At 35.4% G+C, this 72089-nt stretch overlaps 3 protein-coding genes across 3 annotated transcripts in view; all 3 read left to right on the top strand.

The window, feature by feature from the left end:
- Window positions 1-11818: 11818 nt before the first annotated feature.
- On the top strand, window positions 11819-15173 carry LOC142341231 (uncharacterized). The gene is made up of 2 exons (XM_075392154.1): window positions 11819-14211; window positions 14785-15173. Exons 1-2 carry the CDS (start codon window positions 11857-11859, stop codon window positions 14878-14880), a joined length of 2451 nt encoding a protein of 816 aa, XP_075248269.1. The 5' UTR covers window positions 11819-11856; the 3' UTR covers window positions 14881-15173.
- A 12343-nt stretch (window positions 15174-27516) lies between these two features.
- On the top strand, window positions 27517-53807 carry LOC142350281 (uncharacterized). Its single transcript, XM_075402068.1, has 2 exons — window positions 27517-27767; window positions 52304-53807. Exons 1-2 carry the CDS (start codon window positions 27534-27536, stop codon window positions 52571-52573), a joined length of 504 nt encoding a protein of 167 aa, XP_075258183.1. The 5' UTR covers window positions 27517-27533; the 3' UTR covers window positions 52574-53807.
- A 14629-nt stretch (window positions 53808-68436) lies between these two features.
- The window catches only part of LOC142341221 (uncharacterized), a 206019-nt gene continuing 202366 nt past the window's right edge, over window positions 68437-72089 (top strand). Inside the window, exons 1-3 of the mRNA XM_075392143.1 lie at window positions 68437-68446; window positions 69394-69512; window positions 71881-72089. The exon at window positions 71881-72089 is cut by the window's right edge and continues 40 nt beyond it. Of these exons, the coding sequence (XP_075248258.1) occupies window positions 69486-69512; window positions 71881-72089 (236 nt within the window). The 5' untranslated portion in view covers window positions 68437-68446; window positions 69394-69485. The remainder of the gene's footprint in view (window positions 68447-69393; window positions 69513-71880) is intronic.

Genomic DNA, 72089 nt, shown 5'->3' with positions numbered 1-72089 from the left:
TAAGTGTAGTGTGTAATCCAACCTTGGGAGTTACATTCATTGTTTCCAGTGCCAACATCGCCTGAGTTAAAGTTTGAGTACAAAGATTTGTCAATATTGAGTTCTACTGAACTGGAAGAAGGGGAAAGCTTTATCTTTTTTCTTTCCTTTGCAAGTTTGCATTTCTGAGCATCAAGCTTAACTGAAGTAGTAATAGTATTATGTCTGGCATCTATGCCGCTTGAGTCAAAAGAATCGCAAAACCAACGTAATTGCTGTTGGGTTGCTTTACACATAGTTGATTCTAACTTAACTTTATAATTTCTTTGGTAGAGAGTGACTCGTGCTTGATTAATGCTAATTTTATCAGGGCAATTTTCGCAAGGTGCTATTTTGTTGAGAGAATACGTCTGCTTTGAGAGCATTTTTGGGCAGTCAAAGTGATTAACATGAAGGTTAGGAGCTGTCTTTTCATAAATACTCATCTTTTCAGTTTGCCTGGCGTCAGTGAGAAACGTTAAGAGTAATAATGCAAGAAATATAATAAAGAGCAAATATTTTGCATAGCAAGCAGTTATAACACAGAGAAGCGCAAGAGTTATTATAGCAATAAGTTTAAGAAACTGAGCAGAACGAGTTTGGTTTTCTATGTAGGTTATAAAGTAAGCTTTTCTTTAAAGAATTGGTCTCTATTAGTGAATGATCGATGATTTTCGACCATATTTCCGAAATTGATAGCTTTTCAGGAGGCTCTAGTAAGTTAAGGTACGGAATTTCTTCAGGTAAACAATTATTTCTGTTTATGACACATTCTATGAAGTGTGGATGAGAATCGTTATATTCAAGGAGTATTTCTGATCTTGAAATACGTTGAGCAATTTCAGATTCAATATCAGTTGCAACAGGCGAGAACATAGCCAAACAAAGTAACATGAATAGAAACATTTTGTAACCTACGTTTATTACTTCGTCTTTTGTTGGTGACTTTTTGATTTCTCCGTCTTCCATTTAATAAACGAAGACAGTTTAAGGTGCCTCTAACCAATTCAAATTAATGTTATCAGTGAAAGTGATCTGATATTTTAGCTCGTAAATGTGAGTGGGATTATAGGGTACCCAAAATTTTAAAAACTGCGTTATTGTCTGATGTTACAAAGAATGCAACTATTTTCTGTTGATTAGAAACAAAACACTTGTCAAGTGTTAGTTTTATTTCCGAATTTCAATACTTTCTGTAGGAGAAATATTCTATTATAAGATAGCGAGTCGTATGCAAGAGCAGTGAGAACTTATGTTGCAAGCGAAAGTGGTAACATAGATTAAGGGTCTACAGTAAAGGGAGCTCCTATGATATCGAGGTTTATTTCCTCTCTATTGTTCAACTGAAAATGAAACTGTTCAATACGCTCGGTTTTATTAGGGGTCCAACAAACAATTATCTCTAAGTTCACAAACTGGTCTTTAACGAAGAAAATAACTTTGTTTTCTTTAGATGAGATTTACGATCGATCAATTGTGGCTGACATGTTGTTATATTTCAAGATTTTTTGCGGGATGTTATAAGAACGCTAAGAGAATGAGAAAGTGCATCTTGACGCTATAGTCCAATAATCGCTTAGAGGAATCTTCATTGATCAGTTGGTGGTTCTAAAACCAAACAAGGGTCATTTGAAATGTCTAAGTCAACTAAGCTTGAAGAATGAATTTGAATTAATAAACTGTTCCAAGTTGTTGAGGGTTTTATTTTCCCCAGAAGACAGCAAAAGGGTCAGTTAGAATTAATAGCAAAGAATACTACAGTTCTTACTTCTTTAGAAATTTGACAACTGGTTAAGGTGTTTAATTCACTATTGAATTTCAGCTTTTGATTGGCCTTAATAGTAACTTTCACAAGTGTATCAGGGTTGATAGAGAAGTAAGAAAACTGTTTTGGTCGAATGAGACTTCGTTCATATTAGGTTTGATCAACTTTAGGGGGTTCATATTGTGTTGTTTAGTGTATTAACTGGTGATTAAGGTGTTCAATATGACTTGTGTTGGTTGGGATTTATTGAACTCGAAACTTTGTCTTGTCAGTCTTGCACTATGTTCAATCTCAAGAGTTATATACTCATTCTGTAGATGCTGACTGAGAAGTGAAGGTTTAGAATTAGTAGTGAAATGAGATGCCTATTATATGTGTTGTGAAGATGTGTTGTGACAATTACTTGCCTCTGGTCAAAATTTGGAATGTTTGAAAACTTTTCTTAGTTTTCCAAGTTATTAGTTGAAAGGGCCAAAATATGAAAGATAAAATTTGTGTGAGAGAGGGAGAAAGTGCGTGAGAGAGAGAGGGAGGGTTCAGTTAGAGCTGAATTTGGGAGAGAAAGAAGTTATTGATTTTAGATCGTAGCTGAGAAATGTGTTTTTGAATTTTGGTAAGGCTCTTCAATAGTGGTTCTCAGGGTTTAAATGCCAAAATATGTTTGCTCAAATCTGATTGGCTAATAATCAGCCTTGAGTAGCGCTTTGTAGCATATTGCTAAACTGGTGATATGACAAGGAATTTACCATAGACTCTCAAAACTCAATGTTTTCAACTTGATTTTCGACCATCAGTTTGATTTTCGACCATCATTGTTCTATTGATTTTCGACCATCAGTTTTTGTTTCTGTTTCCTTAAATTTCTAACATTTTTCAAAATTCGGTTACGGTGGAATTGTTTGCTGTTTATTTGGCCGTGAAGTTGCGAAGTTTGAGCCGATGACTGTAACTCGCTTATGTGGGAGCTCTCTAGAAATGCGTAAATTTTGAAATTTAGCCAATGCTAGTAGACCTCAAAAATTTAGAGCGTGATAAATTCACTTGGGTTTCATATCAAAAATTTGCTTCGGTCGTTTTAATTTCTAGATTTTTATGTGTTACTGGACAGAGTTTGAGTCTTCTATCTAAACTCGCTGTTATGGGAGCCCTTGAGAAGTGAGTAAAACATTTAATTTTGAGCATAATATTTAAAGTATGATAATTTTACTTATGGTTATGAAATAGAAAATGTGTTTCGAATGTTTGTTTGTTATGTTTTTAGCGTGTGTTGACAAAAATTGGGTCTTTTATCGAAACTCGTTGTTATGGGAGCCCTCGAGAAGCAAGTAAAATTGAAATTTAATTTTCAATTTTTCACCAACTTTATATTATAACTTTAATTTAATGTATGCCTGAAATGCATGCTCAGATGACTGGTGATAGAAGTGGGCTCAGCCTTAATACTAAATTGGTTTCTACTCGTTCTAGTAAGGTTTTTTATAGTTGTATTAGTTTCTGTGTGTAGAAGTTATAATATTGCGGTTAGGTATTTGTTCGTAAATACTCTACTCTGATGTTTATATTAAACATTCTGTCGGTCCTTAAGCTAACAAGGTTAGCTCTAGTTGTTGACTACATACGTTGCCTAAATGTGCCTTTCCTGACTAAATGCGATCTATCGTGGGTTAAACAGTTTGCAGGGGACAGATTTCTGTCCTTAAGGTATTTAACTTAGATAAGGTATTTGTTTATCGGAGTCTTCTTAGTTTTGCTTTGGGTAACATGTGTTTTAAGCGTTAGTTTGCAGTAAAAGGAATGCATGAATATTAAGATTGTATAAGGGTTGAACATATAGAGAGGTTATATGTGTGAAACGGCTTGCAATGGTGATTAATCGCGTACTTTTATTTCTTATATTCTCTTGTTTATTTTTTGTCTTTCTAATTTTCTTCTAGTCCTTAACTTTCTTGACTTGACAATGAACTGGTACACTGTCAACTATCTCAGGGATAATGAGGAGAATAGAGATGATTTAGGAGCTGCAGAGTGGAAATTAACCGAGTATAGTGAGCCACTAGAAATTAACGACCGGGTATAGTGAGCCACTAGTTAGTAGTTCCGTTAAACATATTAGAAGAAAGGACTATTTGGATTTCATTTATCGTGATACCTCGGGCTTAACTTTGGAAGACTTCTTGTTTTACTTTTCTGCGGATTACAAAATAAAAAAAAATTGTGGTAACGGGGGATGAAATCTTTGGAATCCTTGTTGCTTTTCGGAGTTACTCCCCTTTGGAGTTGAAGAGGACTCATTGCTTGTCAGATATAATCTCAAGCAAAGTAGAATATTTCCTCGGAAAAGATGTGAGTAAATTTGGTAATCTAATTATTTTTTGTGAACCTCCATGGGGTTATTGGATTAGAAAGGTTTTAACTTGCTGTTGTTTAGGGGGCTGTGATTTATGATCGAAGAATTTTAATAGAAAATTGTTTTAGTTCTATCAGCTGCTGTATGCGAAATGTGGGAAGTTGTTGAAAAGTACTGGGAGGAGCAGTTGAAACTGGAGAGTCAACTAGATGCCTTAGGGACAGCCTGGTGGGAGCTTAAAAAAGTCAGTTCTCCACGAGTGTTACGTGTAATTACCGAACTGGAACTTGTAGGAACTGCTGTGCTTCAAAACCCAGACACTAATGGCGCAAGCAGTCAGATCCTTTATTGAGAAGCTCGTTATATAGAATGGTGAGAAGATTGTGAGGATAAAAAATCATTTTATTTTGTCTGAAATATTTATACTCAAGATGAAAAACCTTGTAACGTATGAGTTACCTTAGCTTTTTTTTATTCTGTTTTATGCGTAATATCGCTTTATTATAAAAGATATTATTTGAAGATTTTTTGTCTCTCATTTCTTTTCGAGTTCATGTATCAAGTCAGAAGGTATAGGTTCACCACAAAAATAGGTGGTTTTCTGTTACGCTGAGGTCTGCTTAATACTTCATTCGCGTCTGGTAAATTAGATATATTAGGTGATACTGTAGGTGTAGAATTATAGGGTGATGATGTTGCAGTGTGATGTGTTGCTTGGAGGAACGATTTACGTGTAGCTATAAATTTACTAGCATTGTGTGGTCGCGTAGAGAAATTTTCTTGCTCTGCTCTAATTGGTGAATACATATTGTGTATAGGGTTGGGTGTTGAAACACGTGGGGGTAGAAAATTAGTAAAGCTTGTGCCTTGTATATGTGTTCTATTATCTACTCGTGCTTTTAGTGATTGATAGCCTGAATCTTTTGTTGGGGTAGCCTCAACCTTATAAATTGGCTGTAGTGTAGTATTAGGATTAGCAGTATGCTGTGTTTCTACTAAGGGCCACTGTGAAATAAGTGTTTTGCGCCGCTATGAGCATTAAATGTGGCGTTATTATGCGTTATAATGAGTATAATAGTCATCAGTGTCGTCTGGAACCACATAGTTCTCAACTAACTCTTAAATTTTTCTTCTTTCGGGTAATAAGGTACTGCATGATTTTTATGCACGGTTTTCTTATTTGTTTTGTCATGCTGTATTTCATATGTAGTTAACATTTGTTGCACTGTATAAGGTCCTGAGCGGAGTTTATGTAGCTTTTTAGACTTTAGTAGTCCTTGGGTGATTTTTTAATAATACTTTTCTACCTTCAGGTATAGGCTTTCCGAGTTTAAAGCTGTTTCTATTCTTGTGTGCTTTATTCGTAGTTTGTCTACATTTAGTGTAGTTTTTCGAATATATAGTTTTAAATGTATTCTCTCGTTTTAGCATTTCCTGTTTTGTAATAGTTTCTCTATCTTTTTGTTATTACAAGTTTCTTTACTATGTGAGTGTGGTGGTTACTACAATACTCTGATGTGCATTTCTTTTGATTATCTCGTAGTAGTCCTATTTTGAGTGATATATTTGCGGTTTTGTTTCAAATAGTAATTCGTATGGTGTATATCCTTTACTATAGTTTACTGCGGTATTGTGTGAGAATGCGAATTTAGTAGTATACTCTGACCAATTAGATCCACTTTGGCTAATAAAATGTCTTCGGTATTTATTCAAATGTTTATTTTCTACTTCTACTTTGCCATTAGTTCATGGTGAATATGCAGTTCGGGGGCAAAGTGTTATTCCAATTCGTTTGTTTAGTGAGCGAAGTCGCTACTGATGAAAGCTTTGCCAGTATCATGTACTATTTGTTGCGTTATACCAAAGGTAGTTATAAATTTCTCTACTTGATTCGTTGTTTCAGTGGCTTTGTGCATTCTTGCTAGGATATACTTGTATAAATCTAAAGAAAGCGCCGACCATTACAAGACAAATTCTGTTTCCTTTACTAAGTGGTCGTATTGGACCATGTGATCAATAAGAAGTGCATGTAGGGGTATAGCTTCTAATTGTCCCCATGGTTCTAAGGGTGCTTCAATGAGTCTTCGCTTGCTGACTTATTAGTTTGACAACTTAAGGAATTGAACATTAACATTTCAATCCATTTAAATATACCGGGCCAATAGAAATATCGCTTAACTCTATTATAAGTTGTGCTTTCTGCTCTATGACCACTAAGTTCATGCGTATGTGCGACTTCAATTGTCTGAATAAATATTGAAAGTGGTACACAAATCTTAACATCAAACGAGCTGTCTTCACAAGATTCGGAGTAGCATAGTAAATCATATTGACTCTCTAGAAATAACAAGTTAAAATTATTTCTATAAGCTTGTAATGCTTTCGATTGTTTAATTGTATAGCTTTTCTCTGATGCTTTGCCTAGTTTTAACCAGTCTCTAACTTTTTCTATCACGGAATCGTTTACTTGATCTTCAAGAATAGTATGTTTGAAAGTGAGCGTTCTTTACGAAATCTGTAACTTAAGCTAATAAATATAATATATCTGTGAATACATCCTTTTCTGAGATGCGTTTCTAAAGGCTGTTGGTTCGATAGTTCTCTTAGCTTTTGTACGTCTAATATAATGGGCTTTTAGCCGATTCTTAGGTCAAACTAATCTTGGTCATTATAGCAATCTCGGTCATTACGTGTTTCAGCTATTTCCTCTATCTCGGAGTAGTAGTGATTGTCATACTCACTGGTTAGTGCTGATGTTAATTTCTTTATTTGATTTATATGTGTGCTGTAGCGAAAACAAACAGAAAAACTGTGTATAGCATTATGATGCTCATTTCTGTAGTCTTGTGCATCACCTTTGCTTAAATTACCTTCATCGTTTATATTAATTAGTTTCTTTCTTTCAACTTTGATTTGAGCAATAATTTGATAGCAGTCATTAGCAGTTGCATCCTTATCGTCTTGTAATACGGAGCAGTTATTTTCTATTCCGTTATTATGAAATTTAATGTTTTTAGGTATTACTGTGTGTTCCAGTTGATGAAGTTTAGCATCTGCTGAGTAAATGTTTCGGCTAAGAATATCAGGGAACGCTAAGTTTTTGCCTTCTGTTTATAAAAGTTAAGTTTTGAAACCTAGTTATGACAAATTGATAGTTAATGAAACGATGTGACGTTTGTCCGCGCCGTAACCAGAAATAGAATTGGTCTACGATCACAATAAAGATAGATAGGAAATGGGGAGCCAATAACATAAATTTCCTATGTTTGTAATGCAGATATTATTCCGCATAGTTCTCTATGTTGAGGGGACATCCTTTGTTCAGCTTTTACAAACACTCGATTTTGCTGAAATCATACGTTTTCTATCAAGGAAATCCTGTATGAGATTACGACCTGTTCCTAGATTAGACGAATCAGCATGTATATGAAAAGGGTAGTCATTAGAAGGAAATGCGTTAGAAATGTCATGACAGAATTTTTGTTTGAGGTCCATGAATATCTTTTCGTATTCTGGTAACGACTTGAGGTATTTAATCTTTAATTAAATCCTATAGAGGTTTTGCATATATGGTAAAGTTTAAAATGTAGGTGTCATAGAAACCCATCATTCCTAAAAAAACTAAAAATTTCTGTTTTCGAATCTAGCGTATCGAATCGGACGATGACCTTTAAGACTACAACTTTTCCCTCCTTGACCTCTCGCGATCAGTCCTTATAGAGTTCCTGCTCAGCTCACAAAATGCGCCTCACAGGCCCTTTATATTATGTAGGAATGATAGCAAAGTTCTCAATCCATTTACCGCCTTTTGTACTGATGAAAACTCAAAACTGTGAAGGATTGATCCAAGCTCCAGCTTTTTATTTTGACCAAATTTGTTTAATTTTTTAATATCATCTATGCGTGAGGCAATAGGAGATATTCCGTCTTTAGATATAACATGTTCTAGAAATCTCACTTTCTATAGGAAAAAAATTGTTTTTTCAGGGGCTGCTTTAAGGTTCGCCTTCCGAAGTAATGAGTGCTACTCTCTCACTATTGTAAACATTTCTCGCTTGTCTTTAGCTGGTAATAAAGTGTCGTCTATGTATATCATGGCCTGTTTACGTTTTATAAGAGGTCGAAATGCATAGTGCATTGTTTTGCTGAAGAAAGTGGGTGATGGCTTAAGACCCTAAAATCCTACTTGATAGGTGTACTGTCTACCTCCTAAAATAAAACTTGTAACTTTCTGTGTATCTTTAGTTAGTGGATGGATCCGCTGTGTCATCTTTTTAAAAAAAAGTGGAGTCATGTTTGCCTTCATAAGGCTGCTGGGAAACTTGTATCTTTAGTTACCCGTTGAAAAGAAAAGTTATTGGTTCCGCTAAATGCATTGCTCCTGTCACCCATGAGGAGATTTTTGAAGGACCCAGGGATTTTTTGGGATTTAATCTCATCAGAACTTTCAAGCACTCCTGACTAATAACGTACCTAAACTCGAAAGGGGTTTTTAGTGACGTTTTTGGAATCTCATATTTCGTTTTTTTTTCAAAATTGAAGGCACCAAGTTAACAAAATCTTTGATTCATTAAGTTCACAATTTTTTGTGTCTGTAACTAAATCTCCAAAAGATTTCTGAGGTAAAAAATGAAAGTTTTTTTTCAGGCTTCTGATTTTCTTGATATATTTTCAATTTTTCTCAGTTGTAGAATTGAAAATTCATTGTTGCTGAAAGCATTTAAAGTCATTCAGATAGCTCTTATTCAATAATTTCTTAAACTGGTTTAAGTCGCTAAATGTAGGGGCATTGCTCTTTCATCCTGGCATTTAGTTTTCCTGCTGGCAAAAGATTTTGCTAACAAGATAGGTTTGTCATTTTTGATGAAAATTGTTTTATGCGAGCTTTAAAATGGGTAGCATGCTCAAAAGTATTTGCTCAAAATCTTTTTCTGGATCGTTTTATTTTTTGTGGATCGGGGTACTTCTTTTGTTCGTAGATGGTTTTCTTTGTGGGTTTATTATTTTTCCAGTTTTCTGTCACTTTGTTTAAAATGACTATATGTGAAAGGTGATCACTTCTTGTGGGCGAGTGGAAAATTTAACTGTAAATGGTTTTCACTGAGTAATAATGTAATCAATGAGAGAGCCTCGTTTCTTTGAGGTTTTTGTAGTTCGACAGTTCAGGCTGACCAAGGGTTTAGAGCTGTTTCAAGACATGATCTTTCTTTTTTGTCTGGAAAATAAATGTTGTTATCACCCATCAGAACTATATTTTTATTTTTAGTTGATGCTCTATCGATACTTTGAACTAAGTTCTCTCAGAAAAGATTTAATGCGGATTTACTAGGACTGTATGAGATGTTTCTCAACATAATGACTCCGTTCGGTTTGCACTTCATCTCTACCCAAATTGAGTTAAACATTGAATAAAAGTTGCTTAAGTTGTCTCTAAATTTGGGATTCAGATACTTGGGTGGCAGTACCATAACTCGACCTCCGGATTTAATCTTTTCTATCATTTCTGTAGCAATTGAAATGTTCTAGTTTCTGTCTAACCTTGGTTCGTGTCGGACATCCTTTACACGAACAGCCTAAACATTACGATGCAGAGGTATACCCAAATCGTCACGGGCAGATATGCCCGATGCGTGTATCTCGTATTCGTTTTTACTATGTTGATACATTGAATGTGGAACAATATTGCGGAAAATAGCTACTTTAGCAGAAACCGGCAAAATGGAAGGGAATATCGTATCCCGTGTTCGCAAAAGTGTCCTAATTTTAGCCGCGAAATACAAGTACAAACTTCATAACCTTTTTTTCGCACGGCTTGTATCACGCATCTGCTCCATTTATGTGTCGATTTTTCTTACGCAATGTAGCTCGATTTCGCATATAATCCGCAATTAAGCCTAACTTAATTACTACTTATATAATTAAACCTAACTTATTACTATTAGTAGTACTTTATTACTATTGGTAGTACTTTATTACTACTTATAGTACTTTTTTACTACTTATTAGTACTATTTATTACTACTTATTAAACTCGGCTGGTCCCACATTGATATACAAAGCATTTGATGTGCGAGGGATTTTTCTGAAAAAAATCAGTTTTTGTGGTTGCATGTATTTAAGCACTTTAAAGCTTAGAAAGCTTTTATTCAATCTTTATCAAAATGCTTATTGCATGCTCATAATGCGCGCGAATAATAGATACCTAATTGAGCGGAAACGGGCTACAAGATTTGTTACTTACTTTTCGCACCGAATGTTCTTTTATTTCGCAAAATTGGCGGAACCCCTTTTGCGAAAAGTAAGATACAAAAGATGTCTCCTAATTTCGTTCATTGTACGTATCTAAATTTCGAGCCAATTTTACTAAGGCGGAAATTTCAGGGTATACCTCTGCATCGTAATGAATACTCAATCAAATTTTTTAGTCTGTTGTTAAAACCAGTCTTCGGTATTCACCTTTATAATTATACTACAAATGCACTAAAGGTGACTGAGTTGCTTGCCCGGTTTTTGATTTATTGGATTACAGAATGAACTGATAATGCCTGCTTCTCCAAATTCCATGTGTCTGTCTGAATTTAATCTGGGTCAACGACGTTTCTTTGACTTTATTATTTTTTTTTTACAAAAGGCTTTCAGTGTTTAATTTTTCTACTTATTTGTCATTAATTATTTCAAGATGCGTGTGAAATTTTTAGGTTGGACTCCGTAATCTAATTTTTTTTGCATGATTCTGGAGTAAAGCATTGGGGATTTGGAACAGAAGATTTTAGTTAATTTGTTTCGTTAGGTGTGAAAATTGGTTGTTATTTTCTGGGTTGTTCCAAATTGTTGAATTGGCTCTCACGTGTTTGTAGGGAATCTTTTATTCTAAGTTTTTGCAACTGGTCAATTTCTTTATTTTTACTGTAATGTAGACCCGGAATCCGAGGCCTGTGAAGAATTCAGTAGTGCAGGCCAACTTTGAATCCCTCTGAAGTCTTTGAACTCTAAGGATAACTGAATCTGAGGCTTTTGTCGAAACACGATTTCGTTAGTGGATGTTGGGATGGTGATGCATGAAGGTGGAATTTTTCTAATAAAAAAGTTTTTGTGGCATCCCGAATGAAAAAATGAAATTTTCTCTCTTTTTATGTGTGTGGATAAGTTTGATTTAGCGAAAGAAGAATACAAATTTGAAAAATAGAAGAATAATACAAAAGAAGAAAAAACGAGGAATGTTGTTCTTTGGGGAAATAGAAGAATAAGGCCCCTTTCATTCAAATAGATTCTTCGATGTAAACTTAAGATTGTAGAAATCGATAATCAGTCTTAGATCCTGCGGAGAACATTAATTTTCAAATCTTAAGATTCAGCTCAGCCTGGCATCTGGGAAAGGTTGGTAATAAATGATAGATCATCAGATTGCCAGTTTATTTTCAAGCGTACTTGATTTGTATGTAATTGAGTTTGTACTTTCTTGTCTTATCTTATTAATATTTATAACGAACAGATCATTTGTTGCACTCACACTTATTTTTCAATTTTATATTTGAAAATCCGGTCTTCTTTAATATGAATCTCAAATAGTACAATTTTCAACTATAATAGTTTCGTAGCTGATCAATGTTTTTTTTCAATGGAACCTTGAATTCGATCAGCCATGATATTCTGGCAATTGAATTAGACAGCACGCCGTAATAGATGTTTGGAAAATTGAATGCGATTTTTCAGACTGTTTATATAAATGGATTTTGCACGAGAGTCGTTAAACTATTCGAGGCCTGTGTCAAGACATGTGCCAGACAACAATGAAAGCTCATATGATGCAACTTATAAAGTAAGACGAAAGCGTAAAGATGGATTCTCAGGCGAGTATAGAAAATCTTACCCGATGAGACGGAGGACTCTCGATTCTTCATCATCCTCACAGGTGGTTGATGACGATAACGATAGCACTGACCACGAACAGCCAAAAAGAGCCAAAGTGGCATTCAGTTTACAATCAGGCAATGACACAACTCTTTCGAGCATCGACGAAGATCGCAGGCAGGAATCAGAAAACAGATCAGCAGAACAGAAAAGTGAGAGTGACGAAGATCCCAATGCTGGAAATAGACTGTGGAGGTTGGAGTTGAGCAGAGCGGACATGGAGAAATTTAGTGACATTGAATCCAAATTATTCAGAAGACTTCTGAAAAAGATTTTGAAGAATAACGGATCTGCTTTTGCGCCTGTATCTTCTGAACAGCCACCGGCAGAAACTGCTGTTCCAATTGCTACCAACAAAGAAGAACCTCTTCAAAAGAGGAAACACGCCAAAAGCTCTAAATCACATGGTGCTGCAAGTCCTGCCAAGAGAGTTAAGCGCAAGCGAAAAGTTATTACAAGAAAGGACAAAAATGGAGTCATAATTGAGAAGGTTTACAAACCTTATGAAGGAGAAGAAGAGAAAGGTGATATAATAGTTAAATACGTCAACGGGCAACCTGTTGGATCGGTGAATTCCCTCGATTTAGAAGAGGCTCTTGTTCAAGAAAAAGAAAAGCTTTCTAAGAATCAAGTAGATGCAGCCGAAGTCCTGTCAAACCACGATGAATCGACTGCCTCAAAGGACCAAGATCCTGTACCACAATCTAGCAATGACAAACTTGAATTGATCTCTAAAAACTCATTGGATGATAAACCTGGGGATAAAACTGGAGATATGAAGGATATTAGTGAAAGTAGGGTTGCAGTTGCTATGGATATTATTCCCTCCTGTGAGTCAGGGAATAGAGATACGGAAAATTCGATGAGTGAAGCTCAAATATACCAATCTCCCAAACATGAAGTTGAACATCCTCCTAATCAAGTGAACATGACTTGTACTGAATCTGCAGTTGCAACGAATGACCATGAGAAACCGTTAGTTAGTACTGAAGCAGGGGTAGAAGCAAATGCAACATCGAATCCGGAGGAGATTGTGAGGCATATCAAAGCTGAGTTTGATGAATCAGAATTACCCGCAACTTCAGAGATACCAGGTGATACAAAAGTGAAAGTGAAGCGGAAACCAATGGTCAGTGCTCGAACTAAACTAATGGCAAATCGAAAGGAGAGAGGACCATTGATAGATTTTAATTATTTCCAAAGCAGTGCTGGCGGAAGCAGCTCTTGCAAATTACTTCAGTATTTGATGCATTGTCAGAAGGAGAAAGCAACTGACAGTGAAACGAATTCTCAAGATACGAATGGTTACTTGGATCCATACCACTGTCTGAATGTGATTGAATCTGTGTTGAAAAAGAAACCTTATAGGGATGAACTGAGTTCTTCAAGCGATGAAGAAAATGGCAATCATGAAGCTCAGCTGAAAATTGAACCCTCAAACGTACCGCCAAAGAACACTTTGAATCAAAGTAACGATCAATCGAATCATTCAAGCAATAAGTCTGGACCACCTGAAAAAGCTGGCGAATTGGACCCGGAGCTTACAGCTGATGCCTCAAAGGTAACCACAACAGGAAAGAAAACTGATTCGAAGAAGGCGAAAGGACGGAAAATGAAGAAAAAGAAGTCGCATTTCGACCCTGGTCTAGCCAGCGATGACGAGAAAGACAGAAGCATAGTTGACAAGCTGGTGAAGAAGTTCAAAGTTGAGAAAGACGATGATGACAAATCGGGAATTGCTTCGCGGGCTACCCTCAAGCTAACCCATCCATTGTCTGAAATGCTTAATGAGCAAGGTGAAAAAGATTTCAGTTTTGAGGTAACCTATCCTGCCGGTGCTGAGCGATCTAGCCACGTTTTGCAATTTGAACTGAGTAACAATTATTTCAGCAGTCCGGTCAGTGCTGAACTTTGCGCCAGAATAACAGAACTAGAAGTCAATTTAAACAATTGTATAGTTTGCAGTGAGCCAGCAACTAAAGAAAAAGGGGTTCTATATGGTCCCTATAACTTCAAAAGGGAGTTGCTCGAGATGCAAGAACAGTCGGGAACTAGTGATGTGTTATCAGTTTGGATTCACGAAGAGTGTGCTTTGTCATCGCCAAATGTCTGCTTAGTGGGTTCTCGGCTGCTTGGATTACAGGAGTTGGTCGAAGCTAGATTAGATCCGGTTAGGTTCTTTCTATTATTATGATTAAGTCAATGACTGTTTGTATTGACTGTGATTGACCTGTTTGTATTGTTTAATGAACATATACAAATTGATAAAAGACGTTTCACAGTTTTTAATTGGCTGGATATATGAAAGTCGGTAAATCGTTGCTGCACACTTCAATGAGGTGTACTCTTACACTAAAGTCAATGCAAGACTGAAATTACTCGATCTATTTCATGCGTTTATGATTTATGATATTAAATCTTTGTTGACGATGCAACTTTTGAATAATGAGTCATCAACTCATTAACATATGTGCTTGCGCAAACATCGGTTTATTTAACAGGATTCTTCCAAGGGCTTCGTCGATTTAGAAAAACAATGTTTTTTAACAACCAAGTTTGGGTTTTCCGAGTAGATACTCGACGTTAATATTTTCTGGGAATACGAACACCGTCCGGTAATATTAGCACCAGATTTAATTATTAACATTTTTTCTCAAGAATCTGGCAATATTAACATTGTGTCTCTACTGTCGTGCTCAATTACGCGTCGTGAGTCAATTCTGTAATGAAGACCCCTTTTTAGGAGTCCAAGACAGTGCCACCGCCAGAGGAGGAATCTGATATAAAGGAGGAGCCTTCTATTCAAAGCGGTCAACCAGAACGAATTGATATATCCTAGATGGTGTACGGAAACAGCTAAACATCATTCCACGATGTATGATGATTGCGTGTGGCGAAAGGACATGAGAAATTGAAGACTTGGCATTTTCGATCGTTAGTTACGATCTAAATGAGTACCTGACAGGTCAAGGGTCATTAACAAATCGATGATTTGCAAGCTATCATCAGCGACAAGAATCGGAGCTCCTGTTATAAAAATTCTTATCGTACACAAAACACCTGTCATAAAAGTCTACGTTTGGTATTAGAGAAATTTTATCAATCTAATTTAATATATTTTTTTAACTTTTGGATGTTGGGATGTTACTTAAGTAGCTTCTTAAGAAGTTATTTTTACTGGTGTCCGAATTATATCCATCGTATTTGAGTTTTAAACCAAAGACACTAATGATGCGTCGGCGCATCTTTTTTTATTTGTTGCACGTTAAATTTTGGTCAAGAAAAACCAGGGTACCTTCAGTTTTGAGCATTTGTGTTCAATTTGACTCTTCCGTTTTTGGGACTGCTTTTCAATGGACCTGAGGCTTGACATTTTGATTTCTATGCATTATCAGTCGTTGTTATTCAGAGTTTCCAAGTTCTCAAACAATTTACAGTAAAAATGAGGAATAAAGAATACGATCAATCGAAGTTTTTTTGAGTCAATGGTGATTGGAATTAGTGAACCGCTGAACGAAAAATTGCTCATTAATGTAGCGTAACTGCTCAAGTGTTTTTTTTATGACGAAATGAAAGGAAATTTTAAATTTTGATTCAAATAGGATAATCTAATTTTGTATGGAGGTTTTAATTCATTGCGATCAATGAGTTAAGTTGTCAACAAAAAGAACGTAGCACGGCAAATAGTGAAAAGTACTCTATTGAAAAGTACTTTATTGGCCACAATTTTATTTCGAATCAATTTTTCGAAAGCAACATCCTGGAATTGGTACATGGGGTTTGATTGCTTTACAATTGTGCCCCAATCATCCTTAAAAATGAACCTTTTGAGTCAGAAGGAACAGTTTTCGGAAATATTTGAGACGAAAGTTCAATCGTGATATTGCACTACAGGACTGGTTGTTCAATATAACAAACAAGTGAGCCAAATAAAATGTTTCGTAGATTCATCGAAATATTCGAACAGATTTTGTGTTCTCATGCACACCTGAAATTGGTTCAATCAATAACAAAAATAAAAGAAAAATGTTTGAAAATGAGTTATGTGGTCTGATTATTAAAAAAACACCGGGCTGTTGATAAATAGAAGCAAAACTTGAAATCCGAGCTTTTTAAAATTGACGAAATATTTTTTTAACCCTGTATAGAAAACTGAGAAAAGACTAATGATTTTGCAGAGAAGTTTTTTTTAATATCTGCAAAGTTCAAAAGGACGATTGAAATATAAGGCAAATTTTATCAACCGGGCGTCCTTTTTGTATACCTGCAAGGGCACTGAAGCATGCATTATAAACGGTCAATTTGCCATCAACAAATGCTTGAACACAAACTAATTTCCTTGTTTTGAGAAACGCCTATTCTACACCTGTTTAAAGAAAGGAGACAGATTCGAACAGGCTGCACCTTAAGCACTTGTTTTTGAACCACAACTGTTAAAGCTGTCAACTAACCACTGAGATAATAGTCTCATTAACAGAAATCAATTGGGTTTTCAGAAACAAAATGATTTGATGCGATAACTGAAAATATGTACCATTTTGCTGACGACTAGAGAAATTTTTACGCTTTTTAGGCTCGGTCAAAGTGTTTAATTCGTTATCTTTAGATTCTTATGGATAAAGTAAAAGTTTGGTTTTGGGGAGATCGCAAGAACCTTAGTAAGCACTGTTTTGTAATGTAAAACAACGTGTTCAACATGGTACCGCAAGATCAGATTGGTTTGAGCTAATTGATTTCACTGGAACTGTAGCCAACTATTATGATTGGTCGAGGAAGTCAAACAAAACAGACCAATATATCGATTAAAACAAGTTAACCTTAATTGAGAGAAAATGGAGTTATTTTCTCGAAAATGCTCAAAGCGCACCTTTTGAAAGGTGCCACTCTCGCTCCAACCCACAAGTGCAATTTTTGATTGCTCTCAAATGAAGCTTGTAGCAATTATATTAGTCCTGTTGGTCTTTTTAATGCGATTTTTCGCTTGACCGATTTTTCGTCTTACCCATTAGACGTTGCGTCCTCAAAAATGGGATATCGCCTCACACCCCTTAAATAAGCTAAAGCTAGCCTCACTAAGCTGTAGCTAGCTACTGAAAAAGTCAACCGCTCGCCAGTCGTTTGAGAGGAATTCGCTCCAACGTAAGTCGGTTTTGTTTAAGGTGTTATTATTGAAGACCAAAGTCAACCGACTTTGGTTATCTGTAATTATTTATCCGCGATCAGATTTTTATACTTGATTCGTCAACAATTGCCTGTAAAAGAGCATCAAGTTTTTCAAACCACTTCAATGCTATATTTTTAAAGTTTGCCCTGTTACTCTATTGATGGGAATAATAAACAGATAAATTGGGGCGTAAAAAATTGTTTTTCCAAAAGAAATCAAATGTGATACTGCTCGGAATATTCTGCCAGTAGCAGCAAAGCATTGTTACGTAGGTTTTTCAATATACTACAGCATGCAAATGTTCGCAAAAAGCAAAATGATTCAATTATACAATTTTTCGTTTGGAAGCAAACAAAAATGCCAATTGCAGTTTTAAAAGACGTGGATTAGGTTGTTAAGTTCGAAAACTAATTGCCCAAATTAGTTATTGACATGAAAGAGTTCCAATAGACAGAGAAGTAGCGGGATTCAAAAATATCTATTAGATTTTCAAAAACCTAATAAACATAAATCAGGTTGTTAAAGCATGGAACATTAACCAAATGGTTATTTTGTACCTTCCCTGTTTTAGAATAAAATGAAAATTTAAAACAATAAAAACAAAATCCTGACGTCTGATGTAACATATGGCCTGTGAGCGTCCTTTTTGAGTGAGGAACCTTATTTTTGATTATTAAACTTTTTTGATGTATGAAATTGTCTTTTAGTTGATAACCAATTTGTTGAGAGGACACGTAATGATTTTCGTGTTATTGTTCCGACCCCACTTGTGGGGGTAGGAACTATATACTCAAATGGGTTTTTTTGTTCAGACAATTTTGGCCGATCGATATATTCTTCGTAGAGAAATGTGAGTGGTATCATTAAAAAGCTCGTCCAGCGCAGAATTCAAAATTAAAGTTTTTTTGGATTTCGTTTTGAGGAGTTATGGGGGACTGAAACTTTGTGTGAACACGGGATATTTGGCATGATTGTGTTCACGTTTAGTGTAATTTTTCTTCAAATTAAGATTTTTTTCATAAAAATAGCATTTCAAAATTAGATTTCAGGCCACAAAATAAATCAATTGTCTGTTCCTAATAGACTAAAGACGATAAAAAAGACGAGATCTGGTCTCATAGGGAAGTTCACTATCAAAAAATTTTGAATTCAATTTGCGAGCTTTTTTTCCGAAATTTTATCACTTTTTGTTTCTTTATCCTGACCTAGAGACTAGTTACTGTTCATATCGCTGTTCTGTTAATGACAAACCTCATTTACAATCAAATGAAAACCAATGAACAAAAAACTAGTCATCAAGGAATTGCTCATGTTTTTTTTGGTTTCGACTGTAAGTTTTTGTAATTTTAAATTCAATTTTGATCCTCTTTTTGAGGTTTTACTTGATTTTTGCAGTCCTATGGCATAGAATCATTAACTGGAATACAATTTTTTCCGTAATGAGCATTAACTGAACCTATCTAGTGCTTTGAGTGGACAGCTAATGGAATAAAAAAGCTAATAATGAACTTTTTGTTTTTCAGTCTTCATGCTTATTGGATCTTGCTACTAGAATTCCATGGTTCAACAGGCTCTGAGTTAAATGCAATGCAATATTGAAGCAATAAACTAAATGCCAAAAATTATTTAAAGCAGAAGGTTCTATTGCATTTCGAATTTTCTCATTTTCCAAAATGAATACTTTGATTGTTAGATATGAACAAAAAGTACAATAAGCATAATTTTTACAATCCTTATAAAAAAAATTTAAACTAAAATCGTTCTAAGTTTTGCCGGTTTAAAAGTAACGAATAGTTAAAGGAATGGAATCTTATAAATCATTTTTTGTGCTCGAGTGTTCAATCGTTTATTTTTTTAAAAAACTCGATCAGTAGAATGCTCAGAAGTAGTCATTTCGAAAGCAGTAAAATACTTATTTAGAAGTGACAACTGAATAAAGTTATATCATTTGCTTTTGGTTAATATTGCATTTATCGATTGTTTGTGGAGTTCTTATTCTTTCCGCTTTTAAATTCAAACTTTGGACCGAAACTTTGCAAATCAAACAATATTAGTCTGCATTATTTTAGAAGATTAGGCTCTTGAGAGGCCTTCATTTTCTTCATACAGACCTGCACATATGCGGATAGAATCAAATTTTTGCAAATTTACAAATTCCCTGGTTAATTAGTTTGCAATTATGAGGTATAATCATTATTTCTCTTAATACCTTTGGCTAACTCTATATGCCAGTCAAAATTGATTTTAATATCTGTTTGAACAGCTTGAGATGTTGTCCTCTTGATTTCCCGCCAAAAAAATCTTGGAACTTTCATCAATGAAGCAATTTGAGAGCTTCATTGATTTGAAGGAAAAATTAATTGCTTTTAAGTGGATAATTTATGGTCTTCGGTTCCTAGTTTTTTCTACCGAGTCGGTTGTTCTAAAGCTTCAATAGTTGCTTTTGGCAATCTACCAGTTGTTTTTTGTTGAACTGTTCAAAGCTTGCATAGCAAGTAAATGATCACAAATAATCTATTATTTAGTTTTTATCTAATCACTGGTGCTGATTCGTCTTGGTGAGCTATTGCGCCCATATTTTTCCGAAGTTTTTGCAGGCTTTTGGATCTTCGGTTTTAGGTTTTAGGTTACGCCTCCTTTTTAGGTTACTGAAGGAAGTGACGGCAATTAATTATCCTTCTTCTACGATTTCTGTGAAACCGTTGCAAACTATTATGATTGGCCGAGGAAGTCATAAACGAAACAGACTAGTATATCAATCAAAACAAATTGACGTTAAATGAGAGAAAATGATATTGTTTTCTCGGAAATGCTCAACGCGCACCTTTTGGAAGATGCCACCAGCTCACTAGTCTCAAAGTAAGCGATTCACAGGAACTGCTCTGGACCCCATAACCCCCTCTTCCACGATGCACTTCACCCCGCTGCGCTGACCTCACACCCTTAGTTAAGCTAAAGCGAGCCTCAACTAAACCGTAGCTAGCTACTAACGAGTCCAACCGCTCGCCAGTCGTTTAAGAGCAATTCGCTCAGACGTTACTCGGTTATGTTTAAGGCGTTGTTCTTGAAGACCAAAGTCAATCGACTTTGGTTATCTGTAATTTTTTATCCGCGCTCAGATTATTATGCTTGGTTCGTCAACAGTTACCTTTAAAAGAGCATCAAGTTCTTCAAATCACTTTTGTTGTCTCTTGTGAATTTCAATGCTCTTTTTTTTAAGTTTACCCTGTTACTCTATTGATGGGAGTAATAAACAGTTAAATTGGCGCGTAAAAAGTTGTTTTTCCTAAAAGAAATCAAATGTGATACTGCTCGGAATATTCTGCTAGTAGAAGCACAGTATCGTTACGTAGGTTTTTAAATATACTACAGCATGCAGAAGTTTGCTCTAATAAAAGCTAATAAAAGCAAAGTGATTCAATTATACAAAGTTTCTTTTGGAAGCATACAAAAATGCAAATTTTATTATTATAAGACGTGTTTTAGGTTGCTAAGTTCGAAAACTAAATGCAGAGATTAGTAATTGACATGAAAGAGTTCCAATAGACAGAAATGTAGCGGGATTCGAAAATATTTATTTGATTTTCAAAAACCTAATGAGCATAAAGTAAGTTGTTAAAGCTTCGAACTTTAACCAAATGGTTATTTTGTAACTTCCCTGTTTCAGAATAAGTTAAAAACTAAAAAATAAAAACTTAAGAAATCTGACGTCTGATGTTAACACGGGATATTCTGTTCACTTTTTGTGTAACTTTTCATCAAATTAAGATATTTTCTAAAAATAGCATTTCAAAATTACAACAGGCTACAAAATGAATCAATTTTGTGTTCCTAATAGACTAAAGACGATTAAAAAAAGACTAGTTCTGGTCTCATAGGGAAGTTCACTATCAAAAAATTTCGAATTCAAGTAACCTAGAGACTAGTTACTGTTCATATCGCTGTTCTGTTAATGACAAACCTCATTTACAATCAAATGAAGACCAATGAACAATAAATTTGTTTTCAAGGAATTGCTAATGTTTTTTTGGCTTCGACTCTGAGTTTTTAAATTTTCAAATGCAATTTTGATCCTCTTTTTGAGGTTTTACTAAATTTTTGGAGTCCTATGGCATACACTCATTAACTGAAATACAGTTTTTTCCGTAATGAGCATTAACTGAACCTATCTAGTGCTTTGAGTGGACAGCTAATGGAATAAAAAGTCTAATAATGAAGTTTTTGTTTTTCAGTATTCATGCTTATTGGATCTGGCTACTAGAATTCCATGGTTCAACAGGCTATGAGTTAAATGCAATGTAATATTGAAGCTATAAATTAAATGCCAAAAATTATTGAAAGTAAAAGGTTTTAATACAGTTCGAGTTTTCCCATTTTTAAATGGATTACTTTGATTGTTAGATATGAACAAAAAGTACAATAAGCATACTAATTGCAATCCTTATACAAAAGTTTTTAAACTTGAAATGGTTCTAAATTTTGCCGGTTTAAAATAAACGAATAGTGAAAGGAATGGAATCTTATAATTCATGTTTTGTGCTCGAGTGTTCAATCGTTCATTTTTAAAAAAAATTCGATCAGTGGAATGCTCAGAAGTCGTCTTTGCGAAAGCAGTAAAATACTTATTTAGAAGTGACAATTGAATAAAGTTATATCATTTGCATTTGGTTAATATTGCATTTATTGATTGTCTTGAGTTCTTATTCTTTCCACTTTTAAAATAAAACTCTGCATCAAAACTTTGCAAATCAAACAATATCAGTCTGCATTATTTTCGAAGACTAGGCTCTTGAGAGGCCTTCATTTTCTTCATACAGACCTGCACATTTGCGGATGGAAACAATTTTTTGCAAATTTAAAAATTTTTTGGCTAATTTGCAATTATGAGGTATAATCATAATTTCTCGTAAAACCTTTGCCTATTTTTGTATGCCTGTCAAAATTGTTTTTGATATCTGTTTGAATGGCTTGAGATGTTGTTCTCTTGATTTCCCGCCAAAAAAATCTTGGAACTTTCATCAATGAAGCAATTTGAGAGCTTCATTGATTTGAAGGAAAAATTAATTGCTTTTAAGTGGATAATTTATGGTCTTCGGTTCCTAGTTTTTTCTACCGAGTCGGTTGTTCTAAAGCTTCAATAGTTGCTTTTGGCAATCTACCAGTTGATTCTCTAATCCCTGGTGCTGATTCGTCTTGGTGAGCTATTGCGCCCATATTTTTCCGAAGTTTTTGCCGGCTTTTGGATCTTCGGTTTTAGGTTTTAGGTTACGCCTCCTTTTTAGGTTACTGAAGGAAGTGACGGCAATTAATTATCCTTCTTCTACGATTTCTGTGAAACCGTTGCAAACTATTATGATTGGCCGAGGAAGTCATAAACGAAACAGACTAGTATATCAATCAAAACAAATTGACGTTAAATGAGAGAAAATGATATTGTTTTCTCGGAAATGCTCAACGCGCACCTTTTGGAAGATGCCACCAGCTCACTAGTCTCAAAGTAAGCGATTCACAGGAACTGCTCTGGACCCCATAACCCCCTCTTCCACGATGCACTTCACCCCGCTGCGCTGACCTCACACCCTTAATTAAGCTAAAGCGAGCCTCAACTAAACCGTAGCTAGCTACTAACGAGTCCAACCGCTCGCCAGTCGTTTAAGAGCAATTCGCTCAGACGTTACTCGGTTATGTTTAGGGTGTTGTTCTTGAAGACCAAAGTCAATCGACTTTGGTTATCTGTAATTTTTTATCCGCGCTCAGATTATTATGCTTGGTTCGTCAACAGTTACCTTTAAAAGAGCATCAAGTTCTTCAAATCACTTTTGTTGTCTCTTGTGAATTTCAATGCTCTTTTTTTTAAGTTTACCCTGTTACTCTATTGATGGGAGTAATAAACAGTTAAATTGGCGCGTAAAAAGTTGTTTTTCCTAAAAGAAATCAAATGTGATATTGCTCGGAATATTCTGCCAGTAGAAGCACAGTATGGTTACGTAGGTTTTTCAATATACTACAGCATGCAGAAGTTTGCTCTAATAAAAGCTAAAAGAAGCAAATAGATTCAATTATACAAATTTTTACTTTGAAGCATACAAAAATGCAAATTTTATTGATATAAGACGTGTATTAGGTTGCTAAGTTCGAAAACAAAATGCAGAGATTAGTAATTGACATGAAAGAGTTCCAATAGACAGAAAAGTAGCGGGATTCGAAAATATTTATTTGATTTTCAAAAACCTAATGAGCATAAAGTAAGTTGTTAAAGCTTCGAACTTTAACCAAATGGTTATTTTGTAACTTCCCTGTTTCAGAATAAGTTAAAAACTAAAAAATAAAAACTTAAGAAATCTGACGTCTGATGTTAACACGGGATATTCTGTTCACTTTTTGTGTAACTTTTCATCAAATTAAGATATTTTCTAAAAATAGCATTTCAAAATTACAACAGGCTACAAAATGAATCAATTTTGTGTTCCTAATAGACTAAAGACGATAAAAAAGACTAGTTCTGGTCTCATAGGGAAGTTCACTATCAAAAAATTTCGAATATGTCTTAAATATTTTCGACACTTACTTCTCGCACTTTAAGCTTATGTCTTAAATATCTTCGACATTTACTTCTCGCACTTTTTTACTGAAATTGTGCGTTTTGCCTTTTTTTGTTGTTATCATAGTCATAATACTTATTGTGATGTCTTATTAATTACATATGCATGACAAACATTCGTGTCCTCTTTTCCGGGCATATCTGAGCGTTTTTATGGACTTCCGTTGAAAGCTATTGATTTAATGGCTGTTAAGATTTTTCAATTTTTTTTTGTTTTTTGACGAATCTCATATTTTTTTTTCGTGAACAGTTAATCAGTCTCAGTATTGACAGGACCTTTTCCCTTCTACTGCAACCAAATTTAATCTGGTTAGCGGTTTTATCTTTTTGCTAATAGTTTTACGAGCATTCACATTTAAAAGCCACGAGCATTCACATTTTAAATTTTTTATTTTTGGTTCCTTTTGAAATCTTATCAAATTATCCTAATAATGATAGTTCCCATTGACCTATGGAAGGCGTTCAATGGATCATAGATAATTTTTTCAGGAAAGAGCTTTATTTATGGTTTAAATTGCTTCGACACTTTCTTCTTGCATTTTTCTACGGAGTTTTGGTTTTTTCCTGTATTTGTTGTTTTCATGGTCAATGACCTGTTGCAATGTTTATTGATAACTTATAAATGACAAACATTCTTGTCGTCCAATTGAGGCATTACTTAATGTTTTTACTGGCTTCGCTGAAAGCTAGTGATTTTAATAGGCGTTGATACTGCGAGTGTTCTAATGTTTCGTGGTTCTAATATATTTGCTCAAATTTGTTGATTTTTTGAAGTCATATCTTAAAAATACGAATCCCATTGCTGATTAAAAAATAATTGAAATTAAAAATGTTTTTATTGAAAAGTTCAATTTTTAATGACTTCGACACTTCTCGTTCAATTTTTTTCTTGAATTAGCTGTTTTTGCCTATTTTTTGTTCTTTAGGTAGCCGTAAATTGCTGACCGATCTCATCAGTCTGTAATTGGGGACTGAATGAATAATGTTACCCAACGCAGTCACTATTTAGCGAATAGTCTCAAAATTTCTGATATACATTTTCAAAGATTTTTCAAACTTTTCGGTTTTTATTGTTCCTTTGGCCAGCTTTTAACTTAATTTCATCATTGGAGGTCCCATCCAATTTTTTTTCCAAAAAAATAATATATCTACTGGTATTTTGTCAGTGACGTTTTGAACAATATGCGTTTTCCTAGACGTTTTTTGAGTGGTCAATCGTGTAATACTTTTTGCCTTCTTTGAGCACAATCGCGTAATAACAGATCCCAATGGTTTTCAAATATGGCACAAGTAAAGTCCTTCAGCTGAATTAGTAGAAATAACAATTGAATTGAAAATACATAATATTCAGATAATCTTATGATTTATTTTTTATTATTCTTATTTATTATTCTTATAATCTTATAAGCTTATGATTTTAATGGTATCAACAATTTTGGTTTTCGCAAATCGTTTGTATTTTCTGCTTCTGTATTCCCCTACTATGGCTTAGTCGAACCAAAGGCGGGTTCTTTTGGTTTCGTATTGACTTTTTAGTTATTTATCAAGGATGGTTTTGTTAAAAGCTAATGATTTTCAAGACTTCTGAAAATTCTTGATTTAAAAAATGTTGATAAATTTTGGAATTTCGGCTTTGTATTCGTTCTCTTTGTCGACTTGTTAGCTAGTCTCATAAGGAAAAATTTCCCTTTGCTGTATAGTTTGGAAAAAATAAATTTGTGTAATTAAGGTTTTATCTGAATGAATTTTGAAGTTGTTAGTAGGTGCTTTTAATTTTTAGATATTGAGGTTTTGCCATGACATTATTGTTTTGCCCACTTTGTTGCTTTTTTTTCTCACAGTCTCATTAATGGTAGATATTGTTGGTGCTGTAATGAGGCATGGCCTCATGTGAATCAATTAGTAGTTAAGTTTTTTAACGATTGTTTTAAACACAAACTTCTTTTATTGTTATCTCTTCATTTGGTTGACAATTAATTCAAAAATGTAGATAAGCTCGGGTCGGAACAGCACGTGCGGACGCACTTTAACGAGCCTCCTTGTTCAGTCTATGCTTATTCGATCTTGCTACTAGAAATCCAAGGTTCAACGGGCTTTGAGTTAAATGCAAAGTAATTTTGAAACTATAAATTAAATGCCAAAAATTATTGAAAGTAAAAGGTTCTAATACAGTTCGAGTTTTCCCATTTTCCAAATTGATTACTTTCATAGTTAGATATGACCAAAAAGTACAATAAGCAACATTTTTTGCAATCTTTTTACAAAGGTTTTAAAACTGGAAATCGTTCTAAATTGTGCCGGTTAAAAATTAACCAATAGTTGAGGAATGGAATCTTTTAAATCGTTTTTTGTGCTCGAGTGTTCAATCGGTCATGTTTTTCTTTTTTAAAAATATCGATTAGTAGAATAATCAGAAGTTGCAATTTTGAAAGCAGTAATATACTTATTTAGAAGTGGCAACTGAATGAAGTAATTTATTTGCATTTGGTGAATATTGCATTTCTCGATTGTCTGGAGTTCTTATTCTTTCCACATTTAAAATCAAACTTTGCATCGAAACTTAGCAAATCAAACAATATCAGTCTGAATTATTATAGAAGATTAGGCTCTTGAGAGGCCTTCATTTTCTTCATACAGACCTGCACATATGCGGATAGAATCAAATTTTTGCAAATTTACAAATTCCCTGGTTAATTAGTTTGCAATTATGAGGTATAATCATTATTTCTCTTAATACCTTTGGCTAACTCTATATGCCAGTCAAAATTGTTTTTAATATCTGTTTGAATGGCTTGAGATGTTGTCCTCTGGATTTCCCGCCAAAAAAACCTTGTAACCTTCATCAATGAAGGAATTTGAGAGCTTGATTGAATTGTAAGAAAAATTAATTGCATTTTAATGGTTAATTTACCCTGTCTTTGTTTCCTAGTTTCTTTTACTGAGTCAGCCGTTCTAAAACTTCAATAGTTGCTTTTGGCAATCTACCAACTGTTTGGTTGAAGTGTTCAAAGTTTGCATAGCAAGTAAATGATCACAAATAATCTATTATTTAGTTTTTATCTAATCCCTGCTGCTGGTCTGACTTGGTGAGCTGTTGCGCCCATATTTTTCCGAAATTTTTGCCTGCTTTTTAGATTTTGAGGAATAATAAAAAAATATCTCCAAGATTTTCTATCAGCAGAATTATGACTGGCAATTAATCCATAAAAACTGAAACTTGACCTCCGAATAATCTTGCCTTTGATCTTATCCTTGCAATAAAATCGGCAGTTGAATTAAAATGATGTCATGTTCACTTCCGAATTTTGAGTTTTGAAATGGTATTCAGAACTAATTATTGAAATTCCAACCATTGTTTTTATATAGAGGGAATCGTTTACAGAGTATTCTGGGTTTAATGCATGCATTCATTGCTCGAGCTATTGAAATGGAAAACTAAAGTTATCATTTACGACAGACCACAGTTAACTTTTTTCTCTGATCCGCAAATTCTTAACGTGATTTAAACGCACGAATTATTAGCAGGTTAACGTAAAATGCCCTGCAAGTTGTTCGAGGAACAAAACAGGTCTTTTTAATGTTACTGTACACCATCTACCACAAATTCTTTGAATAATATGGACTTTTCGCTTTGTTTTTACTTTTCACAGTTTGGCTTTATGCGACTCTTATAATGGAGACTTCAAAATGGAATATGCGTTTTCAGGTATTTTTGGTTATTGGCGAAATGGCAGAGCTGATGCTGTTTGTGAGCACAAACTTTGACTTCGTGCTGACTGTGTGGAGTATCCTGACTGTGGTGTTGTTATGGATTATGACTGTGGTGTGTCTGAGCAACTTCTCCTTCCTCGGCATCTATCTGCTACTTGTGGCTATCTGTGTCACTACTATCGAGTTCAGCAAGTTCGTCCAGAGATTTATATGCTGTCCAGAAGGCAGCATCCCATACAAAATGTTTCATGTTAGTTACAGTGCAATCATTAGTACCTTAAATCATCATCGAGTTTGGCGTCAGGACAAAATATTCCATGTATCAAAATGCCCAATGTCTACCCATGCCCCGGAGTACAATTCATCAAGAGTTTAAGCGATCATACCAAAATAGACATATAATAGGTATAATTTTTATAACAGTAGAAAAGGATTAGATTTGAAGTGGGACAACAAGTTTAATCGGGCGGGGCAACAACTGGTCAGTCATGGATTGTCCGGGCTTGAATCAATATGTCAATAAAATAAAGCATTAAACTACTTGGGAGAACAAAATAAATACCTTTAGCGTCAACCCAACTTCAATCAAAAATATGTTTTTAATTGCTCTCGAACGAAGTTTGAAGCAATTACTGTGAACGTATGTGTTTTTTATGCAAAATTTTTGCTTCACCATTTTCTATTAGAACATATTTTCGATTTTACTTGTAGAGTGACTTTTTCACGCTTGACCTAAATTGCTCTTAAGGCTGCGTTTCAAAAATAAAATTGATTGTACGGTACGACATTATAAGGACCTGATAGCCGAATGGTAAGTGCTGCAGTCTAGGACGCAAGATGTCGCTTGTTTGATTCGCTCCCTAATGGAATTTTTTTGCACCCATGAAGGAAAGTTTTTCTTTGCTACACCCCCATCTGAATTTAATTGCCCCGCCTATCATTCTAGAGAAAATTGTCCGAATTTTATTAATAGCCGCCGTTAGCCTCTCAAACGGCTATTATTTAGGCGCTCTCCTTTTTTACAATTCAAAGAATTTGAATTGTATTGGGGCGCTGTCTGTTTTGAGATCTGTTCACACACAATTTTTCGCTCTAATTTTAAAGAAGAGTGAGAATACGGTGTTTGAACAAAAATTCGCTTTCTCGCTATTGGTTTTTTGTTCACATGCGGCAATTTCATTTTGATTTTATACTGTTTTTTCAATTTTTTGGATCGGATTTTTTTCTAAATGATTTTCCCAATCCTTTCATATTTCATTCTAGGCCTTTTTTGTTCTCCCTAGCGGCATTTTGGCATTGATGTTCTTTTTTATCTTTTTGTTTTTTTTATCTGATTTTTTAGAAATGGTTTTTGCAGTTCACTCAATGTCCCTTTCAGGTCTAGTTTTTTGTTTAGTCAATGAAAATTCTTTGAATTGTACGTCAGGACTTGTCCTGCTATGTTTTTTTCAATTCGCTTTACCTTTTGATCACGTTTTTCGTTTTACATGTCACGATTTTGATGTTTGACTTACCTCATTTACTGTTTCAACTGAGTGGATTTTAAATTCTTTCTCGAATTGAATTACACAATGAAGTGAATCAAAAGAAACGGGATAAACCGATAATGCCCGGTCATTAAGTCATAGTGCATTAGATTATCAAAGTTCATTAGAGCGATTGTTAGCTGATATTAGTATTAAGCTTAATACTCTTATATTAGAAGCTGAAGTAAGTATAGGTTTAGAATCCAACAAACTGCACACTGAATTAGCATAATTTTTGAAACTAAGAAAAAATTTTGTCAGTTTCTATCTCTTCGTTTTTTTTTCTGTTTCAAACCCGATGGGCATCTAGCGTGTAAACGGCGGCTATTTTCTGGCAATCTGCCGGCTGTTTTTAGATTTTTGTATCTTTTTTTTTTTCAAATGGGTTTTCCCAATCCATTCATAGTCCGTTCTAGGTCTGTTTTTCTCTAGTCAATGAGAATTATTTTAATTGTGTCAGGACGTGTCCTGCTATGTTGTTTTCGTTTCGTTGTGTGACGCTTTTTTTTCGTTTTCATTAATAGCCGCGTCAGCAATTTCAGGCGGCTATTATTGGGCTCCTAGTTTTTTTTCGTCTAACAGATTTTTGTTTCGTCTTACCCTGACTTCTTGGAATTGACTTTTTCAATGACTCCAATGATTTCTACTGCTTTACAGTTACAATTTGTGTTCGTGACGTCGTTTCTGCTTTTAGGTCAATTGCGTGACTTACTTCACTAAAAAAAATGACTTCGAGTTAACTTATGGAACTTTACGTTTTATGAACATTTACTAATTAAAGGTCAATAGTGTGCATCTAAGTAGTGCCAAAGTAATATTTTTATATTATATGTTATATTATAGAGTTTAATATCGAATATTTATTTTGGAAAAGCTCTATTAGGGCTTTTTCCTTCTAGAGCAAATGTGTCTCATATAAATGACAGTCCGAATCTAACCCAAAAATTCGTAGCGGTCTATTAAAAAGCTGGTGGTCGATCTGTCAATCTTTCTTCTTTAGTTGTTTCAGTTCATGGTAGGCCGCAAGCGTCTATCGCGGCTATATTTCCGGCATTCTGCCGGCTATGTTTTTAGCTGTGAGGCTATAATTTACTGCTTCGCTTTTTTATAGCTGCGAGGCTGTAAATTGAACGCAGCCATATTGCCATCTGGTCTCTACAACTCGAAGAGGAGTACTGTATTGTGGTTTTTACAACTCGAAGAGGAGTATCGGTGTTTTAGAAATTTTTATTTAGCTGAAACAAGTTTGTTCCTGACGTGATTGTCTGACTTCGACCGTTTTCTGACTTCGATTTGTTTTCGACCGTTGACGTCTGTTTCAGAACGTTGACATTTGTTGGAATTCGACATTGGACTTCGGCTGTCGTTTAGGTTTTTAAAACACATTAGGAACTGCTGGTAGATCATTGAGACGTTTTGACTACAGACAACCACCTTACTTCTACCTGTCTTGACCACCTACGAGCTACCCCAACATACATCCCTAACCCCCTCTCACAAACCTGCGTACTCCCTAACCCACCTCAACGTACCCCCTAAACCTCCAACCTACGTACTCTACCCCTCAAACCCCCTTCCTATAAGCCGTTAGTTTACTTTTTAATTTGTTCTCGAACGAATTTTGAGTCAATGTTTCTAAACGTTTGTCCTTTTTTTTGCAAATTTTTTGCTTTGCCGTTTTTGCGCTTGTGTTTTCGAACTTTCTTTGAATATTTGAGTATCTTTTTCACTCTTTTTCTTCACTTTTGAGTGATCCAATTTGCTCTCATTTGGAAAAAATGTTGTTGCTAATGTAAACGCGATTCAGCCCTTGCAGCGTCGTGATAAAGATGTCAGACGGAGATCCTGGTAATCCGGGGTTTCGATACCCTTCTGGGGTAGTTTTATAGCACCCATAAAACATTATTTCTAAGCTTCGCCCCCTATTAACTAAATTGCCCGCCTGTTGTTTGAGAGCAATCCATCTGACGGTAGTTTGTTTAATAGCCGCCGTCAGCCTTCCAATGGCTATTATTTAGGCGCTCTCTATTTTTAGTTCGCTTTACCTTTTGATGACGCTTTTCGTTTTACATAAGTCGCGATTTTCACGCTTCTGGCTTGCTTCGCCCATTTTCAACTGAATGGATTTTAAATTCTTTCGCCTATTGAATTAAGTAATGTAGTGAATACGGTCAGTCAAAAAGCAAAATATAAATATATAAAAACCGGTCATTAAGTTATAATGGCTTTATAATGGCTTTAAGTTATAATGGTTATAATGGCATTAGGTTATCAAACTTCATTAGAGCGATTGCTAGCTGGCATCAGTATTATGCTTAATACCCTTCAGTTTAGATGCTGAAGGAAGTGTTTTTTTTCATTTTGCTTTTCCTTTTGATCATGTTTTTCGTTTTACATAAGTCACAATTTTCACGTTTGACTTCTGACTTACTTCACTCACTGTTCCAACTGAATGGATTTTCAATTCTTTCTAGCATTGAATTACGTATTTTAGTGATTACGGTCAATGTCAAAAGAGAAAAATCGAAAGAAACGGGATAAAGCGATAAACGGACTAATTCTTTGTGAATTAGCTTATCAAAATTCATTAGAGCGATTGCTAGCTGATATTAGTATTAAGCTTAATACCCTTTAGTTTAGAAGCTGAATTAAGTATAGGTTTAGAATCTAGCTGAAACTGCAAACTGAATTAGTACAATTTTTGAAACTTCGGAAAAATTTTTGTCAATTTCTATCTCTTCGTTTTTCTTTTTCTGTTTCAATATCGATGTGCGTCAATCTGCCGGCTATGTTTGGAAGAGAGTGTTTTTTAGTTTTCGATTGGTAAGCGAGTAAATTAATTTTGCATTTTGGAAGAACTGATCTTATCTTTACAGAATAACGTTTCTTTTAGATTGATAGAAATTCCAAGTTATTACCGGCCGACCATTTTTTTTATTATTGCGGGCAGTAATTTTTCCGGAAGTAATTCTTTTGGTTTGAAGAAACAAGCAGAATTTGAGAATAAGTAAATTGCTCAAAAATGGCCGTGGCTTCTATTTTTAAGGCTCCTAAGCATCTTTAAAAAATATGTCGATTTGTTGTTTTTAAATGTTTTTAATACAATATTTTAAATTTTGTTTCTTGTTCTTGTATTACGTTTGTTAGCATTATTTTAAATACTCATTTTATTATAAAAACAATATATGTGCGTCAGAAGTTCAGGACTTCAAGTGTCTGTTAAATATCTGTATTCGATCCACTGTAGAATTGGTGTAGTGTTCCTTTCGGTGTTAAAATGGAACCGCTGGGTCGCTTAGATTGTTAGGGTGCGTTCTCAGTCTGCGCCCCAAATTTGCATGACCATTGAGAACAGAAAAGTGAAGAATCCAATCAAAAGAAATGCTATGTAAAATATGAGAAACACTCTGTCAATAAAAATTGAAACTATCTTCCATTCCTGAGAGCCATGCGATATGTTGACGTCATAACTGGCCAAAGACGCAAGCTGGGAATCCAGCAGTTGCATGTGTTTTGAAATGTCTGATTTAGAGCTGTTTGAAATGTCTGATTTAGAGCTGTTTAAGCTCCTCGCAACCGAGTGGTTAGGTTGTGTCATTTCGAAGCCGCTATCATTTCCTGGTTCGATCTTGCCTCCGTCTTTAGTTTCGCGTGACATACTGTTAAATCTCACCAAAACGTGAACGTATTTTGAACGAACAAAGCTTTTCAACCAAATGGGGATTCCCTTTTCGCATGGTGTGAAATAGATTTTAGTGACGACAACGCATTCCACGACGGATAGAGAAATTAGTATAATCTGAAAAATGACATACATTCCACTCAATGGGAAATCACCCTCTCCACTAGGAGGAAGAATGTCAGACAGTACAAGAAGCTCGAGAATTTGTGAGAGGAGAATTGTGATTGCCAGAGAGACTTTTTCGCCACATTCAGACGGAAGAATGACAGTTAGAGCAGACATGAATCCCATCAAGGTTGTAGGAATCAGAATTACTATTACGTAAAATGTAGGATGTCGTTGAATATGGACCAGATACTCGAAGCGGTCGTAGTTGAAAAATTCGGTCTTATTTTTGAATGTGATAGTTTTTATTCGAAATGTGACTGGTTCCAGAAGTTTCCAGCCACTGTTTTGATTGAAGTAGTTCAGGTCGAGCTTGTCTGGATCCGCGAAGGTCAAGTCAAGACCTAGTCGGTACGAATTCTGTGTTGATATCCATTGACCAATTGTGAAATAACATTTCTGTAATCAAATAAAGGCACCATTGCTTCTAAATATTCTCTTATGCATTGTGGATTGCATGATCGAGCTTTAAGAATTTTTGTATGAAAAATCAGAAAACTTAAAAGCTCTCAAAGTTATCTGAGGATAAATAGCCTATACGTAGTTCAAATAGTGACCAGATATTACGCAAAATTTTGATTTGTGCTGGAATTCTGAAGTATAGCATATACTAAGTGTTGTCTTTTTCAATGTTATAATTTCCGCTTAAGGAGATCAAATTAAATCTTTCACAATTACGACTCACTGTGCAGAAAAAGTTGCTCATTAAGTCAAGCGCATATAAAGGCATTGGTGGATATCGTACCTGTGAGTCAAATGGAAAGTAGCGCACTTTGATCCTGCATGCGACCTTCACATTAATGGGTGAGCTTTTGGGAACAACCTGACCATCATAGTACACGTACTGTTCTTTGTAAGCGGCGTAGATGAAGTCAGTAGCCTCGTAGAAAATTACGTCAGGAGTCCACACTGAAATAAAGTACTCACCTCATTTTTGCGGAAAACTTATTTTTTTAACGATAACTTTTCAAGCGACATTTGACCGCGTCTGGCTTTTTACTCCTAAACATTTTATGAAAATCGGGTATCTGTATAGAGATCTGCTTGGTAAAATGTAGATTGAATAGTAGATATTTTAGTTACGATTAAGTACGTCTAAAGTTTTCTTTGATTACGCAATCGTTTATCAGATGCCCCGTTAGCGAACAATAAATTCTTTGGTCGCATTTGTGTTCCTGCTATGAAGTGTTTGAATTTGTCATGTTTGCATGAGTGTTTTTGGGCTCTATACCTGCTTAATTAGGCGAGAATAATCCACTGCAAGCTTTGATTCAAAGAAAAAGAAACCGATTTCATTTTCGTAAAATGAAAAGCTGGAATCTCTTCACAACAAGAGTCTGTTGGCCGATTATTGTGTCCCCTTTTATGCTGCTCATTTCATTTCGTGGCAATTATTTTAAACAAAATTTTCGGACAATCAATGATGCAGTTGCCAATTATACGGAATGCATGATCTCAACACTTTGAGGTTTTGGTTGAAATCAAGGTCAAATTATTAAATAGTTTTTATAAACTTTTCACATAGTACTTTCCTGTTCTGCGTGGAAGAGAGAATCCGTAGATTCCATTTGTAGCAGGATCCCACACTATATTAGGCAGTCTGTAAGAGACATAGAGCCACAGCTTCAGGTTAATTGTGCCCTCTTTTTCATCCACACCCAGTAACTGGTACACATCCAGATACACAAACACTGTATTGTTCACCATCTTAGAGGAGGGTGTCCTTTTCGTAATGTTTTTCAGTTTAGAAGCGATGAATTCATCTTCATCGGTGCTATACATATAGGCGGCACCCATTTGAGACTCAATAAAGATTATTGCTGAAATACAAAATAAAAGTTTGGGCATTTCTAATGTTTCCGAGATCGAAGAGTTGGGTTCGGAATTTAGAATTTCCTTAGATTAGTCTTCAAATGTAATGAGCCGGCTGGAAGTTGAAAAAGACATTAATATCAAATAACGGAGCACCTGACGCTATAATTATTCAATAAATGTCATGAATACTAAATGAGTTTTTATCATGAACCACAGGATGTGAATTTTCAGTTAGCATTGAATACTTTCAGTGAAATAACATTTCTGTGGAAACAGATGGTAGCTTTTTCATATGAGAATGCTGAAGACCTTAATGGTTCCGAAATAGAAGGTGAAGCGATATCACTTACAGATGTTCGATTAACGTACCAAGAACGGTCTTCCGAAGGTGTACTTGGTGGAAATTTTCATACACAATTCTCTAATGGTTTCAGTTTTTCACTGGTAATAAGTTAGATGCTCGGAAAGTGCTTTCGTTTTCTTTAATAGAATGAAGAAATTTATTTATAATTTTGTTTCCATATAAAACGTTTTTATCTAGAGAAAACGCATATTGCCTTTCAATTTCCTCATCTCATCTGACACAATTAACGGAAGCTTAACGGAAGCTTGAAAATAGGATGCTTCTCAAATCGTCCGTTTTGAACTTGAGTTTTTGCCATCACATAATAATAATCAAATCCTGCTGTCAAATTAGTTGTTACGAAGCTTAGAGCAATTCTAGCAATTGTTTGTGTCTTTACGACTCGAAGAGGAGTATTGATATTTTACAGGTCTTTAGGACTCGAAGAGGAGTATTGTTGGTATTCTGCAGTTTTTTTAGGTGAAGCAAGTTTGTTCATGATTTGAATCTTGACTTCTTCCTATTCGACCATTTACTTCCGTTTTTGTAATGTATAGTAATTGGGAACTGCCGTTTATATTCAACGTGAAGAGGTCATTTTGAGAATCCCATATAAGTCCCTCCTTAGACCCCCACCAACTTTGGACCCCCAGGTACCTACCAAACGCCCCTACCCTACCTACCCCCACTCATCACCTGACTACTTACCTACCCCCACCACTGGGAGGGGCATCTACACACCCCTAATTACCTTACCACACCGCACACCGTAACAGTAGCTTAGTTAGTAATATAAAATAGGAACTGCTCGTAATAATCAAGGTCGAAAGGGAATTTTGAGTGTTTTTAGTCCCATAACAGTCGCTCCTCCCTATCCAAACTACAAAAACCTTACCCCCGCACCTCGCCCGCCTAGCCAGCCCCTCCTCACCTCTGTGAAGGAGTTGGTGGGTCTTGGCCCTCACCGCCCCCTTCCCCCGCTCATCACCAGCGCAACCTACTTACACCCGCAATTTGTCCGATATTAGTTCTGATTTTATTAGTCTCAGCACTTGTGGGCGGAGTTTTTAATTGCTCTTGAACGAAGTTCATAGCAATTATTGTAAACGTTTGTCTTTTTATGCAAAATTTTTTCTTCACGGTTTTGACTTTTCGGGTGACTTTTACGCCCTTGACTTTTGCGTTTCGCGTAATCTTAAATTTCTCTCTCAATCACAATTTCAAGCAGTTGAACTCATTTGATGGCAATTTAATACTGAAAGTCAAATGAAAATTGCGCCGAAACTGGGGCCATATTTCACTTTAAATCTTAATAGTGGTATATCTTAACCTCTAATGCGGTTATTTGAAGCCCGCTATTGAATTTTAGTCCGATTTAGGCTCCCCTCCCCTCCCCTCCCTCCACCATCCAACTGTAGCAGGTTGCAATTGATCAGAGCTCCCATTAGTTGTTGGAGAGCAATTCGGTTATGTTTGGTCCTTTGAATAAAGACTATTGCTGATATCATCTTTGCAACTTTTTGAAATCTGCTCCTTTCTTTCAACTTCTTGTATAACGATTTATAAATACATTCGAACTGTTTTTTCGTCTCTTCGCCATGATTTTGTCTCTAGATGTTTAGTGAAAATTTGAGTTTGTCAGCAAAATTCTTGATATGGTGATGTTAATAGAATCTCACCCTTGCATATTTGAAATAGCATGAAAAATTAAATAGATTTAAGACGTTGTCTAAGTCGTGTTATGAACATCAATTTTGCTGAGCACGAAGCAGAACAAGAAATTCCAGAAGCCCAGTGGGCGTGGGTTAGGAAAATTTCGGCCTCTTCTGAGATTTCCCGTCTTTTGAAATTTTGCATTACAATAGCTGCTTATTTTTCCAAATAAGTACGTGGAGACGTAATTCTCTGGTATCAAAATTAGCTAAAAAAATAAATTTCACCTTTCTTGTACAAGAGAAAAACAAAAAACTGCCAGTTGTAAACGATAACACACCAATGAGTGTTCAGCTTCGTTGGTGATGTAGTGAGATAGATGGAATAGTGTATAAATGGGAACCTGAATCAAGTAGCAATCAATAGATTTTTGAAGGAGGCCGTATAGATGCAAATGTAAGTTCAGAATTTTTTTTTATTTATAGCCACCGTCAGCCTCTCACCGGCTTTTTAGGCGTTCTCATTTTTACAATTTGAATTGTATTGGGGCGCTGTCTTTTCTTAACGATCTGTTAACACATTTTCATAATTTTGTCAATTTGGACTGGTGATTTTTGTCTTGTCGAAACAGGAAATGGAGCGAAAAGCGAGTAGTTTTGCGGCGTGAGTTTTTTTCACTCGAATTTTAAAGTAGTGAAGAAATGGTGTTTAAGCAAAAAACTCTTGCTTGTGATTTTTTGTTCATATGCGGCAATGTGACTTTGATTCTACTGTTTTTTTTTCAATTTTTTCCTTAATAGCCCCCGTCAGACTCTCAACGGCTATTATTTTAGGTGCTCTCCTTTTTTTAAATTCGCTTTACCTTTTGATCATGTTTTCGGTTTTCATAAGTCACGATTCTCACGCTTGACTTCTGACTTACCTCTCTCGTAGTTTCAACTGAATGGATTTTCAATTCCTTGACGCATTGAATTACGCAATGTGAAAATGATCAAAGTAAAAAGAGCAAAATCAGAATAAACAAAATGAACCGATAAAGCCCGGTCATTGGGTCATAGTGCATTAGGTTATCAAATTTCATTAGAGCGATTGCTGGCTTGCATCGGTATTAAGCTTAATATATTTCAGTTTAAAAGCTGGATTAAGTATTTTTTAGAATATCACAAACTGCCTACCGAATTAGAACAGTTTTTGAATCTTGGGTAAAAAATTCTCTCAATTTTTATCTCTTTTTTCTTTTCTGTTTCAATCTCGATGTGAGTCTAGCGCGTCTACGGCGGCTATTCTCCAGCAATCTGCCGGCTTTGTTATTGTCATAAAAACTCTAGAAACGCTTGGAGTTTTGAAGAAGTAACAATCGCAAATCTAGGATTCTTGTGGCCAAACGATCGGGAGTGGAAAATAAGCAAAACATACTGCTGTAAAAGTAACTCGTTTACCGGATTTCAGTAGGTTCCCAGAGATGATTCGAGGCAATTTTTCTCCATTGTTTCATAATTCAACGGTCGGGGATCGGGAAATTTTGAATTCCCCAATCAACCAAAGAATTTAATTGTGGGTCACAGTTTTTGTTCAAGAACGTTTTTCTTGAAACTGAGATGCTCAATGTTTAATACACCATTTCACTGCTTGTTGTTATCAGATTTTTTTTCTAGGGAATTTTAAAAGAATTTGTTTCAGTTTAAAAATTTTTTGCTACAGATTTATTGTTTTTTTTTTGCGTGTATTAGTCTGACTGTTTACACCACTTTGTAGTCTGTTAGGCTCACCAAATGAGAATTTTGTAAAATCCGATCCAAATTATTAGTAACATATCTAATTTCTGGGGAAACTCTCACAATATTAGACGAAAATGAAGGAGAAAATAGGGATGTGTATCAAGCAGTTCGGCTATAATTAAAAATTAAGTATAATAGGGCCAATTTTTGTAATAGTGGAAAGTTATTTGGTATGGTGGAAAGTTATGGTAGCGCAATTTGGCGAAGCCTAATTTTAATCGGCATAACCTACAAATTGCTTGAAATTAGTGTGAAGTATGTTAATGTGCACCAAGTTTAAACCTAGAACTCAAAAAAGACGAACCGAACCTTCCAATTGAAGTATTCAAACTTGAATAATTGTTGTGGTATACTTATTAAATAGGTTACAGTTTTGGATAAACTGATAAGATACAATAATTGAAGAAAGCTTTTGGCGAATAACCCGGATGGGGTTGAAAATTCTTCATCAGAGTTTTTAATATACCCGGTTAGGGTGAAAACTATCATTCGACAGCAAAGAACTACAACAGAAAGTATGGCTAAGGTTGCTAATAACATCAGATCATGGGCGGAACAGTCGGCATGCTACTTGTGTGATGACATTGTACAACGGAATGATTCCATAAATTTTGTAAACTGCAGAAAAGTAGCACATAAATCTTGTATTGGCATTAAAGCACCTATAATGGGAGAGATATTATGGAGTTGTGAAAATTGCGGCTGGCCCTCAGTTGGTGATACAACCAAACAAATGTCAGAATTGAGCCAGAAAGTGCAAGACCTGCAGCAAGTTCCGGAAAAACTGATTCAGATGCATGCAGAAATTAAACAACTAAAACCGAAGTACAGTTCATTTTCCCAGAAGTCTACTGTACCGCAATCGGTCACAAACTCAATATCAGAAACTTCGCAAAAGCCACTGTTTAACTTAGACCCGGAGATAAAAGGTACCTTCAACCAGGAACATGGATTTGGGCGCGATGGATATGACAGCAATAACAGTGTAAAGCGACCCAAACCAAATGACTGGGATGATATCGGTCAAGGCGACTGTATTGCTAAATCGAACAGGCCAAACAGAATTGAAAACATTGGCACAAGGGCAAGTTCAAATGACTTTAATGGAGTGAGAAGAAAGCAAAGCAGACGCCAAATCTATCTAGGACGCTTGAATACAAATGGCACTGAGGAATTGATCAAGAACTGGTGTGCAAAAAATGGAGCTGAGTTGCTACATCTCAGAGAAATAAGCAGAGAAGGGTCAAAACTGAGAAGCTATCATCTAGTTTTCCCAGAATCTTCTTCGGACATCATTGAAAGAAGCGACTTTTGGCCGAAGAATGTTGTGCATGGCGGATACTACTTAAATGATGAAGCTAGAAATTAGCTTAATTCTTTACCTTTCCGTCAGATGAGAATGCATCTGGGAGACTACGAAACCGTCTTTATTGTGGTCTGCTAAATATCAGGTCGCTCAGAAATCAGATGAACTTTCAAACGAACTTTCAGATGAAATCTGAAACAACAATTATGATATTTTTTTTATAACGGAATCGTGGTTGTCCAGCGATTTTGATGAGAACTCTGTGTTAACTAAGGCGTACGAAAATTCACAGCTTTATAATCATCATAGTTTGCCTCGAACAAACTCTCGAGGGGGTGGATTAGCGGTCATCTACAAACGTCAAATCGAACTTACACTTCTCTCGCATATAAATACGTCGGATTTTGAAGCTGCAATTTTCTGTTTTCCAAAGAAAGTAATGACTCTGTGCTTGCTCTACAGGTCACTGTCGGTCAGCACAAAAATGTTTCTGGAGTTTTATGCAAAAACATTCAACCCTTATCGACTGAGACTGACCTGTTTTCAATTGGTGATTTTAATGCGTCAGAGTGCTGCCCTAAAGTCTTTTTTCCAAGAAAGTTCCCTAACACAGCTTGTGAAGAAACCAACTCATCGTGCAGGAAGTATTCTGGATCTATTAGTAACAAATGACCCGTATTTATTTTCTGAGATCGAACAACAACACTTAAACTACAGTGACCACGACCTCATCAACTTTTGGATTTTCCATGAAATTGTTTCCTCAAATAGCGCAATGCAAATTGATTTTAGTGCGCGGAAGAAAGCCGATATAAATAAGCGTGCGAATGATTTAGAGTTGACCTTAGTCTGAATGGACACCTTACCTGTGTAGATACTGCTGCTGAACTCCTTGTGGATTCAATGGAGTTTACTGCAAAAAAAGCCGTTCGAGTCGAGAGGCGCAGCTTCAAATTGGCTGTTTGTCCTTTCTTCGACAGAGCTTCAATATCTAAAGAGAGACAGAAGAAAGCTCGAAAAATGTTTAAGAAAAATCCAGACAAACAAAGTAAAGTAAAGTTTCTGGCGGCAATCAAGAGATGAAAGATGTCTAAACGAAAGAAAACTGAGTTTTTTGAAGCGCAGGTTAATCAAAATGTCAATCCTAAGTACAGCAGCTTCAATATGCTTATGGGCGTTAAAACTACAGAAAAACTGCCTGTTGGTCGGGGAACAGATTCTGAAATCGCTCAAAAATTCAATACCTCCTTTGAGGAAAAGGTAACAAAAATCAAAAGTTATTGAAAACGCCACCACGACAACGTTATAGAAACTACTCTCTTTAAAACCAATACACACAAGCCATGTCAACTCAATGAGTATTTTTAATTCCGTGGATCTGAATGCTCTGGACAAAGCTTTTACTGAAATGTCAAATAGCTACTGTGAACTAGATTCACTGCCTACTGTGCTCTGCAAGCAGTTGTACAAATCATGAAAATTTTTCTTATCATTGATAAACATGAGTTTTCAAAACGGCGTTTTTCCTAAGTATTTTTTAAAAATGCCTTGTGAAGCCGAAACTTAAAAAGCAATCTTTGGACACAGAAGATCCGAAAAGCTATAGATCCAAAAGCTATATATTGCAAACTCTTCCTTCCTTTGTAAACTTCTTAAGAGAACTGCAGTATGTCAACTACGGAGACATCTAAATTAAAATTGCCTGCTTGACCCACAGCAATCAGCATACCGACGTTTCCATCCGACAAAGTCTCCTCAAGAACATAAATGACCTTTGTGTAGAACTTGACCAAGGAAATTACCTTTTAGTAATTGCGCTTGACCTAAGTGCAGCGTTTGACAATCTGGATTTTGCTAATTTTGGAAATATTTTGGAAGAGCGCTTCAAAATCACAGGAAAATGTAAACAGTGGATCATGTCTTACGTAACCGAAAGAAGACAACAAACTCAAATTCGAAAATCATGTTTCTCAAAGACTGAAGTTTTCTACCGACTACCTCAGGGTCCATTCTAGGACCGATACTTTTCTCGATGTACACAACCCCAATTGGCGATCTTTTCAAACAATGCAACCTACTGTACCAAATGTACGCCGATGACAGTTTTGTACACAGTTTTGTACACCAAAATCGAAATAGAGGACGAAAAGCCACTTATTGAAACGCTCAGGTTACAAGTTTAAGAATTGTTCGGAGCTTTTACAACTTTGCAACTTAATCCGGACAAAACTGAAATAATATTATTGTCTAAAAAGAAACGCCCTAAAATCAAAACGCTAAAGCTGGACGATATTGTTTTGAATATCAGTAAAAATTTGGTTTCGCTTGATGTTATTATTGATCAGCATTTGAGTTTTGGAAAGCATGTCAACAAAATCAAGAGCTCTTGCTACAATGAACTCAGAAACTCTATAGAATAAAGCATTATCTTTCATTAGAGTCACGAAAAATTGCTGAACAAAATCTTATTATCTGTAGGTTTGACTATTGCAATGCTATACTATCGGGTTTAAACATCAATGAAATATCAAAATTGCAGAGAGTACAGAATGCCGCTTGCAGATTCATTTTCAACCTGCAGAAATATGAGTCTTGTCGAGAATTCAGATAGAACCTGCACTGGCTGCCAGTTGCTCAGCAAATCGACTTCAAAATTTTGACATATGTTCACAAAATTGTCTACAATCTTAATGTGCCACTGTGTTTGAAAACCTTAGTAATTTTGCAGTACAAATATAACCAAACTCGCACCGAAAACAAATCGAAAAGGAATTTGCCAAAAATCAAAAACTCTTACGGTTCACGAGCTTTTTTTCTTGGCCCAAAGAAGTGGAATGGTCTGCCCTTGCACCTACGTTGTATGGCTGATCATACATTGTTCAGGAAAGAGTTAAAAACGTTTCTTTTCTCGAGTTCTTACTGAATGCGTCTTTCAGAGAGAATATGGACAACAAAATTGTTCGGAGGTTCGGAATTAACGAAATCAATTGTAATTTAATGTAGCAACGCTGTACAGTTGTCGAATTGAGTAAACCGTACCGCAAATTAACTCTCGCAGAGAAAAGTCAACGAGTGTTTGAAAATTGTATCTTGGGATCGTCGCGTCTGTATGGCGTGTTTGTTGAAAACAAAAATACTATATTTTGCCCAGGAGGCTGCATTTCAACACTCGGCAGCGATCGCGTAATTGAAAATATGAAATCCTTTGGTGTAAGAAGTGTAGTTGTCATGACTGGTACAAACAACCTTTTCGTTAAACGTAATAAACCACTGATAGAACCTATCGAAACATCAGATGAGAGGTATTGTCTTATTGAAAAACTCAAATTTTATAAGCTTAAATTAACTATTATGGCACTAGTTAACCGAAAAGTCAAATGGAAAATAATTAAGAAAGTAAATGACTGCTACCGAGATGTTGCAAGCGATCATAGGATTCCTTTCATTGAACATGAAAAGTTTCGATATCGGCATATTTCGTCAGATCGAGTGCATCCAAATCCGCAAGATATTCGGGAATTGGCGTCTGATTTTCGGTACGCTTTCAAGCGGGTTAAACAGTGGCATATTTAAAGCAATCATAGTTTTATCAGATTTTACTTATGTAATTGTGAAAATTGCGCGGTTAGAGCAGGAGTTTGACCTTCGGTTGAATGCTCGGTTAGAGCGGAGTACCTACAGTTTTGAGGCTCGGTTTTATCAGATTTTAATTCAGTAGTTGTGAAAATTGATCGGTTAGAGCAGAAGTTTGATGCCTGATTGAATGCTCGTTTAGAGCAGAATACTTACATTTTTTGATGCTCGGGTGGAGCAGATATCCGGTGGAAAGCATTGGTTAGAGCGGAAGCTATGTTAATTGTTCGACTTTGGGATCATGTGTATTCTTAGGGAAGAAAGAAGATATTCTATTTGATCTGCTTTGGAAACATGTCTATTCTCGGATGGAGCGGAAACCTAGCTGAGATCATGAATCCAACCTACCTCTGTGTCCAGAAGAGGTGGAGAAACAAGTCCCTAAACTACTTGAAGGGCATTGTTATGATAGCAGCCACATTTTTGTGAGATAGATATATCTGTCAGCTAAAATTGACTGAACAAAAGGAATTGTTGCTCATATAGTTCCCTCCCGACTTCGTGGGTCAAAAAAATAATTGATCCCATTAACGTGGGTGTTGAACTATGTATAAACCTAAGTGTGTCAGCGAATAGATAAGAAGGAAGAGAATGAAGAATCGGAGCTAAAATCTTGTTTTTGATACATTAACCTATACTATATCTTGCCCAGGAGGCTGCTTCTCAACACTCGGCAGCGATCGCGTAATTGAAAATATGAAATCGTTTTGTGTAAGAAGTGTAGTTGTCATGGCTGGTACGAACAACCTTTTCGATAAACGTAATAAACCACTGATAGGACCTATCGAAACATCAGATGAAATGTATTGTCTTATTGAAAAACTCAAATTCTATAAGCTTAAATTATTTATTATGGCACTAGTTAACCGAAAAGTCAAATGGAAAATCATTAAGAAAGTAAATGACTGCTACCGAGATGTTGCAAGCGATCATAGGATTCCTTTCATTGAACATAAAAAGTTTCGATATCGGCATATTTCGTCAGATGGAGTGCATCCAAAACCGCAAGATATTCTGGAATTGCCGTCTGATTTTCGGTACGCTTTCAAGCAGATTAAACAGTGGCATATTTAAAGCAATCATAGTTTTATCAGATTTTACTTCAGTAATTGTGAAAATTGCGCTGTTAGAGCAGGAGTTTGACCTCCGGTTGAATGCTTGGTTAGAGCAGAGTACCTACAGTTTTGAGGCTCGGTTTTATCAGATTTTATTCAGTAGTTGTGAAAATTGCTCGGTTAGAGCAGAAGTTTGACGCCTGATTGAGTGCTCGGTTAGAGCAGAATACTTACAGATTTTGATGCTCGGTTTGAGCAGATATCCGGTGGAAAGCATTGGTTAGAGCGGAAGCTATATTAATTGTTCTACTTTGGGATCATGTGTATTCTTGGGGAAGAAAGGAGATATTCTATTTGATCTGCTTGGGAAACATGTCTATTCTCGGATAGAGCGGAAACCTAGCTGAGATCATGAATCCAACCTACCTCTGTGTCCAGAAGAGGCGGAGAAACAAGTCCCTAAACTACTTGAAGGGCATTGTTATGATAGCAGCCACATTTTTGTGAGATAGATATATCTGTCAGCTAAAATTGACTGAAAAAAAGGAATTGTTGCTCATATAGTTCCCTCCCGACTTCGTGGGTCGAAAAAATAATTGATCCCAGTAACGTGGGTGTTGAACTATGTATAAACCTAAGTGTGTCAGCGAATAGATAAGACGGAAGAGAGAATGAAGAATCGGAGCTAAAATCTTGTTTTCGATACATTAACCTATACTATATCTTGCCCAGGAGGCTGCATCTCAACACTCGGCATCGATCGCGTAATTGAAAATATGAAATCCTTTGGTGTAAGAAGTGTAGTTGTCATGGCTGGTACAAACAACCTTTTCGATAAACGTAATAAACCACTGATAGGACCTATCGAAACATCAGATGAAATGTATTGTCTTATTGAAAAACTCAAATTCTAGAAGCTTAAATTAACTATTATGGCACCAGTTAACCGAAAAGTCAAATGGAAAATCATTAAGAAAGTAAATGACTGCTACCTAGATGTTGCAAGCGATCATAGGATTCCTTTCATTGAACATAAAAAGTTTCGATATCGGCATATTTCGTCAGATGGAGTGCATCCAAATCCGCAAGATATTCGGGAATTGGCGTCTGATTTTCGGTACGCTTTTAAGCAGATTAAACAGTGGCATATTTAAAGCAATCATAGTTTTATCAGATTTTACTTCAGTAATTGTGAAAAAGGCGCGGTTAGAGTAGGAGTTTGACCTTCGGTTGAATGCTCGGTTAGAGCAGAGTACCTACAGTTTTGAGGCTCGGTTTTATCAGATTTTAATTCAGTAGTTGTGAAAGTGAAAATTGCTCGGTTAGAGCAGAAGTTTGACGCATGATTGAATGCTCGGTTAGAGCAGAATACTTAGTATTTGATGCTCGGTTGGAGCAGATATCCGGTGGAAAACAGTAGTTAGCGGAAGCTATGTTAATTGTTCTACTTTGGGATCATGTGTATTCTTGGGGAAGAAAGAAGATATTCTTTTTGATCTGCTTTGGAAACATGTCTATTCTCGGATAGAGCGGAAACCTAGACGAGATCATGAATCCAACCTACCTCTGTGTCCAGAAGAGGTGGAGAAACAAGTCCCTAAACTACTTGAAGGGCATTGTTATGATAGCAGCCACATTTTTGTGAGTTAGATATATCTGTCAGCTAAAATTGACTGAACAAAAGGAATTGTTGCTCATATAGTTCCCTCCCGACTTCGTGGGTCAAAAAAATAATTGATCCCATTAACGTGGGTGTTGAACTATGTATAAACCTAAGTGTGTCAGCGAATAGATAAGAAGGAAGAGAATGAAGAATCGGAGCTAAAATCTTGTTTTTGATACATTAACCTATACTATATCTTGCCCAGGAGGCTGCTTCTCAACACTCGGCAGCGATCGCGTAATTGAAAATATGAAATCGTTTGGTGTAAGAAGTGTAGTTGTCATGGCTGGTACGAACAACCTTTTCGATAAACGTAATAAACCACTGATAGGACCTATCGAAACATCAGATGAAATGTATTGTCTTATTGAAAAACTCAAATTCTATAAGCTTAAATTATTTATTATGGCACTAGTTAACCGAAAAGTCAAATGGAAAATCATTAAGAAAGTAAATGACTGCTACCGAGATGTTGCAAGCGATCATAGGATTCCTTTCATTGAACATAAAAAGTTTCGATATCGGCATATTTCGTCAGATGGAGTGCATCCAAAACCGCAAGATATTCTGGAATTGCCGTCTGATTTTCGGTACGCTTTCAAGCAGATTAAACAGTGGCATATTTAAAGCAATCATAGTTTTATCAGATTTTACTTCAGTAATTGTGAAAATTGCGCTGTTAGAGCAGGAGTTTGACCTCCGGTTGAATGCTTGGTTAGAGCAGAGTACCTACAGTTTTGAGGCTCGGTTTTATCAGATTTTATTCAGTAGTTGTGAAAATTGCTCGGTTAGAGCAGAAGTTTGACGCCTGATTGAGTGCTCGGTTAGAGCAGAATACTTAGTATTTGATGCTCGGTTGGAGCAGATATCCGGTGGAAAACAGTGGTTAGCGGAAGCTATGTTAATTGTTCTACTTTGGGATCATGTGTATTCTTGGGGAAGAAAGAAGATATTCTTTTTGATCTGCTTTGGAAACATGTCTATTCTCGGATAGAGCGGAAACCTAGACGAGATCATGAATCCAACCTACCTCTGTGTCCAGAAGAGGTGGAGAAACAAGTCCCTAAACTACTTGAAGGGCATTGTTATGATAGCAGCCACATTTTTGTGAGTTAGATATATCTGTCAGCTAAAATTGACTGAAAAGGAATTGTTGCTCATATAGTTCCCTCCCGACTTCGTGGGTCGAAAAAATAATTGATCCCAGTAACGTGGGTGTTGAACTATGTATAAACCTAAGTGTGTCAGCGAACAGATAAAACGGAAGAGAGAATGAAGGATCGGAGCTAAAATCTTGTTTTCGATACATTAACCTATACTATATCTTGCCCAGGAGGCTGCATCTCAACACTCGGCAGCGATCGCGTAATTGAAAATATGAAATCCTTTGGTGTAAGTAGTGTAGTTGTCATGGCTGGTACAAACAACCTTTTCGATAAACGTAATAAACCACTGATAGGACCTATAGAAACATCAGATGAAATGTATTGTCTTATTGAGAAACTCAAATTCTATAAGCTTTAATTAACTATTATGGCACTAGTTAACCGAAAAGTCAAATGGAAAATCATTAAGAAAGTAAATGACTGCTACCGAGATGTTGCAAGCGATCATAGGATTCCTTTCATTGAACATAAAAAGTTTCGATATCGGCATATTTCGTCAGATGGAGTGCATCCAAAACCGCAAGATATTCTGGAATTGCCGTCTGATTTTCGGTACGCTTTCAAGCAGATTAAACAGTGGCATATTTAGAGCAATCATAGTTTTATCAGATTTTACTTCAGTAATTGTGAAAAATGCGCGGTTAGAGCAGGAGTTTGACCTTCGGTTGAATGCTCGGTTAGAGCAGAGTACCTACAGTTTTGAGGCTCGGTTTTATCAGATTTTAATTCAGTAGTTGTGAAAGTGAAAATTGCTCGGTTAGAGCAGAAGTTTGACGCCTGATTGAATGCTCGGTTAGAGCAGAATACTTACATTTTTTTGATGCTCGGGTGGAGCAGATATCCGGTGGAAAGCATTGGTTAGAGCAGAAGCTATGTTAATTGTTCGACTTTGGGATCATGTGTATTCTAAGGGAAGAAAGAAGATATTGTATTTGATCTGCTTTGGAAACATGTCTATTCTCGGATAGAGCGGAAACCTAGCTGAGATCATGAATCCAACCTACCTTTGTGTCCAGAAGTGGAGAAAAAGTCTCTAAACTACTTGAAGGGCATTGTTATGATAGCAGCCACATTTTTGTGAGATAGATGTATCTGTCAGCTAAAATTGACTGAACAAAAGGAATTGTTGCTCATATAGTTCCCTCCCGACTTCGTTGGTCGAAAAAATAATTGATCCCTGTAACGTGGGTGTTGAACTATGTATAAACCTAAGTGTGTCAGCGAATAGATAAGACGGGAGAGAATGAAGAATCGAAGCTGAAATCTTGTTTTCGATACATTAACCTATATTATATCTTGCCCAGGAGGCTGCATCTCAACACTCGGCAGCGATCGCGTAATTGAAAATATGAAATCCTTTGGTGTAAGTAGTGTAGTTGTCATGGCTGGTACAAACAACCTTTTCGATAAACGTAATAAACCACTGATAGGACCTATCGAAACATCAGATGAAATGTATTGTCTTATTGAAAAACTCAAATTCTATAAGCTTAAATTAACTATTATGGCACTAGTTAACCGAAAAGTCAAATGGAAAATCATTAAGAAAGTAAATGACTGCTACCGAGATGTTGCAAGCGATCATAGGATTCCTTTCATTGAACATAAAAAGTTTCGATATCGGCATATTTCGTCAGATGGAGTGCATCCAAATCCGCAAGATATTCGGAAATTGGCGTCTGATTTTCGGTACGCTTTTAAGCAGATTAAACAGTGGCATATTTAGAGCAATCATAGTTTTATCAGATTTTACTTCAGTAATTGTGAAAAATGCGCGGTTAGAGCAGGAGTTTGACCTTCGGTTGAATGCTCGGTTAGAGCAGAGTACCTACTGTTTTGAGGCTCGGTTTTATCAGATTTTAATTCAGTAGTTGTGAAAGTGAAAATTGCTCGGTTAGAGCAAAGTTTGACGCCTGATTGAATGCTCGGTTAGAGCAGAATACTTACATTTTTTGATGCTCGGGTGGAGCAGATATCCGTTGGAAAGCATTGGTTAGAGCGGAAGCTATGTTAATTGTTCGACTTTGGGATCATGTGTATTCTTAGGGAAGAAAGAAGATATTCTATTTGATCTGCTTTGGAAACATGTCTATTCTCTGATAGAGCGGAAACCTAGCTGAGATCATGAATCCAACCTACCTCTGTGTCCAGAAGAGGTGGAGAAACAAGTCCCTAAACTACTTGAAGGGCATTGTTATGATAGCAGCCACATTTTTGTGAGACAGATATATCTGTCAGCTAAAATTGACTGAACAAAAGGAATTGTTGCTCATATAGTTCCCTCCCGACTTCGTGGGTCGAAAAAATAATTGATCCCAGTAACGTGGGTGTTGAACTATGTATAAACCTAAGTGTGTCAGCGAATAGATAAGACGGAAGAGAGAATGAAGAACCGGAGCTAAAATATTGTCTTCGATACATTAACCTATACTATATCTTGCCCAGGAGGCTGCATCTCAACACTCGGCAGCGATCGCGTAATTGAAAATATGAAATCCTTTGGTGTAAGAATTGTAGTTGTCGTGGCTGGTTTAAACAAACTTTTCGATAAACGTAATAAACCCTTGATAGGACCTATCGAAACATCAGATGAAATGTATTGTCTTATTGAAAAACTCAAATTCTATAAGTTTAAATTAACTGTTATGGCACTAGTTAACCGAAAAGTCAAATGGAAAATCATTAAGAAAGTAAATGACTGCTACCGAGTTGTTGCAAGCGATCATAGGATTCTTTCATTGAACATAAAAAGTTTCGATATCGGCATTTTTTGTCAGATGGAGTGCATCCAAATCCGCAAGATATTCGGGAATTTGTGTCTGATTTTCGGTACGTTTTCAAGCAGATTAAACAGTGGCATATTTAAAGCAATCATAGTTTTATCAGATTTTACTTCAGTAATTGTGAAAATTTCGCTGTTAGAGCAGGAGTTTGACCTCCGGTTGAATGCTTGGTTAGAGCAGAGTACCTACATTTTTGAGGCTCGGTTTTATCAGATTTTAATTCAGTAGTTGTGAAAATTGCTCGGTTAGAGCAGAAGTTTGACGCCTGATTGAATGCTCGGTTAGAGCAGAATACTTACAGTTTCTGATGCTCGGTTGGAGCAGATATCCGGTGGAAAACATTGGTCAGAGCGGAAGCTTTGTTAATTGTTCTACTTTGGGATCATGTGTATTATTGGGGAAGAAAGAAGATATTCTATTTGATCTGCTTTGGAAACATGTCTATTCTCGGATAGAGGGGAAACCTAGATGAGATCTTGAATCCAACCTACCTCTGTGTCCTGAAGAGGTGGAGAAACAAGTCCCGAAACTACTTGAAGGGCATTGTTATGATAGCAGCCATATTTTTGTGAGATAGATATATCTGTCAGCTAAAATTGACTGAACATAAGGAATTGTTGCTCATATAGTTCCCTCCCGACTTCGTGGGTCGAAAAAATAATTGATCCCAGTAACGTGGGTGTTGAACTATGTATAAACCTAAGTGTGTCAGCGAATAGATAAGACGGAAGAGAGAATGAAGAACCGGAGCTAAAATATTGTTTTCGATACATTAACCTATACTATATCTTGCCCAGGAGGCTGCATCTCAACACTCGGCAGCGATCGCGTAATTGAAAATATGAAATCGTTTGGTGTAAGAAGTGTAGTTGTCGTGGCTGGTACAAACAACCTTTTCGATAAACGTAATATACCACTGATAGGACCTATCGAAACATCAGATGAGATGTATTATCTTATTGAAAAGCTCAAATTGTATAAGTTTAAAGTAACGATTATGGCACTAATTAACTGAAAAGTCAAATGGAAAATCATTAAGAAAGTAAATGACTGCTAGCGAGATATTGCACGCAATCATCGGATTCCTTTCATTGAATCATTGAACATAAAAAGTTTCGATATCGGCATATTTCGTCAGATGGAGTGCATCCAAATCCGCAAGATATTCGGGAATTTGCGTCTGATTTTTGGTACGCTTTCAAGCATAATAAACAGTGGCATATTTAAAGCAATCAGTTTTATCAGATTTTAATTCAGTAATTGTGAAAATTGCTCGGTTAGAGCACAAGTTTGACCTTCGATTGAGTGCTCGGTTAGAGCAGAATACCTACAGTTTTGAGGCTCGGTTTTATCAGATTTTGATTCAGTAACTGTGAAAATTGCTCGGTTAGAGCAGAAGTTTGACGCCTGGTTGAATGCTCGGTTAGAGCAGATTACTTACAGTTTTTGAGGCGCGGTTAGAGCAGATATCCGGTGGAAAACATTGGTTAGAGCGGAAGCTATATTAATTGTTCTACTTTGGGATCATGTGTATTCTTGGGGAAGAAAGAAGATATTCTATTTGATCTGCTTTGGAAACATGTCTATGCTCGGATAGAGCGGAAACCTAGATGAGATCATGAATCCAACCTACCTATGTGTCCAGAAGAGGTGAAGAAACAAGACCCTATACTACTTGAAGGGCATTGCTATGATAGCAGCCACATTTTTGTGAGACAGATATATCTGTCAGCTAAAATTGACTGAACAAAAGGAATAGTTGCTCATATAGTTCCCTCCCGACTTCGTGGGTCGGAAAAAATATTTGATCCCAGTAACGTGGGTGTTGAACTATGTATAAACCTAAGTGTGTCATCGAATAGCTAAGACGGAAGAGAGATTGAAGATTCGGAGCTAAAATCTTGTTTTCGATACTTTAACCTATACTTTCAGCTCAAAAGTGCTTCGTCAAAAACTTCCACGTATTTTAATTTTTTAAAAATTGCCTTGTCGCCACCAAGGACCTCGCCTAATTTTGTTTCAACGGCCTTAAAGATCTGACATTCCTCTGGTCATCATTGTTTCTCGCGATTATTAATGTAGACTTTGTATTTTGTAGACTGTATATTGACTTTGTAGATAGATATGCTTTCAGTATTCTGTACTCTAGTTTTGAGTGGTAAGAGGTGTTTCTCAACAAACAAACTGGTGTACATTTACCTTACTTGCTATATTTTAGGCCTTGCTGTGGCTGAACTTGTGGAAGCGAGCACTGGTCTACTTCGTAGCTGTTGTGATATTGTGTTTCCTCGTTATCCTCAATCTCTGGGCTATATTCATAATATTCGCGATGGTTGTTCTTGCCCTGCTGTACCTGTATCAGTGGTATCTCTCGAGGAACCAGCCACAAGAGGGAGGGGCAGCTGGTGGGGAGAAAGGCTTTGACAATGCGGCCACTGCTGGCCCACCACCCGCCAATCCGGCTGCCTCTGGATACTCTGGATATTAGAGCATTTACTGTTGCATATGTTTCCTTCTCTCCTTGAAAATTTCATCATTCGTTTTTATGAGAAGAAGCTTATATGTGCTTTAATTAGTTCTGACTAGAATTTGAAAACTAGTGGTGTTAAACAATTGCGGGTGAAATGATAGGAGGTTAAATTCATAGGTTAAAAAAGAGGACACAGCTATAAATTTGAGTTTTAATTTGAAAACTGTGTTAATAAGTACCGCTTCTGTTTAATGATAGGTTGAGAATGTATTTGGGAGAGAAGGTAAGGAGTTTTGACTATGTTCAACTCTCGTGCAGGGTCCTATCATGCAGTATTATTGGTGAGATATTGAAACTTTTGCTGCTTATGCATTGGTGACCCTTCATTTTCTTTTCTTAAATATCTACACAAAACGAGCTCCCAAAGAAGAGATTTCACAACTAACCTTGCTTGTTATGCAACGTGTGATACATGCTATACAAGTCAATGCGTGTTGAAGAAATGTGTTCTGATAGAAACGAATACTACGTAATATACCTTTAAAACCTCTTGGATTGTCTTTTGGAGCTCTATGAATACGACTCATAACTTAATTCCACGCCCTTGTCTCAGAGATCCATGTTGCTATCTAATAATCAAGATCGCTAATTTTTCCGCATTTTCCGCTCAATTTTGTATTCTTTTGCAATAATGTATGATAGATTTTACTGATGTTACATTCTTAACCCCATGTTTCGAAATATTCCATTTGATATTGTTCAAAGTATTGGAACTGGCAGGATGGCCTGGTGAAACTGTTAGTGCTGGTTTTTGTAATTTAAGCGAACAAACAGTAGTGATTTTTTTCCTTTTTTCAATTTCCATTTGCTCACGCTTTTGATCCCTGCTACATTTTGAATAAATTCGATCCAGAGGCGATTAATCAAATTATTCTCAATCTTAGAAACGTATTATGTTTTTTAATTGAAAGGAAAAAGTCTTTTAATAAAAGAAAACTCTCTGGCATTATTCACCAACCTACAGGCTATGTTCTCGTGTGCCCTAGTTTATATCAGAATTCTTGAAATATTGAAATCAGTAGTCGAACAAATCAGTTGTGTACATGCAGTATAGCTTTTAATTGAATGAGCTTTGTATCAAACAGTATACAGATAAATTAGTGGCCTGTATCTTCATGTGCCGAATACTCAGTAATTTATGTAAATACATTCCTGTGCAATAATTATTTATCAATACAAATTTCACTCTGCAGTTTTCAATGCAGTTTTCAATTGCCCATCTATTAGTTCAGATTCATTTAGATTTTTTGTAATTGTCTCTTGGAGAGCTCATCGAGCTTAGACTTTCCTTTTGAATTTTTAACTTCTTAATTGTAGATTTTGGGTTTTGCAAGTACTGATCGAGACATTTTGGCAGCTGGTAATTTAGCTACTTTGGTTTCGTTTTCAGCTATTACTATCTAGTTGAACCTTTGGAGAATCGTTTTTCAAAATGTCTTCAGATTTAATTTAATTTGATTTAAAACAATTCAGGCTATGACTTACTTTTTAGAAAACAAAACGACTTGTGCGTATGAAACAATGTACCTCTCAAGATTGTAGAGTGAATTTCCTTTACCCCAGAGAGTAAGTGTCTTGGGATTAGTGTGTAGCAACTATCAACTTGATTTTCATTCGAATTCTTGCTAATAGCCGCTTCAATTGTTGCTTCAATCTTCTCAATCAGCTATTATTGCTGGCCTATGTTTCATGGCAAAAATTTTGCTCAGCAAGATTTTTCACGGGCGGACTTTGCAAAGCAGTTTTGTTCAAATCATTTTTCTTACCGAAATGGGTCACTGGGCTGAATTGTAAGCTCTCAAGGTGCGTTTAATTATTTTTACTATTTTGAGTAGTTCGAAGTCATTTTGTGCTAGTTTTTTTGTTACGATGACTTTCATGAGTTTTATATCGATTTGAGGCAAATATTTTCGTTTTTAGTAACTTTCAAGCGTCCCCCCCACTTTATCCCCCCTCCACGCCACATTCCACCCGTAACCCCTCGCGCTCGACCTCCCCCCTCTCACCAAACATAAAGCTAGCCTCCCTAAGCCGCAGATCAGCTACCGCTGAAGCCAACGGCGTGGCAGTTGCTTGAGAGCAGTTCACCCGACATCAGTTGGTTATTAATTGCTCTCAAACGAAGTTTGTAGCAATTATATTAGTCCTGTCGGTCTTTTTTAAGCAATTTTCCGCTTGACCGATTTTTCGTCTGACGCTTTTGACTTTTCGTCCTCAAAAACAAGATAAGCAGGCAGCGCACAGCGGGCATTAAGTGCTCTTAGAGCCATTCAACTCTGTTTCAGCTCAAACTGTTTAGGATACTTATACTTATGGTGTGAAGGGCGGTTCTTAGAGTTTGAAGACACCCCCACTGTTGACCCTCCCACTATTGCCCCACCCCCACCGCGCTGTTGCCTGTTGCCCCCCACTCACTGTTGCCCACCCCTCCCTCCACAATAGGCCCTCCAGTGCACGCAACACCCCCCCCCCCTCACCATGGCTATCTCCTCGGTTTTATAATAGGTTACTGAATAGTTTCTAGTGTTAGTGGTATGGTTTCAACATTTAAACATCACGATTTTTTTGTATTTTTTGACAAAACTTGCTTTTTTGACCTTTACTTGACTTTTTGACATTTATTTTTCACTGTTCAGGTCTTTCATGACGCAAGGGCCAGAAATTGTCCTTAGGGGTTTGATAATAAGTTGCTGAAAAAATTTTATTTGCCAGGGAATAGCTTTCAATTTTGTAATATGAAAAATTGTAGCGATTTTTTTTTGATAAAACTTATTTTCAAGTTTTTTGACAATTTTTGTCGGTTTTGGGGTTTTCGAGCCTTAAGAACCAAGAAACCTCCTCTAGGGTTTAATTATAGGATATTGCATAGCTTCTAGATGTAATTCAAAGTTTTTCAAGATTTAAATAACAGCAGTTTTTAAAAATATTTGCAATTTTTTCAAGTTTTTTGAATTTTATCTTTTCTTTTCTTATCTTTTTTGTCGGTACCAGGGTCCTAGGGACCTCCTCTAAGGTTTGATAATAAGCTGTAGCATCAATTCTAGAGATAATGAAATGGTTATCAATGTTTTTTGATAAAATTTAATCTTTTTTTCATCTTTTCATAAAATTATTATTTTCCAGGTTTTTGGATCTTTATGAGCCAGTGAAACTTTTTAAGGCTTAAAAAAAAGGATACAGGATAGCCTCTTGGGACAATGAAATGGTTTTGAAGATTTTAATGTCTTGAATTTTCGTTACATTTGGTTAAAATTTGCGATTATTATCAAAGTTTTTGAATATTTTTGTCCTTTTCTAATCTCAACGATCATTACTGGCCAACGAAGCTGTTCAAGTTTGTTAGATTGGTTGTTTTAAATAATTTAACAAACAAAAAATAGTTGAATTTTTTCACTGCAAAATCTGGAACCTTTTCTAAATTTTGCAATATTTTTCAATTTTTTTTGAAATACCAGTTTTTGATTTTTTTTTACTAACAAGGCTGGAAAAATAAGTTGCAGAGTCGAATCAAGCTAAAGCTAGCCGCACTAAACCGTGGCTGGCTACTGACCAAGCCAACCGCTCGCAAGTCGTTTGAGAGCAATTTGCCCGACGTTATTCGTTATGTTGTAAAAATATGGCACGTGCGTCTTGCGGGTGGCAAATTATTATATGCACCCAATAAGATGCATGCACATTGTTAAAATTTGCAGGTTTTTGAGAACACACATTTTCCTAGTCTTTCAATTTTTCTAAGTCTCTGATATTTAGATAGGAAATATTTTCTATGATGGTAGTATAGATGCTCTGATTGCTCAGCAGATTTTTTAAGCGGTATTTTTTCTTTGGTGCTTCTCAACTCTCATTGTTTTTATTAAATAAGGCTTTTATTCTCTTCTTTACGATGAGATGATAACAGTTACTAGCTAGATGAATTTTACTTATGTTGAGATCAGAAGTGATTTTTTCGAAAGATATTTCTCAAATGACATCATTTTGAAATCATCTTGTTTGTTTAATAGCCGCCGTCAGCCTCTCAAATGGCTATTATTTAGGTGCTCTCCTTCTTTACAGTTCAAAGAATTTGAATTGTATTGGTACGCTGTCTTTTTTAAGATCTTTTCACGCTTTTTCCGGCTTTTTCACATTAGTGAGAAGTCAAAGTAGAGTTTTGATTTTGGTCACACTGAAATAGTAAAAGGAGCAAAAAATCGAGTGGGTTTAATGCGTGACTTTATTCAAAAAACCTTTAAAGTGGAGTAAGAAATTGGTGTTTGCACAATTTGGCGGTTTTTGAGATGGATTTTTTTCAGGTGCGTAAATTTGACTTCTGTTTTCAGAGTTTCCTCTCTTTCAGTGATTTTATGACGTTATATATGTGTTCTAAATCTGCTTATTTGCCTTTGCTTGGTTTTATTAAAGGGTTTGATTGACTTTGCCACTATTTGTTGTCATAAAATATTAGTGAATTTTAGATTTTGACCCCTTTTTTAAAATTATCTGTTGTCTTATCGCATAGGACCATCAATGACAAGTCTGATTGGTTGCTAATGAGGCATAAAAGAAGCGAAATGATGACTTGAGTTAATAGCTAGTGGCTTTCATGACTTTGACACTACTTTTTCTGGAAAGTGTTGAGTGAATTTTTAGAGTTGTGCGAGCTTTTAATATACTTTTTGATGTTTTATCGTTTAGTCTTATGGGGGACAGGTCTCTGATGCTGCTAATAGGGATTAAGTTATATCGAGTTAATCGTTTTTGTTCAAAGCTAGTGCTTTCTATGATTTTGACACTTGCTGTTTCCAATAATGTTTATTGAATTTTTTCGAGTTTTGTGAGTTTTTCTTTTCAACTTTGTTGTCTTAACTTAGTCTCATTATCGGCATGTCTTATTGGTTGCTAAAAAAGCTTCAATTAAAGCAAGTCTTTTCAGTTCATATATTTTACTTTTTATGACTTATACGCTCGCTCGTTTCTAAGAAAAGAAACTTAGTGTTTTTTTTTGTTTTGCTAGTATTTGTTGTACTTACTGCTGTCTTATCACTTAATCTCACTGACGACAGGTCTCAACGATGGTCATTGAGGACTCAATTAATTGATGTAATTGTATCGTTCAGTAGCTGTTGCGTTCTGTGACTTTTATACTAAATGTTTTCAAAAAGCTTCAGCGAGTTTTTCTGATTTTCGGTTATTTCTGTCTTCTTTTAATGTTATTAGTGAGAGGACTCATCGACATTTGATGACAGGTTTTCAAGAAATAGGGAATTATAGTGGGCAGTTTGAGTTCTTAGCCATTGTTTTTTTTGATTTTGATCCTGTCTTTTCAAAAATTTAAAGTTTAATTATTTGTCTTGCTTGTTTTTTTTTGTTCTGGTGTTGATTTATTGCTCAGTCTCCTTACTAGCAGCTCTCATTTGCCTTTTAAAGCGGAGAAAATGATTTTCAGGTCATAAATTGATACAAATCGTTGGAATGTATTCAGGACTTGTCCTGCTATGTTTTGTTACTTCGCTTTACCTTTTGATCACGTTTTTAGTTCCGATTTTAACGTTTGACTTCTGACTTACTTCGCTCACTGTTTTCAAATGAATGGCTTTTCAATTCTTTCAAGCATTGAATTACGTAATTTAAGGAATACGGTCAATGTCAAAAGAGCAAAATAAAAGAAACGGGATGAACCGATAAAGCCCGGTCATGTAAGTCTTTTAGGATTAGGTTATCGAAGTTCTTTAGAGCGATTACTAGCTGATATTAGTATTAGGCTTAATGCCCTTCAGTTTAGAAGCTGAAGTAAGTATATGTTTAGAATCTAGCTGAATCTGCACACTGAATTAAAACAATTTTTGGAACTTATGAAAAGTTTGTCAATTATATCTATGTGCGTCTAGCGCGTCAACGTCGGCTATTTTCCGGCAACCTGCCGGCTATGTTTTGGTTTGTTTCTTTTTGCTATTGCATAATGAGCTGAACGTTTGAATTTTTTTTGCTATTTTTGCTTTTGGTAAATGATTTCTGAGCAGTTTTGATGGTGGCTAATTGAGGCAATTTTTCTGGAATGCTGGGAACTTTTTTCTGAGTAACTTTGGTGTTCAGATCAGTTCGCTCTGTACTTCCTCGGAGCTGGATAGGTAGTGTTGTGCATCTGAACTATGCTCATCATCCATTTTGTGTGGAATTTTCCGAAAGATCTTTCTTGGATTGTTTTCGAAAAAATGATTTTCTGATCAACGGCGGAGAAAGACGTCACTGCACTTGTAATTTGATTTTAGGAAATGCTGGGTATATCGTGATCCCAGTTTGTCAGATCTGTGGAATTCTACAAATCAGTTGAACGGTCAAGGTGTAAATCAAAAGTACAATAATTGAGCTGCGTTTCTGAATTATCGTGCAATCCTTGAATTTGTTGCAGAAAATAATGCCAGTTTTTGTGTGCTGAAATTTATTTACAGAATTGTTAATTCAGTTGTTGTGATTTCCGAGTTCTCCTGGCTGTGCTTTTATTTAGATCTTTTCGTGAAATTTTTACTTCTAGTCTAGTTTTTTTTATTCATTCTGCTCTAAGTGCTTCTAAACTGCAGTTGCTCTGCAAAGCAATCTCAAATGAACAGAATTAATATCGAAACAAATTCAAAAATGGAAAACGGTTAAACCCATAAATCAGTTTGATGTTCGATTTTTGATCTTTTTTCTAATTAGTCTTTGTTACCAGGTCTAATTATAACTGCTAGTTATACCAATCCATGTATTCTACCATTGAGAAACAGGACTATGTCTAAATAAAAAATAAGATAAAAATAGCGCTCACTTGTCTCTTTTTGTAAAAAACTCATTTTTTTCTGTTGCTTCATTTCAAATCGTCAGGTGAATCAATGGTCAGGTGAATCAACATAAGTTTTTCCGGCAATCTGCACGGTATGTTAATAAGATTGGTACCTATTTAATGTTACCGTTGTTGAAATGGTTCTTAATGCAAGGTTAGTCTCTCAACTTGAACCATACCAAAATTGAAAACCCGTTGTCATCCGTTAAATATCCCAAAAAACAGGAAGTGTTTGAAATTCTACGTTTTTAAATCGTTGGCTTTCTGAAGTGAGAATTCTATGTGTTTTCCCTATGGAATGCCATCCGAATCCAGAGCACTACTTGTTTTTATGAAAAAGTGAAAAAAGTAAAATGAAGGAAATATAGATATGGAAAAAAATGTGCATTAGTCGCGTCTAATAATATTGATTTTTACCTCTCACAAAACTTGTTCCGTCTTGTCTTTTTTGAAATTTTTTTAAAACTGAAAAGAAACTGTCATTTATTTTTCGATCAGTTAGTTCATTTCAACATTCAAAATCAGACCAAATTTCGAGTTTTTTGGACAAAATCAACGCCTTGATGTGTGAATATGTCTGAATATTGAACGCCTAATTATACCAGCAGAAAAGCATTTTTGTTTCGGGCATACACCCAAATCAACAGAATATGTTCAATTTCGGACTAACTATGTCTCTTTGACAATTGTAAGAGGAGAATCAAGTCTTATTTTCGTTATTAACTGTACAGTTCAGATGTAAAGGAGTTGAATTACAATTTCCTTCGGACGTTGCCAAATTGATTTCCGAATTTCCTGATTCATGCACTCTAGTTGTTCAATCCAGTTAACTTTTCAGGCACTAGAATTAAAACTGTGAGATTAACGTGACAATGCAAAGGAATCCTCAAGTAGAAAGAGTAGTAGTAACGAAGCGTAAAGCTTTCGTTATCAATCTCTTCAAAAGCAGTTCTTGTTTTTCTCACTTCTATGAAAACTTATGTCGTTATTCATCTCTGAAGCTTAACAATTGACTTTTTTCCTGGTTTTGTGCAAACTGCTGTTGGAGAGATGTGACTGTTCCACACAATTCCTAATAAACGGGAGAAGTCTTCTTTCAAGTTTCGTTTTCAAATCCAGAGAAATATGAAAAGATGAAATTGGTTAAGTTGTTCATTCTGGTTTTGTATTCAAAGATTTAGGTTCTTCTTGATAAGCTTAATCTGTCTGATGGCCGTTGGAGAATTTTTTTATTGTTCTTCATTATAGAAGATTAACCATCAGACGTTGATATTTTCAGGACAAATTTGTTATTAACTTAGCACGTATGTTCATTTCAATGGAAAAGGAATTAGCTAAAATTCTAAAACCGAGCTCTGAAACATGTAGTAAATTTTGATGTGAATCAAAAACAGACTCGTGCAGCTCTAAAATGATGCTTCTTTTTTTGCTATGATGCAAAAACAAAAAGTGAAAAATTGACATTATTTAAGCAACCAACAAAATTGAACATTTGAATAGAGGCTGAATTCAGTGAATTATGAGATTTGTTCTTGAATCTTATTTTAGCAGAGTTATTTTTGCATGGGCAAATCGCGTTCTGCTCTAAGAGATGGCATGTACTCTAACCATGTGGTATTTTTAATAGCCGCCCTCATCTTCTCAGCCGGCTATTATTGCGCTCGTATTTTTTTTTACAATTCAAAGAATTTGAATTGTATTGGGGCGCTGTCTTTTTACGACTCGAAGAGGAGTATTGGAGTGGAGCGAAACGAGAGTGGTTTTTGTTCATACCGCTGTTTTTGAGAGAGCGATAAATTGATGTGTGAAAGAATTTTCTCTAAGCGAGCGAAATTTTTTGTTCACATGCGGCCTTTTAAAACCGTTTTTTTGTTATTTTTTTTGGTTTAGAGGTCTGATTATGATATTGTGTGATGCTTAGGGTTGTTTTTATAGTGGTTAGCAAGTTTTTGGTCATTAATAAGATTTTTATACCATTTTGCTGGTTTTTCAGCTATTTTGCTGAATTTTAGGCGAATTTTAGCAATTTTTTGCGTTTTGTTTTGTTATAATGCTTTGTAATGGCTTTGAATAGACGCATGTTAGTAACTGAGGTTTTAGATACCAAGTGATTACATTCTCTTAGGTTTGAAACGATTTTTTTGTTTAGAAAAATGACAATAAACTGAAAAATTTTGAATTATTTTTCTCAATTTTTTGCTGTTTTTCGTTTTTTTTCTAAACTTAGAAAAATTATTCAGCCTATTTGACTTTCCTATTGTTTTCGAAGTCTTCCAGTACTAACTCACTCCAATTAACGTTTTTTGGGTCTATGTGCTCCCGTGAAATTAAAAAAAAAGCTCAATTTTTTCTATGATTTTTTTTCACTTTTTTTAAATGCCCATCGTGTTCTTCAATTTTTTTATAGCATTTGGGGATGCCTATAGTCCAAATTAGTTGTCCTTGATGCGTGTTGATGATTTTGATTTCATTTTTGAATCATTTTGTTGAAGATAATTGAGTAACTTTTATGCAGAGTTCCGCAAATTTTCGTGTTTTTTTTTTGGAATTTTTGCTGAGTTCTTCTGATTGTCTGCTTTTTGCTAGTTTTTAGTGGTCTAGCTTTTGATAGGAGCTTTTCTAGAGGTTTTGTTGAAATATATTTAGTGCACTTTTCAATGACAAATATCACTAACTTTTCTTAAACACTAACTTTCTTTCTATTTTTTTCGTTCTTCGTTTTTACTCATAAATAAACAATGATTTGGATTGATGGACACTTGACCAGATGTAGTATTAAAAGTTTTTTGAAATAATGATTTGATTTCAGCATAATGGTATTTGATTCATTATTTGTGGCCAATTTTTTTTTTGTTTTTTTTTTACAGAAAACATTTTTGGTTTTGTTTTTCATTTCCTTTCTTTTATTCTTTTACCTTCGTTTATTCTACTTGAAATTTGTGTTTGGCTTTTGTCTCAAATAGCAGTGATTCAACAAAACTAAAACTAAACCTATTTCACGGGTTTTCGCCAAAAGTTGTTTTTAAACTTGCAACTCAATGTAAAATTTTTATCACGTGCTTTATCGTCTTTTCTGGTCAGTTATTTTTTCATTATTCTTTTTCTTTTTTTTGTTTAAAAGTGACAAGTGTTATTCAGTAGGATAAGCATTATGTTCGTTATTGTGGTCAATCAGTAGAATAAGTTTTATGTTTGTTAGGGGCGTTCGTTTTTTCCTTCGAGTCGTTTCCGGAATTCTTCCGGCTATGTTTTTTTTATGATCTGTTCACACATTTTCATGATTTTTGAAGTCAAATTGGAGTAGTGATTTTGGTCACGCCGAAACAGGAAATGGAGCGAAAAAGCGAGTGGTTTTGCGGCGTGAATTTTTTTCGCTCTAATTTTAAAGTAGAGTGAGAAAATGGTGTTTGAACAAAAGTTCGGTTTATCGGTAGTGGTGTTTTGTTCACATGCGGCAATTTCACTTTGGTTTTTAGTGTTTTTCGATTTTTCGGATCGGATTTTTTTCTAAATGGTTTTCCCAATCCATTCACAGCTCATTCTAGGCCTAGTTTTTTTTTTGAATTGAATTTTCATTTCTCGCTAGTGGTTTTTTTATCACATGCGGCATTTTGACATTGATTTTCAGTTTTTTTTCTTATTTTTTGATCTGATTTTTTTAAAATGGTTGTCTCAATTCACTCATAGTCCAGTCTTGGTCTAGTTTTTCTGTTTACTCAATGAAAGTTCTTTGAATTGTACGTCAGGACTTGTCCTGCTATGTTTTTTTTACTTCGTCAAACTTTTTTTCGCTTTACCATTTTGCAGCTTTTTCGACATTTTGCGTGAAATTTTTTTGACTTCTCTAGGCTAGTTTCTCTCTTATCTCATTCTGCTTAAAGTGAATTTGAACATCAGTTGCTCAGCAAAGCAATTCAAAATGAACAGAGTCGGTATAAAAAATTGAAGTCAGAAATAGAAACGGGATAAACCCATAAAGCCCAATTTTAGATGCCCGCTATTTGAACGTCATTCCTATAAGTCTTAGTTACCACCTCTAATGCTTATTGGTGTTGATAGTAGCCCCTGTAGCCTCTCTTTAAGAAACAGAAGTAAGTTCAACTACGAAATGCCATCAAAATAAATCGGACTTAAAAAATATTTTTGTACAAAAATCTTTTTTTTTTCAATATATTTTATTTGTTCAATCCCAATCATGCTTATTGGAATCAACGGCGGCTATTTTCCGGCAATCTGCCGGGTATGTTATTAATAGCTGCCCTCATTTTCTCAGCCGGCTATTTTTGCGCTCGTATTTTTTTTTTTACTTCGTCAAACTTTTTTTCGCTTTACCATTTTGCCGCTTTTTCGACATTTTGCGTGAAATCTTTTTGACTTCTCTTGGCTAGTTTCTCTCTTCTCTCATTCTGCTTAAAGTGAATTTGAACATCAGTTGCTCAGCAAAGCAATTCAAAATGAACAGAGTCGATATAAAAAATTGAAGTCAGAAATAGAAACGGGATAAACCCATAAAGCCCAATTTTAGATGCCCGCTATTTGAACGTCGTTCCTATAAGTCTTAGTTACCACCTCTAATGCTTATTAGTGTTGATAGTAGCCCCGGTAGCCTCTCTCTAAGAAACAGAAGTAAGTTCAACTACGAAATGCCATTAAAATAAATCGGACTTAAAAAATATTTTTGTACAAAAATCTTTTTTTTTTCAATATATTCTATTTGTTCAATCCCAATCATGCTTATTGGAATCAACGGCGGCTATTTTCCGGCACTCTGCCGGGTATGTTTAATTAACTGCAGGCAGTGCCAATTTTTCTTCATTATGATTATTTAGACCAGCTTGTTTTAAGAGATTTTTATGTTTTGAATTTTGCCAGACTTCTCTGCGTTTTTTTTGCATTCAAGTTATTTTTATGAGGGGATGTCTTTTTTAACAAGGAGGCTCGATGATTTGTTTTGGCACTTAATGTTCCGTTCCCGCATATCCACATTCCTGATTGTCTATCAAATGACGCAAAGATAGTCCTCCTCCAAAATTTAAAATTTAAATTTCAGAATTTCTTAAATTTTGACAGATTCTTAAAAAATAATAGACGTGCATGCAGAAAAGGTTTAATATAAGGTAATTGAAATGTGACTTGATTTTTTCTTTGTTTTACTAGAATAACCATTAGTTCAAACCAAACGACAGACATCACTGATAGTCTATGAAAACCAATTGTGAAAAAGTTTAAGGCCTTTTGATTTGAATTGAAAATCCTTTGAATTGAATTGAAAAACCATTAAATAGGTTCTTTTACACACTATAAGGGGGCAGAGTAGACTAGTCATCAATTGAAATAAGAAGCAAGAGCACAACAAGTTTACAGAAACGTGCAAAATTTTGAAAAACTGGTGTTTTTATAAAACAAACAGTATCCAAGTCATATAAACCATTTACTTTGATAAATTCAAAAATTACAACAATGCCTGAGCTGATGTTTAATAGCCGCACAGCGATAGCTGGGGCTATTATTGGCCTTCTCTTGGTTTTTACGACTCGAAGAGGAGTATTGGTTTTCTTAAGGTTTTTTTTTTACCGGAAGTACTATTCGTTCAGACGATATTTTGACCTAAAAGCGAAAGCGAGTAAAATTGCAGTGTGAACTAATTTTTTTCTGAGCGAGAGAAGTTTATTGATCATGCGCTGCGTTTAGTGAATGATTTTTTGACATTGAAAAGTAGTTTTTGACTGAATGGCACATATAGATAACCGTTTTTAGCCGTTTTTTCGTCTAAGTGGCCTAGTTTTTTTGCTTGTCATTTGGTTTTTTGTAGAAATAATTTTCAATCGATGCTATGTTGAAATGTAAACCCCGGAAATTGATAGCACAGTATTTTGCATAGCCTGAAATTGCGTTTCAAATGCAAAATTGGTACATATTTCTTGATTTTTTAGTTAATTTTTGGCTTTTTTTCTATTAAATTCTTCATTTTTGGACCTTTTAGCTGGTTTTTTGTCAAAAATCCGTTAAAATGGCAACTTCACTTTGAGAATTCATATACTCAATGCCTCTTTCTACCTCGATGTAATTTTGTTTCATAAAATTGTACATTTGCTAATCCGATTTTCGTAGTTTTTTGCCAATTTTTTTCAGTTTTTTATTTGTATTTTGCTTTTAATTACTAGAAATAGTATTTTGGGGAACATGAGGGACTTTAATTTCGTTTCAATAAAAATTCAATCATTTTTTGGTGTTAAGTTTTTGAAAAAAACAGCTAAATTTTTTTTCATAAATGCAGTCTTAAATATTTTTTTGACCACTTTTTTGCAAAATGTTTCATTGTTTCGCATGTATGAATTCTGCTTTTTCTTCTTTTGTTCTCTTCAGCAAGTTGGATTTTTGTCTCGAATGACTCGTTGTCTTTTCTATGTCTCGAATGCTGATCAATGAAATGTACTCGTTTTTCTTGATTTTTTAAATTTGATTTTTAACTTTCAAAAATCAAGAATTGGTCTTTTTGTTACGGTGTTCCTAACATTATGTTCATATTCTTCACATTCTCGTTTGTATCATCCTAGTTTTGTCCTGGCACCTACTTTTATATTCGTTATATTGATTTTTTCAGTTGTTAAAATATTGAATGAATTCAGCTTTTTCTTAGATCTTGGTTTCTTCGGTTTGCAATTGATTTAATTCAAAATAAGGCAGTACTGGGAGTTTGCTAGAAAGTCTTTTCCAACATTTCTACTTATTACTTTTCATTGCAATTTTCTTCCGGGCTTGGTATTGTTTTTAGACGATTTTTTGCCTTTGAATTTTATTCCGTTGCTTTTGTTTTTCTATGATTAATTTAATTTTTGAATTAGTATGAAATCATGTTGTCTAGCATATATACATCAAGGAAGAATAATGTATTATTTTTGTCTTAATTGCCGTGATTAGAAATCTAATTGTAGTTGTTCTCTGATTCTTAAGTTTGAGCACTCTTTTTTGAATAATTTTGACTTTCCTGTCTTTTTTGAAAAGTTTTTATCTGCCGTTTGCTTTCGCGATCTTTTTGAGAATAGAATCAATAATTATCTGAGGGCAATTGATGGCCCTGTCAGCTTTGCCAGGCTATCAGTTTTTTGACCGTCCTAAAAATTTCAGATTTTTTTAACGTTACCAAACGTTTTCAATAATAAAATTTTGCTGCATTTTCTTTTGGTGAGTGGTTTAAATTTCACCGATTTTTAGATCAGACCCGGGGAGGTAATGAGTTAATGGTTTAATACAAAAGGTAATGGCTTCAGTTTTTTGTGAAGTTTTGGTGCTTCGAGTCGCTTCCGGAATTCTTTCGGCTATGTTTTTTATTTTGTTGTCATGATTTTCGTTACGACCATATGACGTCACAGCCACTTTTTGTTCATTCGTTCATGCAATTTCTACTGAATTGCATGTGTGACCTTATTTTTCGCTCTTAGTGGAGCAAGTTTTTTTGTTCATGCGCTTGTTTAAATTTTTGGTCACACTTGACTTACCTCACTCTCAAAAATGACTTCCTAACTTTGAAATTGACTTTTATTTACTTTAATTCAGAGATAAGGTCAAATGGGTGTGTGTCACTCTAAATGAAATTTATTTGAGATCAGCTAATAGAGGCAGCAATAACTTATACAGATTTTTAGTCAAAATATAACAGATCAGCCTTCAATGAAAAGACGAATTTTTTTGGTCTGTCTGTTATACTGTTTTTTTTAGACTGCCGATCTATGAATCTATTGCGGCTATTTTCTGGCAATCTGCCAGCTATGTTTCATAATTTGGAAACATTGGTTGAAAAAATCAGGAACAAAGCAGCAAAAATAGAAGTAAATTGCTGCTCTTAGTTTTCAATATTTGTTTTGTCAAATTTGCTGTTTTTTCAAAAAGCGAAAATCTGTTCGAACATCGATTTCTCATTCCACTTCGAAAGCTATTTGATGGTGTGACGCCATAAATTAGTGCTTTTTTGTTTAAATACTACAGCTAGACCATATTTGCTACTTTATTTTTAATTTACATTGACAACAAATAGCCAAAAAAAAGTGAAAGGATCTCGAAAAAAGACAGCGCACCAATACAATTTCAAATATAGAATTCAAAAACGTAATCGATTTTGGGAAAATGCGTTCATTTCCAAGGTTTAAATCAAATTAAAGAACGAAAAAACAGAAAACGTCCCATCTGCAAAGATTTGGGTTGAGCATAAAAGAAAGCAGCACAAGCACGGGAAAATTAAAGGTCAGAATAATATTTAAAAAAGAAATACTGAAATACTTTAAAAAGTACTGAATATTTGAAAGATCTGCTTGGTGTCAATTTCTTTATAACAAAAGTTGTGATGTCAAAATCAGCGCATGAATGCATTCATTCGGAACAAAAAGACCAATTGACAACGTGCGCTGGGAAGTAAAAACGACAAATAAAATCGGGAGAACTTTAAAGCCAAAAAACGTTGCAGGGTTGTCAAATTTTTGTAGCTTCGAAAGCACAATCTCTCTTGCTAAAATCTACAAGGTTACGAACTAACGGAAGCCTGGTTGGACAGAGACAAAGACAGGCACTGACAACAATAGAATTTCCAAACTTCGGAAAAATGAGCCGAAAATTACCGAAAAATTGCTGAAGTTTTGGTAGCTGACCTTAAAATCTAATAGAATCAACCTAATAACGTAAACAAAAGCTTTTTGGGAAAATTTGTCATGACCCTAAAAGTCAAACTCAGAAAATGAACAAAAATTTTAAAATTCTGGAATTATTTACTACAATTTTTGACATCAACAATGAAAATACAAAATTAGCCTATAAAATTTTAATCAGGTACAATGCTTTTATGAGCCTTTTCCACAGTCAATTCAAGTCCCATTTTACATAAAACTCAAAGAATAAAGGAAAATTTGAAAGCTTGCACAATTTTGGACTCGAAAAGCTCAAGAAATAGATTTTTACCTGAATTTTATACGTTACGAGCAACTTTAGCAGATTCTGCACTTCAAAGGCTGCCCAACTAAGCCCAGGGCCTCTTATTAAATTTAATGTGCACTGGCTTTTATTTGTTTTTCCTGTTTTTAAAGCTCAAAAGACGGGAAATTTGTGAGGACATATTCACAAAAAAGAGACATAGCACCCATACAATCCGGATTATTTGGATTGTAAAAAAAGAGATAATAATATTAATAATAACCTGAATAATAATCTTGACAGGCTGAGGGCGGTTTTTAAAAATGTTAACATACTTGCGGAAAAATTAACCAAAAGCGTTTAGTGAATAAAACCACTGAAATGACAAATGCTCACAAGAAAATTTTAAACCTCGTTAACACCTCGAATAAAAACGGATTTGAAAAAAAACCGCTTTAATTCAATTCTCTACGATTGACGATCTTTCTGTGTGAAACCACTTAAATGTCTACCATAAATATATCGATCGACCGAAATTGATTGAACAGAAAAAAAACCAGCTGAGCATATAAACTGAGCTAAAAGTGGGGTGGGAACAATTAGGCAATTCTTATTTGATTGTATAAATTTGTTGGTAATACTTGATTTTTTTAAACTCATATTTGACTTCATATTGTCTAGTAGATTGATTTTTATCGACGTTTTTTGTTGTTTTGCATATTTTGTCATTTCATGCCTTCAACTATTTGCATTAATTAGTGATTGACCTTGATGTAAGCCATTCTTATTTTGAGGGTCGTTTGTGCTTTTTTGCCACATTTCTTTGGTTTACTTTGTGATTTCATACCATTATTAAAAGCAGCGAGGAGGGCTTTAATGATGTCTGTTCTATATACGTGAGTTGCTGAAGTTTTTAATGGTTCACAAGAAGTTGTTTGTGGTTGAATCGTGTAAATGCTCGGTTATTGTTTGCAGCAGTTTTGGTCAATTTAGTTGAAATTTGCTTTGTTGATCGAAACTGTTTTTTGATTAACAGTTGCCAAAGGTGTTAACCACGTGTAATAATTGTTCTTTCTTCAGTTTTTGATGCTCTAGTGGTCTAACACTGACTATCAAAGTGCAATGCGAAGGGAGTTTTCGAATGTGGATTAGACTTTAGCCGCTGAAGAGATGAAGAAACGTAGCAAAGACAAAAGTGTGAGTAGTTTGGCGAATTATTGCCGCTATCCAAATGAACATTGATGCAAGCCTCAGTATAATGTAAAATTTGCTGGTGACAACCCTAAACTGTACATTTCTGTTTGTCGCCAACGTTTATTGATTTGGAGTGCCTTTGAAGATGGCCTGTTTCTTTCATATTGTTTCTCCTAAAGTAGCTAGCTCTCATAGAAAAGATAGCATTGAACAACCACGGCTTGATAATTGTTGATAAGTTTCCAGTATTTCTGCTCATTTTAGGGATATTATAAATGGTCGTCGACTCATGTGTATTTCAGCTTCTACTTATTCGTTCGTAAGACATGTTAAACATGTCAATATGGAACGTTTAACGAAATCTATTTCAAATTACGAGAACTCGAACGTTTCTCTTAATAAGCTAAATTGGATCTCTTAATAAGCTAAATAAATCTGACCAGCATTGTGTTATCGGAATTTCAGCCACTGTTTACAAATTATCTTGAATAATGAGAATAAGCACAAGGACGCGAAAGGGATGAAAGCTCAAAAGGTATGAACCAGAGGATTAATATAGTTAGTTATTCAAAGTTGATTTTTTTTCATAAGATCAACTTTTATATTACACATACCTAATTTTGAACCTCGTGATAAAGTTAATAGATCTTGATTAGGTAATGCAATAGGACCGTGCATGTGTGATCAGTATCGGCACTAAAGTTTTTGCAAATTTATTTTGTGTGAAAGTAAATTCTTTGTTTTTCATTGATTTCTGAGCCTGAACATTTACGTTGCAAGCGTTTTCGATGCAACTTTTCAATATTTAAATATATGCATTAAATGTTCACGGGGAGTAATGGCCTATATTGTACAATGTGCTGCTTGTTTAAACTCGACGACCAGTGCGAGTTGTCATCAAATTAACATTGTGAAATTTTGCAGCACCTTTCGTGACCTATTTTGAGGTTTGTGACTTAAACACAAGCTGATGAGTAAACAGTTTTATACAGAATTATACAGAACGCTAGCTCCAGCATAGATCTATAATAGTTTTACCGTTTTTACTGCTTATTGAAAACTACGATGCAGAACTTTAAGGTTCCTGATAAAATCGCAGTCCCTTTTAGTCACCGACAAAACTATCCCTCATTCGTCGTTACACTTGCTTTAACATGGCAGTATTGCAGTTCAAAATTGTACAAATTTCTTATTTTCACAAACTCATTTTTAGACTTTCTAAATGCTCATCGAATAGCGGTGAAAAAAAATGCTGTGCAGAATGATTTCAGACCTCATAGTGTAGTTATCGCTACTGAATATAGGTTTTTTTTCGCCCATTTTGAAATGAAAATCGTTTTCTGATAAATTTTGTTCTTCACTGCTTGCACTCAATTAATTTTTATCTATTTTGAAGATCCATGATAACAGTATTTTCGAGTTTTATTATTTTAGTGACATTTTGATCCTTGGACGAAATTTTTACCATAAAAAACTACCGTTTTGAATAGGTAGAAATGCTGTATTGATCAAATCCGTAATTGCTAGTAATCGACGCGGTTGACTGCTATGTATTATTCAGTAAGTCTTTTATTTAGTGTACCTGGAGTCCAAGTAACAATGATTGAGTCCAAAACGGGCCACTGAATCTTTATTGTTGTTTATTGTTAACAATTTAAGCCTTTAAGGTGAATTGGAAAACAACTATTTCGATAACTGCCAAACTATCATCATCTCTGATATCCGGTAGTGGGGTCAATAGTAAAAAAATTTTCGCAAAGAATTTTTTCAGAAATATCAAGAATAGCGTTTTTTTTTCTATTTTTTAAACTCCGAAATGGCTAAATCAAAGCTTTGAGCCTTGATCGTAAAGGTTTCTATAGTTACGTAGACAGACTGAAGCAAATGCTTGTTTCGTTTGAGAAAAGAGTTGAAATAAAAAAAAACAAAAATTTTGAAAGTTCCTCGGAAATGGAAATAATCTGTTCTTAAGCAGTGAAGTGAGCACAGAAAAATGATGAGATCATTAGCTAGAGCTGAGATCATTTTTAAAATGGAAAGTTACTGAGGTTGCTTTAGTTCCTTTTTCGACCCTGGTAGGATTTAATTTCTACTAAGAATTTAAAATATATCCGATATATTCTGCCTCCCCCATAAAGAATAGCATTTGTACCCCATGCATACGTGCTCATTTCACACTCTAACATGCTATATGACACATATGCAAAGTTGTTTATTACAGGCACTGGATGGAAAAGATTAGATCCCAAAAATAGTGTCCTATCTCCAACCGAATTCGCTACGCTGCCACTTTCAGAATTTTAATATTTTTTTTTGAAATAATGAATTGTTTTTTCTACTATTGGGAGACCATTATTTGCGCGTTTTTCAGCGTCAACAGAATACCTTAGTCGGAATTCCCGAAGCTGGGGCAGTGGGAGGTGGTAAAACGGCGGCTGAGAACTTGCGACATCAAACAGTTTATGGAGTGGAGTTGAACGGGAGTGCAAAGAAGGAAGGCCAGAATGATGAGGGTGGAGGTGGTGCTGGTGATGCAGGGGGCAAAACTGTGGCTGAGAGGATTGAGTACCTGAAGAATAA

Source organism: Convolutriloba macropyga, chromosome 1, assembly GCF_964194025.1.
Source record: "Convolutriloba macropyga chromosome 1, txConMacr16.3, whole genome shotgun sequence".
NCBI lineage: Eukaryota > Metazoa > Xenacoelomorpha > Acoela > Convolutidae > Convolutriloba > Convolutriloba macropyga.
This window is presented reverse-complemented; position numbering and strand designations above follow the sequence as displayed.

What these genes read in the sequence shown, in the direction of transcription:
- LOC142350281 (XM_075402068.1), top strand. Translation starts at nt 27,534, where the DNA reads ATGGCAGAGCTGATGCTGTTTGTGAGCACAAACTTTGACTTCGTGCTG. An exon ending in TCCCATACAAAATGTTTCAT is followed by an intron (nt 27,768 to 52,303) that starts GTTAGTTACAGT and finishes GCTATATTTTAG; the next exon opens with GCCTTGCTGTGGCTGAACTT.
- LOC142341231 (XM_075392154.1), top strand. Translation starts at nt 11,857, where the DNA reads ATGGATTTTGCACGAGAGTCGTTAAACTATTCGAGGCCTGTGTCAAGA. An exon ending in TCGAAGCTAGATTAGATCCG is followed by an intron (nt 14,212 to 14,784) that starts GTTAGGTTCTTT and finishes ACCCCTTTTTAG; the next exon opens with GAGTCCAAGACAGTGCCACC.